General features: G+C 36.1%; 1 protein-coding gene across 2 annotated transcripts; it reads right to left on the bottom strand.

Annotated features, from left to right (window-relative positions):
* Positions 1 to 1,087: 1,087 nt before the first annotated feature.
* fbln2 (fibulin 2) lies at positions 1,088 to 46,362 on the bottom strand. 2 transcript variants are annotated; one of them, XM_026275582.1, is made up of 18 exons: positions 46,269 to 46,362; positions 42,290 to 44,219; positions 28,791 to 28,893; positions 27,663 to 27,789; positions 27,039 to 27,228; positions 21,556 to 21,762; positions 19,719 to 19,829; positions 17,980 to 18,081; positions 16,165 to 16,305; positions 13,035 to 13,169; positions 10,659 to 10,796; positions 10,342 to 10,485; positions 9,263 to 9,391; positions 8,624 to 8,749; positions 7,719 to 7,835; positions 7,271 to 7,399; positions 5,519 to 5,642; positions 1,088 to 2,480 (listed from the first exon to the last, which is right to left on the bottom strand). In XM_026275582.1, exons 2-18 carry the CDS (start codon positions 44,115 to 44,117, stop codon positions 2,123 to 2,125), a joined length of 4,209 nt encoding a protein of 1,402 aa, XP_026131367.1. In that variant the 5' UTR covers positions 44,118 to 44,219; positions 46,269 to 46,362; the 3' UTR covers positions 1,088 to 2,122. The 2 variants fall into 2 exon arrangements, with proteins under 2 accessions (XP_026131367.1, XP_026131368.1); XM_026275583.1 differs by lacking the exon at positions 16,165 to 16,305.
* Positions 46,363 to 66,731: the final 20,369 nt, after the last annotated feature.

Below are 66,731 nucleotides of genomic sequence, written 5' to 3' on the forward strand. Positions count from 1 at the left end.
GCCTCGATGGTCCACAGGGAGGACAGGGGCCATCCATAAGACACCATCAAATACAACTTGTTGCAACTATGTGATCTATGACCATATCACTGTCAGAGTGATATATCAATCTTACTGGAATTGTTTTGATATTTAGTGATTTTTTTTATTAAAGTCATTAGGTAGAAATGCTCTTGACAGCAATTACAGTACTACACATGTAGGCTACTTCCTGACTGGTGTTTTTTTTAACCAGGCTAGTGTAGGTGTGATTTACGGAGTGCTGTTGAGCTGACGAATTGTATCATTCATCCCACTTAGCCGATAGCAGCCAGAGGTTATCTGTAGGGATGTACTACATACACAACCATGCTGCCGGCTTTGAACAATGCACACCCTTTTCCGATACCTACACAATGAAAGGCAGGGTTGAGCGGCCTCCAGGGTGCGACAGAAAATGATAGCACTGAGGTCTGATGAGAATTGCGATGGAAAGCACAATGAGAGGAGTAAAGAGCAAAGAACATCGACTCTCCAGGTTGTTCCAAAAGCTGAAAGCAGCCCACCTTTCCTATATCAATACCAACACATAAGACAGAGTGGTTTTTGGTCTTTAGGCCATTTCCTGATCATGAAATGCTGTTTGCAAGCCATTTTACATGTGAATTATGACATATTTCTGAGAAACCGGATATTTAATGAGAAAATATGGGGTTGGCAGTTTTTATCCAATGATATTTAATTAAACCCACAAAGAAAAGTCATTTCAGAGGAAGAGCAAGTTACTGCTTTTTGATTAAAAGGCTTTCAATTGTTTTTTTGTTTTTTTTATATAACATGCACTGATATTCAGTTTTGATTCCATGTTGAATTTAAATGCATTTGTTCGTACAATAAAATATTTAATTACTAGTGGAATTATATCATCATTAAATTTGATGGTGGTTTATAACCAATGCAACATGCTGAAACCAAAGTGAACCTCAGCAGACAAGCAACAGTTCCTCTTCTCACCACCAGGAGGTGATCTTTTACTTTTAATAAAATAATCCAACAGAACAAACAAATGACTTGACAAACATCTCAAGTAATCACTGAGATACTAATAAAAAGATTAATGATGCTTTATTGAAGAATTGGATCCAGTAAGGCAGATAATATGTAGTGCATTATTATACTGATGCGTTTGGTTCATCCGTGAATTTAATGAGAATGAAACGCTTTTATGTTGATACATAATATGTTTCTCAGTGATGAGTAGAATTGTGTTATGATTTCAGATATGCTGTGCGTGAGAGTATATCTGGATGATTTGTATGGTTTTACCCTGAGATGAATTTTCAAGACAGTAATACATCAAAATAGGTCCAGTATTACAAAGTACAGAGATGTGAAAAGACATATAACAATGAAAATGTTCTCAGTGCTGCTTTGGAGCTCACACACTCTTCATGTATGCGTGTCAAACATCTCCAAAACGGTATATTAGCACCAAGAGCTACAAAGTGAATGCATTTGAAAGAAACCTAACAATCATACACCTTTTTAATGACAAGTGGTTAACGCAATGATTACAGACATGATCACACAATGTTGTCTTTCGCAGGCTGGAATGATCTGAGGTACTCATGTGAATTATCATGGATAATTTTTCAAATACAGTTATTCGTTGTTTAGAATGAGCTGTGAAATGATTAGACATTTGGCCTATGGAGGAATTGTGACAGCCATTAAAATGTGTATCTCTACCTCATCTATACTTTGCCAACCCCCGAAGAGAAACATAGTGTTGTTATAAAAGTAATGAAGTGCTATAAAAAGCAGTTTCAGGCAATCAAGATAAATTGGTACAGTATAAATAGAATCAGGTGTAGTGTACTTTCAATACTTTGATGAGGAAAAAACTAGGACTTTTAAAAGCCAAATGTTTCTGTCAGTCTCTGTACTCCATCCTGTTTGTTCTCACTCTACTTAAAACAAGCGGTTGGATCCCAGTGGGAGAGTCCCATCAAAGTCTCTCTGAGCAAAATCCGTTAGGCAAACAGAAGCCTAAAGATCTGCCAGATGACAAACAACTTCAAGGCAAAAGCTTGAAGAGTTTAACACCATGTGGAATCAAAGGCGTCGTTAGACAAGAGTAATATCACATGGAGGTTGCTGTGATGAACACGTAGATGCGGGCCAGGAAAGTTGTGAAAGTTCCTTGACGCAGCAGCTTCATCTCCACGTCGATGAGGAAGTCCCGTGGCTCCCGCACCTGCCGGTGCAGGTACACGGCGCCTGTGAAGCTGTTGAGCTTCCGTGTGCTGAAGTAGCCTTCCTCGTTTCCACTCGGGATGCTGATGATGATGTTGTCACCCGAGTAGGCGGGCGAGGGTCCGATGCGGAAGATCTGAGCTGGGATGACGATGTTGGTCTGGAAGCTCAGCTGGTAGTATGTGATCCGTAATGGCATGGTCTGGCATTGCTGGTAGTTGGGGCAACTTACTCTCTCACAGCGTCTAAAAGCATTAGAGACGTCAGAGTTTTGGTCAATAGAACATGTAAGGCTCATGATAAATAGCAATTTTTTAAGCAATTTTACTGGGCAAATTTTTTGAGCAATGTTGCTTGGGCACTTTCCCATTGAGAATGGGTAACCCATCTCTATATGGATATTTTAGATTGGTTGTGGACCCTGTGTCTCACCTGGTTGGATGTTGATGGTAACTTTGCTCAAAAAGTTGCCCCGTGTATCATCAGCCTAAGAGTTTGTTCTTCAAAGAGCCTGACCAAAGTCATGTTTTAATGGATTAGTTCACTTTCAGAATAAAGATACCCTGTTGATTTACTCACCCCCCATATCATCCAAGATGTCTTTCTTTCATTAGCCGAAAATAAATTAAGATTTCAGAGGGAAAAAAATGTCTCCATATAGTGGACTCAAATGGGATGAAGGTCCAAATTGCAGGTTCAATGCAGTTTTTAAAGGGCTCTGCATGATCCCAGCCAAGGAATAAGGGTCTTATTTAGTGAAACAATCTGTCATTTTCTAAAAAAAAAAATCTAATTTATATACTTTTTAACTGCAAATGCAATCATCTTGCACTAGCTCTGCGATGCGCATCTGTGATATTGAGCACATTAAGTAATCATGCTGTAAAGGTCAAGGCAGTTACTTCTTCATCTGTGTACTCTGGTTCAAAAAGGTAAGGTGATGGGGCATTAAATTCCATCTCATTTTCACCTCCAAATCGTCCAATATACTTGTTTTACTTTCTTGTAAGTTATGGGACCTTTCCAATGTGACCACATAATATGTGAGGTGAGTGAATACTTTTAAAGACAAATATCTAAAATGGATCTTAAGACATTAACGGACTCTCTAAAGAGCTAGTTCAACCCTAAATATTACATAACTGCAAAATAATTTGACTGACTTTCTGCTGTGGAACATAAAAGATGATAAATTTAAAAATGTCTCACTGTTGTTCTTTCCATAAAATCAAAGTCAGTGGAGTCCAGTGTAGCACTGACCTAAATTAGTAAACTTCATTGGCTTTTATTCAAAAAAATTAAACAAAATTAAACATTCTTCAAAATGGCTTCTCTGTTTCACAGAAAATAAGTCAGTATAGAACATTTGGGTAACTGCTACAAAGCAAAACCAACAAAATATAGAGCATAAAACAATAATAACTAGTAATAACATAAGTAAATATGTCAGAATTTTCATTTTTAAGCAAAATAACAATTTCTGCACTGAACTTAATTTGATATATGAAACTTCATCGTGTAACTGATCCCAAAACATTTGTGCGGAATGATACCTCAAAATTGTACAGAATGAAGGTTGAGGTGTGCTGTTACTTTTCTAAATGATCAGATTTGTGATTTTTACCTGGTTGGTGATAAAACAAGCATCTTAAATTGAAAGAGCCATATCGACACTTAGAGGTAGGCTCTTTTGATTTAGATCAATAAGGACAACCAACCTGAAAAACCCCTCACTTTATTGTCTTGTTCCACAGATTAACTAAATATGTTGTACAGCACGACATACAGAACATAGGTAACACTGAAGTAATACAGTGATACTGTCTCCTAAAACAACCACATCATAGTCAACGTAGGTGGTTTTGGACCTACTGACTGCTAGGTGCTGTTAAATCTCTGATATACAGTAGCTGCAAATCTCAGGAGGGCTGATGGTGAGCAGTGGGAGTTCCCACCAATCAGAGTCCATGCTGACACTGGCCAGACGTGAGTGTCTGAACTTCTGCCTAATCAAAGCAATCTGCCTCCATTCCCTTTTCTTAGCAGAAACCATGCTCTGTAAGGAGCCAACATCAATAAAGATTGCACAAGGATGCTGTAGTGAATGTATTTATGCTCTTGTGTACAGCTGGTACAGAAAGTGTGCATGTGCATGGTTACCAGTTTCACAATTTTTCAATAAAAGTTTATTCCTTGATAAAATCTGAAAGATCATTTATTTCTTGCATTAAGGGGTAGTTCATCTAAACAGAAATATTTTGTTATCAGTTACTCACCCTTATGTTGTTCCAGACTTTGGTTATTTTTAAGGAAATCTGAGAGGTTTCTGCCCTCCCATTGAAAGTCAAGGTAACCAAAACTTAGAAGCACCAGAAAGGTCATAAAGGTGTCTTTAAAAATAATCCATATAAATCGAATGATTTAATCCAAGTTTTATGAAGAGATACAATCACTGTAAATGACTGATGAACAGATTTAATTCAGGATCTAAAAAATAATCGACACATATAGAGCACATGGTAACCATATTGTAAGGTTCTGTGTTAACCATAAGTAACATGCTCTATTTATATATATATATATATATATATATATATATATATATATATATATATATATATATATATATATATATATATATATATATATGTATGTATGTACATGTATGTATATATATGCATAAAAGCCTAAATTAAATCTGTTCAAAAAGCTATAATTTTTCTTCACAAGACTGGGATTAAACCACTAGATTAATATGGATTGATATTATTTCGCATGTATGATCTTTTTGACCAATTTGTGTTTTGGCTACCCGGATTTTCAATGGAGGGACAGAATCATGCTAATCATGCTAAAACATGCAAGCAAAATGCTAATCATGTTATGACATGCTTTAAATATGCTATTAACTTTCTAATCATGTTAAAACATACCAGCAACATGCTAATTATTCTAGAAATATGCAAACAACATACTAACCAAGCTAAAACATGCTATTAACATGTTAACAAAATGCTAATCAGGTTAGCAACATGCTAATCATGCTAGCAATATGTTTTTTTTGTGAAATGTACTCATCTAGTTGTTCTTGGATTGAAAGGGTCTTAAATGATAACAGAATTTTATTTATGTTTTTATTTTATTTTTTTAAGTGCTATGAAACTTCTGATTAAGGCGGTAAGGTTGGACAAGGTCCAGCAAAGCTAGCAGGTTCACCGTTGGAGTCCACATGTGTTCTGCATGATAAATGTGATTGGGAAGGAAGTTAGCAGGCCATACTTACGTGTCCGACACTCTCCTGTAGTTGTCTGGACATGCAAATGACAAGCAACGGAAGCCCCCTTGGATGTTGTAGCAGGTCTGGGAAGCCGAGCAATTGTGTGATCCAATGGCACATTCATCAATATCTGAGAACAAAAGGGAAGACAACAGCTAAATAGATTGTTATATAACCATTCGATCGAAAACTGAGACGTCTGAGACTGCTTAAAACTTTCATTTCATTATTCGTCATTCTTTTTAGTTCTCACTTCTTACATCGCAAAAAAAGTAAATGGAAATTCAATAGTGAATCAAAATTAAACTATTAGACTTTTGTGAGGCTTTATTGCATAAATATATATCTAAATGGCAGCGCATGTTAAATTTTACCCAGTCCCAATCAATGCTAGCAGGGTTGTCAGGGGCGACTGATATCTGCTGTGACTTACTGCCAGGCTTCATTCTGGTAGGAGTCAATTTTGGCCCCTCCAGAAGTAATTAATTATGCATCTCATTTTACAAAAGCAAAGTCGTCGTTACAGCTCGCCGGCTCCAATCCGCAGACTAATTCGTTTGGTGCAGGCTAGCGCTAACCTCCGGGAGCATGTACAGGCTCTTCTTCACCTCTCATCGACTTTCCTATCTTGAGAGCCTGAGGGAGTTTCGTCAATTTCGTGTTCTTTCAGAGAGTGATGGAGGACACGGAGCAGCGCTGTGTTGAACCTAAAGGTTAGCTCCTCACAACACAATGTGCCAAATAGAGAAAATAAGGCTCTGAATTGAGTTTGTAGCATTTAACTTTAGAAAGGTGTTTTATAGAAAATCTGTATGCATTTCTTTCTTTGGCAAAACACAAAAGAGATACTCAGCAGAATGATCAATCTGCTTTTTGAGAGTAAAGACGAGGGACATAAATTGGGGAAAATGTATTATATTATATTCAGATTACTTACACATTTTTATCTGTTACTGATTCCAAATTACAAGACAATTTTTTTTTAGGAATTTTATGTGTTTGAAAGATAAATGCCTTCCAATGTAAAACATGGTCAACATGATTTTGAGTGATAATTCAAATAAAAAAATGTGTTCATCAAAGTTGATTTTATATATATATATTTTTTTTATTTTTTTTTCTATTTTTTTGCTTTTGTTTAAATAATATGTAATCATGTAATCCATAAAAAAGTAACTGTCTGATTACGAGTATTTTAAAGTTTAATTTAATCTTTTTATAAATACTTAGTTTTTGGAATATGATACATAATCCAGATTAAATGTAATCTGTTACTACCCAGCTCTTATGTTAAGTTAAATTAAGTTAAGTTATGTATTTTGAATTGTATATCCTACTGCCTGCAACACTTCCATAAAAATACCTGTTTACATACTTCATTGCAAAGAATGTAAAACAACCATAATAATAAAATAAAACCAAAAATCAAACAATAAGATAATATAACATAAAACACATATGACACATAACAACATAAAACACAAAAAACATCATAACATAAGAATAATACAATGTAACCAAAACTGTTAGGTTATCAGCATACTAAACTTATTTTGTATTCAGCAGAACAAAGAAATGCATTAATGTTTGTAGCAAAATGAGGGTGAGTAAATGATGACAGAATTTTCATTATGGGGGACGACTATCCAGAACTAAATCCTAAACATTTAGTCTCATGCTATGTGCTTTTATTTATACATAAGATGAAGATGAAGATTTATATGTAATATGAAAAGTAATATATCACTTTTGTGTTACCTTGACAGGTGCGTCCATTAGGTGACATAGAGTAACCATGTGGAGGGCAGGAACATTTGTAGCTACCCGGGACATTCACACACTGGAATGCACAGAGGTTTCCAATGCTCTGTGAGCACTCGTCGATATCTAGAGTACAAATAAGAGCATTTCATCTTTATCACTGAGAAAACTAGCCGTTTATAAATGGATTTGTCCATTAACCAGAAAGATATATGTTTAGGAAAATGTGACAACAAAACTCTAACTGCTATACTATGCTGAAAAAAAATCCATCCTTATTAAAATATTCAAGACATTATCGATCTCATATCCCCATCATCTCTTTAATCAACGTAATGTATAATGTAAATGTGTTCTTGTGTTTTAATCCTTAATGGCTTAGAATGGAATGATGGAAACTGATTTTAATCTATTTCCTGTCTTGTGGACATTGATGACACTTCACCTTCACACGTGTGCCCGTCTTCTTTCAGGTAGTAGCCCATTCTGCAATAACACTGGTAAGAGCCATACATGTTTGCACACTCCTGACTGCAGGGATTGTTGTCACATTCATTAACATCTATGAGAGAACACAGCAAACATCAAGTTTTTGGATTAAAAAACTGTTTGTTTGTATATATTTGCATAAATCATTACAGTGTTGTGCACATTGGCGGTGTGTCATATCAGTGCAAATATACAGTAAAACTGAAAAATCTCAAACTACACTGAAAATTTGGGATTTAAAATGTATAATGATGTACAGAAAATTGTAGTTAAATATTAATAATATATTTAATTAATAAAAAAAGCAAATATTTATAACTCTGCACTATTTCTAGGTCACTAATCAAATTACTTTGACACCCAGTGTATGTAAACTAATGATCAGATGTTCTTCCTCCACTGAAGCACTGGATCATTCTCAGTTCATGCTGGAGAACATGACCATCAGGTTTTCATATTCAATTTGGTTTTCATTTTTCCCTCAAACTGAGTAAATTGTATTTTTAATTAAATGATCATATTAAACTACGAAAACTGTTGTCCCTCTGAAACCAAAGTATAAGTCACCTCATGAATAGTTCTCAGGCTGTGTCAGCCACAAATTCCTTGAAACAAACTCTGAATAAATGAATGAATCCGGCCATGATGGAACTAGTAAACAAAAAACAAAACAAAAAAAAAGTGTGCTCCGGTCCCCTAGAAAACTCTTCAGCTGACAACTCACTTGTCTATTTTTGCTTTGCACTCTATTCGTGTATCACTTTAATTGGAAAGAAAGAACATTCATACTGTCAGAACACAGCACATTCTTCGCAGGCAGAACTGATCCGTGTTCAGTTGTGCTAGTGCAAATGGATGTACCTTCACAGTTCTTGCCATCAAAGGCCAGGGAGAAGCCAGTGGTACAGGAGCACTGGTAGGAGCCCGGCGTGTTATCACAGGTCTGGGCACAGAGACGGCCCGGGTACCGCCAACACTCATTTACATCTGCCAGCAGAAAAGATGCAGAGAACTGCGTTAGTTTACAAACATACTGTAGTCTGGGGAGCATCTCTTTCTCTCCCCCCCCTGCCTTGCTGTCTTCTTTCACTTTGCTATAGGAGCAGAAGAGATAAGAGATTAGGATAATCTACACGCTCTATTGAGCATGAGCTGCTGTCAGCTTCATCTATATGCATGCTGTTAGTTTGGCTAACCACAGAGAAGACAACATCCTTTGGGTAATTCAGTCACGGTATCCAAACTTTTTGTATGCCCTTCAAGTGCTTTATTTCGCAGATGTAGTTTAAGTTACTTCAAAAAATGGCTGAAACTTGAACGTGTTTGAGGTCAGAAGTTAGTCTGTCTGTGCCACAAATGCTAATGCTAATGTTGAAAAACATGCTCTTGTATTGCATAGTATTTTGTAAGGTCATTTTTGAAGTGACGTTTTGTGTGAACTTGTTATGTGTGGTTTGGCTGTGTATTGTTGCGTGTGTCGATGCATCTGTTAATACACACCCAGACAGAGCTTGCGAATGGCGTCGTACTGGTAGCCGGTTTGGCAGTCACAGCGGTAGCTGCCGGGCAGGTTGTGACAGATTTGGCCCTCTCCACAGCGGTGGGTGCCCATCTGACATTCATCTACATCTGTAGTACATATTCAACAGTTTTAATAGTTCTTTCAAACTCTGTTAGCATATATGCTAACCGAAATGGTAACAAAACATAGCTACCATGCTACTAGTGTGGTTTTCATAATTCATTATTGTTTGTACGTGGTTTAAACAGCTTTTTTGGACATGTATCATAGTAGCTTGGTATTTTTTGAGCATGGTATTACCATCATTTACCATGGTATTACCACAGTATTCCCTAGGTACAGTACGTTGCTTAAACAAGTAGAACTTTCTTTTGTCAAGCCAAATTTCAGAAGAAATGTTTGGTAAAAAATCATTCAAACCATCAAATATAGTAAAATAATAAAATACAAAGTTCTATACATAGCATGTGTGTGTAAATATATATATATATATATATATATATATGTATGTATGTATGTAGGTATATATATGTATGTATGTATATACATATTCAAAGACACAGTAAAAACAGCAATAATGAGAAATATTATTACAATTTAAAATGTACAAATCCAATCTGTCTCTTTAATACATTTAAAAATGGCATTTCTGTGATGGCAAAGCTGAATTTTCAGCATCATTACTTTAGTCTTCAGTGTCACATGATCCTTCAGAAATCATTCCAATATGCTAATTTGGTGATCAATAAACATGTCCTATTATCAGTGTTGGCAACAGTTTTCCTTGCTTATATTTTTGTGTAAACTGTGATGCATGGATTCAGAATTCTTTAATAAATAGAATGTTCAAAATAACAGGATTTATTTAAAGAAAAAAACTTTTGTAAGATTAAAAATCTTTAATGAATTCTTGCTAAATAACTGTATTGCATTCTTTAAAAACTTTGACCCAAAACTTTTGAACTTCTATAATAATGGTTGATTAAAAACTAAAAAGCTGTCTGAGTTTCAGATGTCGTGTTAAGGTATAGTTGTGTATATTTATCTGCATACTCACCAGTACATCTTGCTCCATCAGGGCTGGAATGGTAACCCCGATTGCACGTGATAATCTTGCGCTGACAGGTGTAAGAGCCCACAGTATTTATGCAGTTAAAGCCAGTCGTACATGGTTCACTCACACTGCTGCATTCATCAATATCTAAAATAAAGAGAGAGACAGCACCAAAGTCATAAAAATAGAAGGAAAATGAAACAAATATTCACTTTCTTGTAAAAATGTTCATAAAAGTGTCTTTACTGATTTTGTATTCTATGGCATTTGTCCACTAGGGGGCATTGAGTGACTCTGAAGCTAGCTCTTCCGTGTCTTACCAATGCAGTTGCCGTGTGAGTCCTGAGAGAAGCCTGTGAGGCAGCGCTGCTTTGGGTTACACGTGAAGGAGCCATCAGTATTCTGGCACTGGAAGCCCATCCCACAGTTATGGGTTCGCATAACACACTCATCAATGTCTAAAACAGAAAGAGTGCACCAGATGTCAAAACAGGTCAGTGCACCGGACAGCAAGACGCCACCCAGTCGGGTTCCTGCTCTGATAGATTTGTTTTGCTTTGGAGGATGATGCTGTTATAAGGTCCAAACAAATTAAGTTTCCTCTCTTAAAACCTTCAGGAAAATCTGCAAATCTCGACAAATTTGGCAAGCATGGCAACATAATGAATAGACTGAGCTCATCTGAGACATCTTGATGGAGGAGATGAGTTTGGACAGATCACAACAGTACTCAATTACAAGCTAAAACTTCACAGTAGGTGGCACTGTGGTTCAATAACCGGCCGGGAAAGCATGCTTACACTGGAAGGCAGATGATCTTACAGGATCAAACCCTATTTATCATTAGTCATCCACAATTGCATGCTATTAAAAGTAAAAGCTAAATGATTTTGTATTTCGCAACTTGTTAATGGTACTGACATAAAACTTTCTTCATTTTGATATAGACATGACTGAAAGCAATAATAACCTGCAGCTCAGTAAACGAGTCAAATGATGGAAAGTACAATGAAGGATTCAAACTTTTTGAACTCATAGTCATTAAAATAACCATAAGAATCATAACAGTCAGTCATTTGGGAATTACCATGCATTCATCATTTATTCATTAAAAAAAGAATCCGCTTAAAAGACTAATTTGTTCATGAATCACATTGCACTGGTCATTCAGTGTGTGTTTTTGATTCACTAAAAGGAACCAGCTCATAAAAGTGATTTGTTCAGATATCGGATTAAATTTTTCATGGAGATTTTTTTTCACAAAAAAGAATCAGTGCGTAATGAGTCATTTGTTCATGAATCGGCTGCACTGGTCACACTGTCTGTTGTTGATTCACTAAAAAGATTCAGCACATAATAGTAATATGTTCGGGAATCAGAGCATGGTCATGCTTATGTTTTGATTCACAAAAAAAGAGTCCACTCATAATGAGCCTTTTGTTCAGAAATCAAACAGTCCTGCTGTATTGTTTTTGATTCAATAAAAAGTACTGGCTTATAATGAATCATTTGTTTGTGAATCAGACTGTACTAGTCACGCTGTATGTTTTTGATTCACTGAAATGAACAAAGATGTTTTGATTCACAAAAAAAAAGAATCAGCTCATAATGAGTCATTTGTTCAAGCACTGATCATGCTGTGTGTTTTTGATTTACTTTAATAAATTAAAAAATTAAATTAAATTGATGCATTTAGCAGATGCTTTTATACAAAGCGACTTACAGTGCATTCAGGCTATCAATTTTTACCTATCATGTGTTCCCGGGGATTCGAACCCCCAACCTTGCGCTAGCAAAAATAAACTGAAAAATAAAAAAAATATTAGTGAGCTCTCAATCTCAGGCTTAGGGTGGTCTTTCCAATCCTACACCTGCACTATAGAACAGAGCATTTATTTTCAACGCTCCAATGTCTGCAATTAGTTAAAATACACTATTCCCATTCTGTCTCTTATGATGATTATAATCCCTCCACACTTATTAGCATGCACCAGGCCAAGTCCTGACAAGAATCAGAGACTCTTGCAAAGTTTTCCCTGTTCAAAGGCAATTGTAAGATGTGTCTAGGCATCTGCTTTGTGTAAAAACAGAGTGCGGGATGCTTTCATTGTTGGCGAGCGAGTCAGCTGTGGCCTCTTTCGAACTGTGAAGGCCTACAAAATGAACATTTTACTGTAAAGATTGATGCATGGTTACTGGTTCTTCTCTACAGCGGTAACGGTGGTGTGTTTAGATGATGAAGACAATGGGCCGAGATCTCTGAAGTAGTGTGGGCTAGAGGACCCTGACAAAGACGGAAGACCGTTTGTTATTGATTTTGTCCATATGCATCACCGGATAACAACGATAGCTGGGGGAGAGTTGGACTGTTGCCATGTGTCTGCTGATTTGATCCAATGTAAAAGTTTCACATACAGTAGATGTAACTCTGACCATACTGTAATTAATAAAAACAATGCACTGTGGACTTTTAGTGAAATTAAAGCTTAAGTGTGTCATTTTTGGTATAACGGACTGTTGCAGTTACTAAAAAGGTTAAAAGTTTTTAACCTTTTTTCCCTTATCTATTCCTTAAAATACTAGAAGTGTCATTCATTAAAATTAGATAAAATGTAGGTAAATTAGGAAAACAAAATGATGTTGCATGTGTGTTATGTGCGTGTGTACATGTGAGCATTTGTTGATATTGTACCCACCTTCACATACTCCATTCCTCAGCTGGTAACCGCTCGAACATAAGATCTGCCTCTCGCACACAAACCCTCCTACCGTGTTCACGCAGCGCTCGTCGGCCTGGCAGGTGTGCGTGTTCGTCACACACTCATTCACATCTGCAAAGCAAAATCACAGCGTTATTTTCCTGATCTCCAAAGTGTAACATCCTCACATAGGGCCAGGGACACAAATGAAGAGTACAGTACATCCACAAAAACCTGGAATGACGAATCTGAAGCTGATGGAGAAGCAAGCAGGTGAGATAGCAGTGTAAAAAAACTAAAACAAGAGACCGTTGTGTGTTTCCATTAGCCATGGCACACAAAAGGCATTTTGCTTCACATTCTTTAGCTCTGGCGCTGTTGCGAACTGTCAAGATCTTCAGTTGGCCAGATTTATTAAAGGCAATAACTCTGGACTAAGTTGAAAAAAAGACTAAACAAGATTGGAAAGCAACGCGGCCCAGAGAGAGGAGAAAATAATTACTAGAGGCTTAGACAATGGCTGATTTGTAGGCCAAGAAAAGGCTTCAATCTGTCATGTTGTTGCCAGAATAAATAATTCCATGGGACTGACTGGAAATGTTTGTGCTTTCTCCTAGCCACATTAAGACAAGAGAGAAAAAAGCAGCACATGCTACCTTATCTGTTCCACATAACAGCTGGTAACAGCATCCAGAGAACACTGAATTTGAATGTTTGAACGTTATTTGAACATGCACTTCCAGGATGAAAGAAAAACTAGTGTTTTAGGTACAGTGTTGTTGAATGACAGCCACCACACATTATGAACCACACAATAATAGTCACTGTGTAGTATAAAGACAGCTACAATTATATATATGTCTATTTATGTATGTGTATATATATATATATATATATATATATATATATATATATATATATATATATATATATATATATATATACATACACACACACACACACACACACACACACACACACACATATGTATATACACATACATATAAATAGAAAGACTGATATATACATACATATATACAGTATATAAATAGAAAGACTAGATTATTGGGTGGCACATATTTCTTTACAAATAAATAATTTCTTGTAAATGTATGTTCTTGTTTATTATTACAAGTAATTTATACATTTTATTTTATTTTAAGTAACAATAACATTACAATGCAGTGTTAAATCATTTATAACTTTTCATCATATAGTGTTTTTACAGTTTATGGAGTTAACAAGGTTTTTACTGTAGCATTTGTTACAGTAAAATTACAACTATTTATTACAGTTTACATGACAAGAGGACATAGTTCAGCCTAAATTAAAAATCACCTCATTTACTCACCATTATATCAGGTCTCTGTTGTTTTTCTATTCTTTTTTTTTTTTTTTTTTTTACTATTTTATGTTATACAGGGGAAAAGGTCATACAGGTTTGGAATGACATAAATGTAAGTATATGATGACAGAACACATTTAAAGGTCCACACTTTAGTTGCCAGGTGAGTGAGATCTCTGTGTTTTATGTGCATGATATTTAGCCCCAAAAGTCACACAGAAAGCATATCCGACACCCTCTTGCACTCTGTCTTGCACCCAGCACAAAAGTGTCAACAAGCTGCCTCATCAACATACACAAGCAGTGGCAGTTATTCAAAAAATTTGCTTTATCATAACAATATGGTGAATTGCCTTCAAAATGCGGTGCTCTGAAATGCATTAGAGGATATGTATGGGATGAATAATGCATTTCTGTAGACTGGAGGCAAAGGGGAGTGGGTTAGTTATATTGCAAAGGGATGTGACTGCAGTGCAAGCTATCAGGATTATAGCCTGTCAACATTATTTTTGGTATGATTGATAGTTCTGTCATCATTATTTCTGGTGTGATTGATAGGGGTTAAGATGAGAGGGTGATGATGACCGCCCAAGATGGTTGCAAGCTCGGGTTCACCTTTTGTTTAAATTCCTGCATTTATTTATAAGTCAGTGTTGTTGTTTTAGCTGTTTTTTATTTTTTTATTTTTTTATTATATAAATCTGAAACAATATACTGTATATTACAAATATTATGGATTTTTTTACAAATTGCTTTTGTTCACTTTAGATAAAAGCATGTAAATGTAAAATATAAATATTAGAAAACAAAAAAAAATAGCTGAAATAAGTCTAAGTACTAAAATTGAAGTAAAATAAAAGCTAAATAGTAATAAAAAAACTATAAGGGAAAACAAGTGTTTCTCAAATTAAATTACTAAAGCATAAACAATTTGAAATGAAAACAGAAAATGTAAAAAATAGAGCTAATTATTATAAATATTAATGTATCTGATAAAGCTAATGTTAATAAATATTATAATAGGATATAAATAATACTAAAATAAAATTATGGACATGCACACACATTTGCATATTTTTATTGTGGGAGTACTGAGAAGTAATACATCTAAATAAAATTATATATAAAATATAAAATAATTACTTATAAATGCATTCAAGTATTGAACAATAGATTATATATTAGAGTATAACACTAATAGTAATATATAAATAAATAATAATATAAAAAGAAGGGTGGGATTTATCAATAAACAATGACTAAATAGTGACAGCACTTTCGTTTTTGGAGCACTGTTCCTTTAAGAGCATATGTTTAACATGCATGCTCAATAGAATTATTATCAATACTTTTGAACCTAACAACACCATTAAAAACACTAAACATGTAAAAAGTAATTTTCAAAGCCTACACCAACACTTCTCTGCCTAGCTCTGTTTAGAAGCCGATCCAAAACACCCATAAACCACCTGAAGAATCAAACTGTTTTGTAATAGATTGAGACATCTGTGTATGCTAACCACTAATGCCTGCTATGTTTTGGTTATGTCTGGGGAAAGGCAACACAAATTCGGAGAGGCCCCGGAGCTTCTGGTGAGAATTCTGAGCAAACATAATACCCATAATGCAACCATATGAATTTGTGCTAGTTGTAAGAGCATGCTGATGAGCTTTGGTATTTCCTTCTTGAGTGTTAGTGAGTGTTTATCTGGGCAAGCGCTGGACAAACATGGCCCAACAGTGAGCTGAAATGCTCTCACAGTGCCAGTTGAAACCTCTTACCCACACAATCTCTATTCTGGTTGTGAATAAAGCCCTCATCGCACATCTCATTCAGCATCACACACTGGTAGGAGCCCTCCAGGTTCACACACACCTCGTCCCGAGAGCAATTGTGTCTGCCGTTCGTGCATTCATTCACATCTATGATACACATAACAGTTTAGTTGAAGAAAGAACACACACATAACACATACACGCCACCTCCACCATCATAAAGTCCTATTAGCACTTTATGAGGTGTGAGATCAGATCAGGTTTTGTTTCTAATAGTGAGGTTTGCTCTCAATTAATCAACCATTTTATTGTTGTTTGAAGTAGGTTTTCTTCGTGGCGAAATCGCATGCATGTCTGGCTTTCTGATTCTATAACGCTTAATATTTACCACATGGATATGGCTTAAAAAAAGAAACAGATGTTAGAGAAACTCCGGGGAGGATATCCATAGTCTGGTATTTTGAGCTTGCATTTGAAAGTGTAAATGTTGATCATAAATTGAATGAAAGTTAACACTAAAACATTTCATTTAAAAAAATCCATCCAGTTTCCTGTAGAGTGTGACTTAAGTCTTTGGCTCCAGCAAAGCCAGTCAAGCTTGATTTTGTTTCTGCCAAAATGAAATCAAGGTCTCTGCCCACCCGCATTCAGCATATGGGAACGCTTTGACGGAGAGACACGGAAAGAGAGAGAGAAATAAACTCTTGAAATACAGAGATAATTCAGCAGTGAAAACTACCCTTTCATTATATCATCCCTTAAACTGTTCTCACGTGCAAAACCTGCCCTGATTTACAGCTTATGTCTCTTGAATCAAGGTGAACATAAAGTACAATTTGACAATCATGTTGTGCCTCTAGGCAGTTTATGTTTTAATCCAATAAACAATATTAATTGCTGTCGAACATCACAGTAATTCAAAATGAGCTGAAAATGGCTAGTTACTTCTACATTTGCTGTAGAAGTTAAAAGTTGGTACACTGTGCAATTCATTCTGTTCTTTACGACTGCTGCTTTTCAGATAGTAATTAAAGTAGATTGTAGTAAAAAGTAATACATCTAAATGAATTTATCAGTATCAGAATTTTACAGTAAAATAAAAATCTAAAAAAAAAAAAATCCATAAAAAACAAACATTTCTTCGATAAACTTGAAAAGAGAATATTTTTTTTGATTAAACAAATTTTTATTTTTAATTTTTACATTACTTTTAGTGAATGTTTCTTACTTGCATTTAATTATTTTATTATATTTAAGTACATATTACATTACATTTTTACCGTACCATATATATATATATATATATATATATATATATATATATATATATATATATATATATATATATATATATATATATACACACTCTGTACTATATACTGTAAATGAAATAAATAATTATCCACAAACAAAATATTGTGTTTCGGATCTGGTTTATAGTAACAGCTACGAATGGCAATTTCACTAGCACCCTCAGTAAAAAGTGTCAGAGCAGACAGAAAGAAGTATTGTGAGAGAGCGGAGCTGTCGAACCCAGGGCTGAGGTCACTGTTTATTATTATAGTCAGGTTTGAAGGAGAGTAAAAGGTTGTGGATCAGTGAAGCTGAAGGAAGCAGGTCCTCAGGTAAGACTGTGATGTTTAGGCCATGAAAAATCTCTTGTCATAATCCTTTGGGTATAACTGCTATACATGTGAATGAGTGATTCAATCCAATAAGGGATTGGTTAGTCTGGTATGAGAGTTTTATCAGTGTTTTCTGACAGCTGCATTGAGAAGAGCTTGTGTATGTGTAGTTTTGGACCAATTTAGAGTACTCTACCTTCACAAGTGTGTCCATCGGGCATCAGAGAGAATCCCGGGAAACAGGAACATTGGGCCAATCCCCTAACCGCAGAACACTGCTGAGAACAAGGCCCATTACCTGCAGACCACAGCAAAATTCAGTTAATGCATCTTTCACATTTCTTTTTTATACATTAAATTATACATACTGTACTACGCCAATGATTACTGTTATTATTGTTCAAACTTAAAAATATATATACTTTTTTTATATATAAACAACCCCCTAAGCCTAATTATTAAAAGTTGCATAATTTGTGCTACAGACATGATTGATACCTCAAATCTGAAAAGAAAAGGGATGCAATGTGGTTTTGTAAAATTTTCGGACTTTTCAAGGATGTGTGAGAGGGTGGTTAATTGTCATGAAAAAAATTAAATAATATAATATATAAAATAAAATGTATATACGATTATAGTTTATAATAGCATTTTAACTTAGTTTTATTTCTATTTTTTCAATTGAATTGAATATATATATACACACACACACACAGACACACACACAGTATATATTCTTTAGGTTTTACAATTTCTTTTTGTGTTTTTCTTATTTTTTCTTCAATATTTCTATAAAGTTCCCAATATTTTTTTTTTGCAGTTTTGGTTATTTTAGTGTATCAATTTAAACTAAAAGTTAATGAGCAGTGATGCTTTGGCAGCTAGCTGAAATACTTCGTATTTATATTTTTTATTTCAGTTTATATTATTTTTTGCTTTAGTTTTAGTTTTATTTATAGAAGCAAGAGCCCAGATATCAGGCTGAGTGTGTACCTTCTTTATGGGACTAACAGATTTAGTAAAAAAATTAAACTGTAATCAGCTGCAGCATGACTTAATGAGTTGCCCAGATACATCCAGATCATCGCACTGATTGATACTCCAGATGCTCAAGTCCTTAAATTTCTACCATCATTCCCAAACCAGCTATACATTAAACTTTGTGGCGTATAGACTTAACTTGTAAAGTGCTATATCTGGATGGCTTGCTGTATGAGGAGGAAATAATTTATTTATTTTTTCTCCTCTGTTAAGCATGTTTCAATTAAGATAACATTTGTAGTGCAGAACATCAGATCAACCATACAGTACCTGTGAGGCTACAGTTCATGATCTGGAATTTAGTTCTCTGTCATGGTGCCAGAATTTCACAGATCATTGAAATACTGTGTCAGTCTCATGACAATTGAGAGAATAATGGTATGCGCACATCAAAACAACCCATTATACCAAGACGTGACTAACAGACTGGCTGCTGATCGAAAACCACTTCATTTCAAGTAGAGGATTCTGAGTTCTGCCAACCACAAAACATTTGCATAATTTTTTTTTTCCATCATGAATGAAGCTAAAAAAATAAACCAGTAATTTTATACACACACACACACACACACACACACACACACACACACATATATATATATATATATATATATATATATATATATATATATATATATATATATATATATATATATATATATATATATATATATATATATATTAGGGCTGTTCATTTAGCACATTTATTAGATAAATTAATGTATATTGTGTGTATGTGTGTGAGTGAGTGAGTGTGTTTTACACCCCATTCACAACTGTATCTAGCATCATCCACTAGTCATCAGCCTAATACCAGGTGTAAACAGGGCCTAAAAGTATTTTTTATATTCCCAAGAGAGTAGATAATGCACTGCTAAATTGTCTACCACACACCAGCACATGGGTTATGTAAGACCAGGGTTTGAGTGGTAGCTTCTTGTCTTGCTGGAGGTACAGTTATCAGCCTGTCTTCCTCACTAACTCTGTTGTCCTCCTCCTTGTTCTCTGTGAAAAAAGCGAGAGAAAGCAGTGAGTCATTCTTTTCAATTCTGCATCCTGTCAGATGGTATTTTTGGAAGAGAAACTGCCAACATTCTCTCCGACATTTAATCATGACCAGATGAGAAATTATGGAAAGCGCTTTGATTTGTGTCATTTGCCAACATATATCTTGTCATCAGAATTCCTACCATTCCTAAAGTCAGCTGAAGGTAGCTGGAGAGAAGTTACTTGTGCTGTATCATTAGTTCACTCCTGACATGAGATCATGAGTCGTGTTTCACACTGGAGAAGCACAACACGATCTCTATCAACACGTCCATGTCACCAGAGACACTAAAACAATATTGACACATAATGACAATCCCATCATGCCTTGGTGTTGTTAGGGTTTGGCCGTATAACCAGGGAAACAAGACAAATAATTACAAACTGCAGTGAGTCAGGCAAAAGTAAGGTGGACTGCTCTATCAGCCTATCACTACTATCTAGGGATGGTTCACAAAAATGAACTGTTGTCATTATTTACTTAAAGGATTGGAATATAAAGATATTTTAGGATACTTTAATTATGCTTTTTCAAAATTTTCTAGCAAGACAGCTCCAGTTCTCCTTAATTTTATAATATTGAAAAGACTGTTCAGGATAAAATCATGTTTTGTGTTTTAAAATCATTTTCAAAAAGATTTCAAATAACATGCATTGTTTGTTATTATTTGCAAAAACTAAAAATGCTAAAACTAATTTTAGTTAATTGAAATGAAACAGAAATCAAATGTAAATATTAGATGAAAAATGTGACCCATGACCACAAAACCATTTAGTCGAACAGGTATATTTGCAGCAATATTAATAGAAGTAATACATAGATTTTTCTTTTGTGCCAAAAATCAAAGTAAAGATCATGCTCCATGAAGATATTTTGTAAATTACCTACCGTAAATGCATAAAAACTTAATTTTTGATTAGTAATATGCATAGCTAAGGACTTAATTTGGACAACTTTATTGTCGATTTTCTTAATATTTCAAAAAAAAAATTCCAGATTACAGAATTTCAAATAGTATGTAATACCATTGTAACACTGATACCATGAGGTATGAGTAAACAATTTCCATTTTTGGATAATGTTTGATGGCAATTTTACTTCATTCCAGCATGTAAAATCATGTATTCTATAGCATATACCGAATTAATATTATTCATTCGGTTCCTTAGACTTCAAAGGTTTGAAAAATAACATTAGGATGTCTAATTCACTGACTCATCATAAAAAAAGTTCACTCGACTGCTGTATGTACAGTCACACATCTGAAAGCACTTACGGCACACAAAGAGTTATCTGAGGTCATTTTAAATCCAGATCAGATCTAAGTAACAAACACACACACACACACACACACACAGTGCAGACAGGATGTTGAGCAGGTATTAAGATTAATTCCCCTATTTAATGCAGGGCTGATAGTGTGTGTTTTGAGTGCATTAAGATGAGGCTTGCATATGCTATGTTTTTTAAAGAAGCAGATCTCTGCTGTGAGAATCTATGAAATAACATTAACCCTGAAGGTTCTCAACAACTTTTATGCATATAGGATATTTCACTGAACTAAACCTGCTTAATATAAAAATGGTTAACACATACAAAACTGTATGTGTATACAGTAAGAAACACAATTATGTTTTTTGTTGTATACTGAGTCATCAGAACCCAGAGAGGAGCTGATCTTACCTGGCTCGCAGGTGCGACCATCCTGCAGGAGCGTGTATCCAGGGAGGCAGGCGCACAGGTAGGAGTCACGGGTGTTAATGCAGGTGTGATGGCAGAGTGGTGCAAGTCTTTGGCACCTGTCATCATGCTCCAAATCCTCTAGTGAATTAACTGCAGGATCCACCTCCTCAACCGACAACGCTTGCTTCGGAAACTGACTTTCTGATACTGTGGAAGAGGAGAGATAGTAGGTTTAAAGGCTGATATTGCTGTATATCTCTTGCATGTGACTCTATTTACATTACTTGCTTACCAGTGAATCCTCTGCAGTGAATGGGTGCCGTCAGAATGAGAGTTCAAGCAGCTGATAAAAACATCACAGTAATCCACAAGCAATCAAAACAAATTCGGCCCAGCAATTAAAGTCTTACTGGTGTATCAGAAGAAGTGGTTTCTCTAGCAGTATCACTTCCAATCGTGATTAATGCCCCCCAAAGAGTCAGTGTGTGTTATGAGTTATGATGTGTATCTTTTCCAGGGCAACAGCGGAACTGTTCAATAGTTAGGTTTAGTCTGGCCCAGCTGAAACTCTTAATCACTTGTTGTGGCGAAAACAACAACAACAACAAACAGCCAGAGAGACAACAGTGAGTTTAGAAACTGACATGATGTAACTTCTTAAATGGGCTATTAGCCTGTAAAGATTATTGTCAACATTACTGTTGTTTTGCAGTTGCTGGAGACAAGGTTAACCGAGACAAACACAGAAAGAACACTGTGGAGGACAGAAATGGTTGAGCTCAGTGTAAGATGAGGAAGATACTGTGGTTGATGTGGATGCACACAGGAGTGTGCTGGGACACATCTATTCATGTGTTTTTACTGCATTTGCTTGAAATCTTTCATTCAAACTAGATGCTGTATTTTTAAATGCCGTTAATGCATAAGGCTTTTGGGTGGGATAAATAACAAGTTTACCAATGAAGTGACTTTTGAGGAAAGTCTGTGTGCTCAGTGGCCCAATAGCTGACTGGTTTAGGAGTGGGTTCAGTTTCAAATCAACCAAAACAGTTTAACATGAACCAAAAGTGGAGGGCACAGAGGCACAAAGATGTGAAGTGAACGCCCCCTTCATTTAGGGGATTATTTGCCATGGCAGCAAATGGCTGAATTGGTACATATCTGGCAGAATATGGAGCCATTGTATTTCCGTGTCTAGTCAGTAATACTCCCAGATTTGTCAGAAAATCTACAGTGTGTACAGGAGTTTATTGGTCTGTATACAGCTCTTTTCATGCAGTGTTGTGAAGTGAAAAGCTGTTTTTGGATTACATGTGGATGTTTTTATCAGCTTCTTGAACTCTCATTCTGATGGCACCCATTCACTGCAGAGGATTCACTGGTGAGCAAGTGATGTGATGCAAACTTTATCCAAATCTGTTCTGATGAAGAAACAAACTCATCTACTTCTTGGATGGCCTGAGGATGAGAACATTTTCAGCAAATTATAACTAATCCTTTAAACTTTGTCTGACAAAATGGAAGTAAAAGAATTAAATATTTATATTAGCCAAAACAAATAAATAAGAAGATCTCTACTATTGTATTTCAAAACAAGGATTTAATAAAAAAAAAAAAAAAAAAAAAAGCTTGATTTAAAAAAAATATAAATTAAAATGCAATGCTAATTTTACATGGTTTCATGTGTATTTAATGATAGTTTAGGTTTGATTTAATGAACTAACAGGACAGCATATGTACGGACCTCAATAATTTCTTAGCTTAACATTAAACAAGTAAAAATTAAATTAATTAAAAATCTTTTTTTCTTTTTTATAGGAGTGCTACCATTTGATGTGAACCTGAACTAACCTTCTCATATCATAAAAAGCATAAATTGACTGTTATTTTGAGAGACTTATGGGCTTTGACTCACAGAAAGCGTTTGATTTGAAGGGCCCTTTGAAGCATTTATTTTTTGAGCACTTCTTTCTGGAAAGACACTACATTAACAGCTGCTATGATTGTTTTCCCTTCAGAAAGCCCTGAATAGTTGTCATTTATGACATCTGAATGCCGTGACTTCAGGGGTCCTCTCTGTGATATTATTTAGTATGGTTTGGGGGGGGCTTTTGGGAAGGTGATTTTCAGAAAAGTTTCTTTAAATAAAAGTAATATTATAAACCAAACTTCTTCATTTTTTAAAATTTACATTACTTATATTTTTCAAATCTTATAATTCTTAAATCTATATTTTTCCTCCAGTACAATCCAAGGATCATAACACCCATATTTTTACTTAATATCCCATAAAACACAAAAATGTAAAACTCTGTTCATCATATAACATATGTATTAAAATCATTGGGTCTTATTCATGAAAAAAAAACATTACGAAGAATTACTGGCTGTGTAAACTGTTTGTAATACTATTCTTAGTAATAATCTTAGAATAGTTTTATGTTCAATAGATTTAAACAAAAAACGACAAAAGCATCACATAATGCATTATTTTTTTCAATGATATATATTTATTGTGATAAAACTTTCTACTATGCTGATTAGCCGATACTGTTTCTCAACTGAACTTATTTCAATAATGCATTCATGTCATTTAATAATCCATAATATGATTCCACTAGTGTCTCCGATGAAGGATTAACCAGATGTCAACCAGAATGACTTGGCAATGAAGGACTACTTGTACATAAACATAATACATATAAAAGCAATACGCCAGTCAACATCTGTCATTTCACCGCCGCCAGCTGTTTCTGCCACACCCTCTGTGTCCTCCATCTGCCAATCACCTCAATCAATCCAAAATCCACATTCACTGAATTCTACACAACACCGGACGGAGTTAATGAACAGGCTTTCCAACACTGCGCAGCAATTTGGCAAGGCGTTCGACTGACTTGGCAATTAACGTCTGACTAAACATAATAAACAGACTCGGCTTCACCTTCCACAGCATGCTGGTGTAAAGTAAATATTTCTCACAGTCATTAACTGAAAGTAAATGCAGTGAAGGGAGAAAGAGATTAAACATTTCCGCTATAATTAATCACGTTACGGGTGGGAGGTGGCAGGGGGCCTGATGGAAATACTTACCTCTCAACCGTTTTTGTATCGCCTAAACCTTTGATGCAGCCAAGAGGGCTTACGTAGTTAGCAATAGTCTCCTTAAAAAGAAAAAGAAAGGGCATCTCTGCGGGTACCTCTATGGAGGCAATTTAATTGGACCTATTTTAGAGTTCATGTGTGTGCACCACGAAAAGGAAATATACACACTCGCGCCACAACTAATCGCACCTTGCCTCAGGATATCAGGTAGGCACTTTAGGGGAAGCAAGACACTGGTCCAAAGGAATGTGCCACTTGAGACAAAGCAAGAGGTGAAGTCTGGGTTTTGTGTTTCATTCAAAGGACCTGGGTCTATTGACTTGGGCTTTGCTGATAACTCTGGGAGTGCTAGTTAAGCAATGAGCGTCTGCCATTACACTGATATGGCACAATGGCTTTTAGGGTGATAGAATAAAAGCAAGGACAGTATTGCAAAACTTTATTCGGCTGTAAGCCACAAACTGGTTTAAAAAGTGAAAGGACATACAGCCAAGTACAGTGACCCATACTCAGAATTCATGCTCTGCATTTAACCCATCCGAAGTGCACACACACACAGACCGTGAACACACACCCGGGGCAGTGGGCAGTCATTTATGCTGCGGCACCTGGGGAGCAGTTGGAGGTTCAGTGCCTTGCTCAAGAGCACCTCAGTCATGATATTGCCAGCCCGAGACTCGAACCCACAAACCTAGAGTTAGGAGTCAAACTCTCTAACCACTAGGCCACAACTTCCCCGCACTTGATTAAACTGAGGGAAATTTCCACAAAAATTTTCCCGCACTGCTTATGCTTCTCTGATTGTGTTTCAAAACAGTATTGAAACTTAATTTTATAAAACATTTTAATGTATTTTATTTTAAGTTCTTGTCTTTTTACTTATCATGGTTTTGGGTTATATTTTTTTATAAATATATTTTAACATATTTAATATTTTTTATATTAGATGGCATTTAACAAGTTAAAAAAAAATAATGTTTTAAATATAAATAATAAAACATATTTTCATTTAGAAGAGTATTAAATTAAACAGGCAGGTATTTTTAAAGATTTATTTTTAACAAAGGGGATTTTGCCTTGAAAAAGGAAGAAAGTAAACTGGAAGAGAGAGGTTCACATGCCGAGACTCGAACTAGTGCAAACGTGTACTACCCACAAGACAATTACAGGCTGGAAATTTTTGATTAAAATAAAATCCAAAAGTATTACATTACAACTTACATTACACATTTTAATGTTTTTTTTTTCATCAAACATGGCTCATAAATATTTTTATATATTTAATATTTTTATATTAGATGCCATTTAACAATTTAAGAAAAAAAAATATTTTAAAAATGAAACAAATGTCTTTTAATTTAGAGAACTAAGTTACTGTAAATGAACTAGACAGGCAATGTTAGAATGAAAGAACAAACAAAAACAAACAAATAAAGCTTTACTCATTTCTGTGCTTGTGTGGGTCTGGATCTTGATTTTCTCCAGTGAACATTATTCAAGTATTCCCAATACAAAAGAATCAAGTCAACATCGATTTTCCAAATACATTTCATGCAATGAGATCAGGTTAAGAACACAAAAGAATTGTGCTGCATTACCTCATTTCGATAAATTTAATTAAAAAAGCAGCAAAAATCAATTTTTGGAATGTACACAGTCTACTCCTAAAGCTAATATCAGCTCTTGTCCCAGTGTAAACATATAGCACAATTAGAAATAGAAAATCCAGAAAGAGAACAATGTTTCCATGCAAATCCTGCCAAAATGAGTGAAAGTAGTCAGCTGAACAATTTAAGACAGAAGGAAAGTTTGCTGGCACGGGCAGAGAGGCAACAGCCTGCTTTGCCATCTGCTTCTGATTCAGCCCAGCTTGCCAGCATCTTTGTACGTTATTCTGAACGGTAACGTGACACCTGACCAATCAGCTCTGGGCATCTTTCTTTCCTCTGATCCATCAATGTCAACCTCTCGGCCAGCAGTGTGACGAACTTGAATGTGAAACTGAATGCCAAGACACAGCCAGACTTCAGATGCTTCCAAATATGATCCGGGCTTCAAAAACAAACAAGCACAATCACGACTGAGGCTCTGATGTTAATATGAAGACATACACTCAAAAGTCACTGGGATGAAGAGATAACTGGGACGTTGTGTTACAAATGCAGCTCAAAACCGTGACATTCCAGGTTCTGGTGTGGTTTCACATCATATGGTGTGTCTCCATCACAATGCTTTCTTGGCATGACAGCCCGTCTAGATCGGTCCGTCAAAATAAAATAGGAACTCTCACTCACCCCACCACTGGAAATCAGCCATAAACTACAGGTTACACATTGCAAACCATGCATTCTGCTGTAAGAAAAAGACAAGTATTTCACCTCTCTTAGGAAGAACGGTCGGTTGGGGCCTCTGTTTTTTCTTGATCGTAGGCGGAGCAAGACCCTCCTCTCCCTCCTCGCAGCAGGTGAGGAAGACATGTCCGCAAGGGTAGCTAAGGTGCTGATGCACTTCACAACCTTTACCTTCCCTTTGCAAACGCAGACCCAGCGCACAGCAGTTACAGCAATCCTACATGAAACAGCAAAAATTGCATTGCAAGTCCTAACCAGTCATGCATAGCAACACGTGTTTATCACACTTAAAGTTAACATTTATGTCATGCGATATCAGGCCAATCAGAAAAATCTTTTGTCACACTTTAGTGTTAACAATAAGGGTTAACGATTTCACGATGGGGTTAAAAAATAGAAATATAAAGCCAAGATGTCTTGCTTCTTTTTGAGTTCACAGCTTGTTAAGACAAAAATGTTTAGGTTTTTGCCTGGACATGTAATATTCGACCATTCTGTAAATCATTTTGAATTGCCAAAATAATGTCTGTTTCCAAACATGCAGAATCCCACAGAGATTATACATCATTGGTATTTTTCTGTCATTATTTTGTGGTCTCTGTGGACTGTTAAAAACAGTCATTATTTTGCAGCCACTATTTAAGATCTTACCGTTTGGGAATCTTCCCCGCAGAGTGGGCTGTTTCCCTCACAGGCATGTCCAGCCCTGGCTGCGTTCATGCCGGCCTGACACCTGCTGTCTCTCAGAGCACCTGAACAGCACTGCCTCTGGACAACACTTGAACAAAGCAGACAAAAGACATTTGAACAGAATTTAATACCTGATTCTAAAACTAAGGCTGTCAAACCAAGTCTCATCAGATGCACTCATTGTTATTTAGAGCAGAGGACCTCAGGGGCAGCAAAAAAAGTACTAAGCAAAGGTATAAAGTTTTTATGAAAAATAGTATAAATATATATATATATATATATATATGTATATATATATATATATATATATATATATATATATATATATATATATATATATATATATATATATATATATACATATATATATATTTTTTTTTTTAAGAAATTAAAGCACCAAATCATCATTTTAGAATGATTTTTGAAGAATCACTTGACACTGAAGAGTGATGACAAAATTATAATTTATATTATATTATATTATATTATATTATATTATATTATATTATATTATATTATATTATACTATACTATACTATACTATACTATACTATACTATACTATACTATACTATACTATACTATACTCAACTAATATACCCCTGGTTTAAAAAGACCACATATTTGGAAAATTGTAACTAGTTTCAATTGATCAATCAGCAGTAGCCTTTTACATTTTATTTTTATGCAGAGAAGAAGATTTCGTTTTTCAGTTTATTTCTTCTGTTGAGCACAAAAGAAGAATGTGTTTTGAAGAATGTTGGCAACCAAACAGATGGTGGTAGCCATAGTAAAGAAAAAACACTTTGGAAGTCAGAGAGGTTACCAGAATTCTTCAAAATATTTTATTTGGTGCTTAACAAAGCATATAACCTCATACAGGTTTGGAACAAGTGGAGGGTAAGTAAATGATGACATTGTTTTTTTATTTTTTTGGGGGGGTGAATTATGCCTTTGATTCTTGTGGTCAGTGGTTTTTGGGTCACCAACATATACTTTACTTGTCAGAGGACATATAACTACAAATAAACTGGACTCTGTGGTGTACTGAAGAGCATAACCAAGGCATAGAAATGGTCAGACACCTTACCCACACACAGAGTTGAGGTCTTCTGTTTTGACAGGCATACGGTTACAGTTCTGGTTCTCCTCTGCCCATTTCTGCCCGGCCACACAACAGCTCTCCACCAATCCTGGAGGTGAAAGCGCCAAGAGGACAAACATCTCACACATCACTTTTTTTAGCTTACATAAACCAGCCAAAAGAATACAGAGTTTACAGTGAATGCTTTTCTGACAAGAAAAGGGTAGACAGGCAGACAAGAAATACAGCAATGATAGAGCCCCAGAGGCGAGCCAGACGTGAAGTCCAACTTGGATTCACAGAAAACGCATAAAAGACGAAACTGTAGCCTTTGTATAAGGAAAGAAAAACAGAGAGACTGACTCAAAGCTGATGGGACACTGTCATGGTATGTGCATCATCATAGGCGTCATTCAGCCTTCAAATATTTGACTTTAAAAAGCACCAATTTCAATAAGCCAGCTACTGAAAGTGAGTTCGAGGAGCATATGCGCCTGATCTTTTCAATAAATTGTGATACAAAGAAACAAGAATTTAGTAATGACTCATTTCAACACTTGACATTTTGAATCATTCATCCCTCCGTGTGATTAAATTTCGGGTATAAAATCAGCTCGCTAGAGTGATGGATGAAAACCATATAAATGTAGTCAAAAAATACTTTTCTTGTCAGACATGCTGTGAATCGGCTAAATGAATTGCATATGATTAAATCCCATTACTTCTACGAGTGCAGAGACAATGTAGAGGGGACTTGATAACCTTAAGTACAAGTCTTGATCGGTTATTTCCTATCAGACCATACGAGGGGAATAAAAAAAGCTTAGTGTGAGTCTTAAGGCCTCTTTATAGAAAACGCTAATATTCAGGGCAAACGTTCGGTGTGACTAATACTTTGAATAGAAACAATGGAATAGAAATATATTTACCCTGGTAAAAACTGTGAAAATATTGCATATGTTTCTTTTGTCAAAAAAGGCTCTCAAATAGTTTGGCTTAAAGACCCAGATTTTGCACTGAACAAGCTTTGACCTCATAAAGTTTATCTTAGAAAAACAAACAAAACTATTCTTCATTATTACATTAAATATGTATAAGTACAATAATAATATGCCAGTATTTTTTATTATTATTAATAATAACAATAATAATCATCATTATCATGAAGAAGCAATACAGAATATTTTTATATAATAATTAAAACTTTTATTATATATTATCTTCATTTTCAACCCAATTAGAACGGACATGTGCTACATTTTGGGGTCTCGCTCCTCCTGCTTTAAGGTACGTGTTTATATAGAAACTGACCTTTTACCAAGTTTGAGAAATAGTCACTGAAGGTAAAATTGTGACAACTAGCCCCTATCTCCTCTAAAACCAGACACATTCATGATTTATGAATTTACTAGGTGAAGATCTATCGCATGAGCAGTGACATGAGGCCGAGAGCGCACTGGGATTCCTGGAACGCTTGACAGGGGTCACAATCTGCTGTTCCAGGTGACTTTTTGAACTCTGTGATAAACTTCCATCTGTACTAAATATCTTGGAAACAATAGGACCCCTAAGCTATTTATAGCTAATCAGTGGACAGACACAGAAGTAAACACAGTGGAAGGTCTGACTGGCTTCATATACAGTACAACTAAAACATACTACTTCAGTCAAATGTGCACCATGTGTCTGTAGAAGTCAAAGAAAAAACTGCAACACTTGTCATTCACAGTTCTTCACACCCCTTGTCTGTTTTTTTTATTTTATATTTTGGCTAATTCGATTATGCTCGCAGGAGCCAACAACCACATAATACTGTCATCTCTTCTTTCCCACTTTAAAATAATTTCCAAAGCCCAACGAGATAAAATTACATGCAGAAAAAAGGTATATACTGTAGGTATACTGTATATAAGGTTTATATCATGAGCTGAACCCGATACTATGACAAATCCCTCAAGTTCCACAAGCAAAACCATAAAAAGGATGGAGAAACACCATATGTTCTTAGTTTTCTTTGCATTGCGAGTGCATTAAGCCATGTGGCATTTTCACTTTCAGCGTGAATCTTCCTCATATCTTGTGTATATACTACAATATTTATTAGGACATTGTTTAATGATTAAAAATCCTTTCATGCTTGTCTTTAAATATATTAAATACAGCAGAGGAAACTGCAATGTGTCTCCAGAGACAAAGACTGACTAGATATAAGCCCAGAGCATTGAAGAAAACAAAAACTGACCTCAAGACAAAACAAATCAAGTCTCACAGCAATCAGCTAAAAAGAAAAAAAAAGAAAAAACAAAACAAACACTGCTTTCCTGTTTAACTTTCACAGCTATAAAACTTGAGTGATGCCTTTTTCTGAGCCTTGAATTGTATTGGGGTTTGTTTATTTGTACAAGGGCAAACTTGTTATGTTCCTTATTTGCAATGGACGCCTTGGCAACATAAAAGCGTGTGGGCTTAAACGGATAGTAAACACAAAAATAAAAACTTGGTCACCATTTACTCACCCACATGCTAAACAGTCTCGGCTCCCATTGACATCCATTTTATTTTTTGTCTATACAATGGAAGTCAATGAGATCTGAAACTGTTTATTTACCAGCATTTTTCGAACTATCTTCTTTTTTTGTTCAGAAGAAGAAAGAAAGTCATTAAGGTTTGGAATGACATGAGGGTGAGTAAATGATGACAGACTTTTTATTCATGGGTTGACTATCCCTTTAAATGATGATTCATAACAGTGGAATATGCAGCTCCAAATGAATGGTGAAATCTGTAAAAGCACTTTTCAGTAAAGGCTCAGAAAATGTAACACGTGTCTCTCATTAAGCCCAGACTTATTTTGCATAAAGGCATTGCGCAGTAAGTTAAACAAAGTTAATGTTTAGACTTTTACTTCATTAAAACATCCATCTCAAGGATTTTATCAAGTATGTTTTCAAAAGTCTAAGAAGCTGCTGATTCTCGGTATTGATCTTGAAGTTCTTGAAGCTTGTCTGTTACGCATCCCATAGATAACATATAGTGATAAATGTTCACTTGAAGGGGTGTGTGCTAAAATGCTAGCTGTTGCCATTGCTCTGTTAAATCATCATTAGGTCATCTGTAAAGCAGATGGTTACAATACAAAGCGCTCTTCAAAACACGTCCTCTCTGAGCTCGACAGATTTTGTTTTTTCTTTCGCAGATGGCCACAGAACATCTGCAGGATCAAAACAAGGGAGATTTGTGAAACCCTTGGATCGAATCAGTGAACAGTAGGTTGGCAGTTGGAGTTTCATCATTTCAGTATTTTCCTTAAAAAACCATTGATCAATCAACATTTTTGAAATACAGCAGTTCGGTTTGTAAATTCAGCTTGTATAATGTATTATTTATAAAATATTTATATTTGTATTTATATACATATAAATAAATAACCAGCATTTATTTTGAATACGATTAATAAATTAAAATATTTATTTTTGTATTTATACAAGTCAAACAAAATCTGGTTAACATTATTTGAAAAGCCTTTAATGTTTCGTTCACATTTGTTCAACAGCAGCTCTTCAAAAAACGTCAACCACGAACCTTATGTTTCTCATAAATTCAAAACCGCCATTCTAAAAAAAAAAAAAATTAAATCCATTAGCGATTCCCAAAGGTACTCATGGCAAATTAGCTTAGGTCGACCTACAAATTGACATCAAGGCTGAACAGCTCTTTTGGGTTCCACAAATGCCATAATCAGCCACAAACTGCAGATTCAGTCACCCTAATGATCTCATTTTTAATCTTCTCAAAAGCGTTCATGGCCCACTGGCGTTCAATGACATATCTGTGATGACGAACTTGAGGTCATAAGCTGAACTTCAGTTAACCGAACGCCTCTTTGACTAGTCATAGAGTCTCATTTTGACCTCTTAGTGGCAATTGTTGGCTCTTTCTGGGCAACCATGTTGAAGAGCTCTTGATTTTGGTTATTTACTCCCAAAGCAGACAATGAGAGATCCATTGTTCATTCCCACAGAAAAACAGATGTTAAACAACCAAAATATTTATTCTGTTTTGTTTTAAACTTTTATCAAATGGCACCAGTCGAATCTTTCCTTTCCTGTTTGAATCAGGAATTTCAATGAGAACCCCTATGTTAGTTCAAATAGACAAAATACGAAGAAACATCAACATTGTCCGTGCATCATTATGATATATTCCATAAACAAACAAAGACTGTACATCATCAGCAAGCCGGTGTTTTAAGAAAACTGACATTTTCGCTGTTGTTTGAACACTGAGGAACTAAACACTTCTAACTAGACCCAGACACTTTTGGTGGAGCTCTGTGGAATGGATTTAAATATGGTAAAATAAGTATATTTTCCAATATATTGAATAAACAAACCAACAGGGTATAGGAGATGCATATAAAATCTCCAGGACTTCCTAACATTAAACATGACGGCTATTCAAAATGATTAAAAACCTCACTGCATTCTCTGAGACTAATGACAAATGTCACTTCATAGGGGACACAATTTAAAATCCGAGCACTCTGCTTGGGTGTGACATCTCGGTGACAAATACACTTCCAAACACTGACACAGGGCAACTAACTAAAGTACATCACTTTGACATTAAACACTGTAGGGGCGTTGAACATTGGCTTTATTTCTAGCTGCATTTCAGCACAGGGCCCCAAATGTACATTTTCCCATGTACTTCTACATGTGCAGCATACGCACATCTGTTTTTTTTTTTTTAATAAACAATATCTATGAACTCAGCACTTTGAACAAGTGCCTGAAGCTTTTCAATTTTAAGCGAGCATGCCGAGCCGCTCTCCGCTCATGAATGAAAATTGATTTCTTCTAAATTAGGAGACTTATTCTCACATTACCCCTGTTGAGTGGTCTCCATTTTTTTGTTTTTCTAAATCAACTAATGGAAAAGCACTGCACAAATAGGTTTGAGAAAAAAATAACAGTGGAATGGAAATTAGACATGGACATAATGCAAAAGCAATACCATGATATCTTCTGGACATCCCTTTCCATTCTGTCATTATAACAATTGGCACACTTGTAATGGCAAACAGCGCTTCATACTTTATCTTAGACCTCTGAGCCGCATATGAATTTCCTTGTTATTTTTTGTTAATCTTGCCTATGAAAAGCAATATCCTGTTTGGAAATTCCCCTTTAAGCAAAAAAGCATTAATTAATTGATAAAAAAAAAACATTGAAAAATCATAGGAAAAAAATGGAAAATAAAAAACACTTGTATATATTAATTAAAATATTTTGTTTTGTATTTGAAAGCATTTGAGTAGGCCTCATTATTTGAAAGTCATTATTTAGCTCTTTGCTAATGTTAACTCTTATAAAATGTGTAAACGTATGTATATAACAATAACTAGCTTTATAAAATTCAGCATCTCCTCCTTCCATCATTCCTCTGTAAATGACACAATACTCAAGACATCCTTTGATAATTATACTAAAAGCCTTCAGATGCATAATGCATTTCCCGGGACAATGAACTCCCGGGCTTTGTTGGTTAAATTCTACACAAAGTCTCTTTGTTTAACAAGTCTAATCTCTTGCAGTGACCTGTATCCCCATCCGGTTCTCAGCTCTCTATCGAGTTGTTCGCGTCGGGTAATCTATCACTCTCAGGAACACGTCAACACGTTTTTGTGTACAAAGGAACATCCAGGAAAGAGGCTGAGGCGTAGCTGGCATGTGTCAGAGAACGGTGCGTTTCTGCTAATATGAAAGAGCACCAAGAGGAATTAGTCTGGAGTCCTGCATTCCAGCACTTGCATTCCAGGTCAAGTAATTTCCTATTCTGCTAAGCGATATCACTGCTAATGTCACACAAATGGTTCCTGCACAATATGCAGTAATAAACGGAATGATTTAAAGTCTGAACTGAATTTGAGATATGAAAATATACAAAAAAATAAAATAAAATTGTAAGTGATTAAAGTCTTAATGGTCCAAGTCAATAGGCATATTATCAATAATATTTAATATATAATATAAGAAGTATATGTATAATTTTATAATAAAATATGATCATTTTTATATATATAAAATAACAAATATAATAGATAATACTTAATATATAATTAATATATGCCCCACATTAAAAAAAAGTAATCATATACTAAAAGCAAGGACACAAATTCAGTTTTTTTTCACTATAATAAAGGCAGATAAAGTCATCAACACCGACAGTATGACTCAGCAGATGGAATTACATTACTGTCATAATCTGAATCTTTAACCAATAATCTTTTCATTTCCTGGGAACGATTACTGTCTGCCACAGTGCTGCACCTGCCACAAATGCAACATCCAATAAAATGACTGTATCTGGACAAATCGACAACCTAAATAATATCAGAAATATGAAACCTCACCCAAAAATATGTGCTAAAATAGTTTGTAGAAACGTCCACAACTGCACTTCTAGCTAAGTAAGAGGAGCTGTAAAGACCAAAGTCAGCCAGACTCTTAGTTCTTTATAATGAAAGGCTTGTGTGAGCTGCTTCTCACACGATTATACTCCATCATTATTTTGAGATGTTAAGACTATAATGTCAGCTATTTTTTGTCTATCCTCTTGTATAATAAACAAACCCTTTGTTAGGTTATTGATTGTGAAAGATAAATCCTTGCTAAGAGCGGCATTGTTCCACATTGTTGCAAGAGATCGCTATCTTAATTGCTTTTCAAAATACAATCAACTCCCTATGTGGATTTCTTATGGCATTAAAGCAGCTCATGAGTGATTTTCCGAAATAGACCTTTTACTTAGTAATATCAAACTTAAAACAGTTAATACCCATGATGGCCGGATTTTTCCAGGCAATATGCAGAACGGGCATAATAAGGTGAAATGGAAAGCATAATACACAACAAAGAAACAAAACAAAAGGAGGAAAGCCTGCTAGTCCAACTGCATTCCCAGATAAGCTAAAAAAAACTTAAATAAAGCAAAGGCAGAACTGACCAACAAGTCAAACTCTTGTGTGAATGTGCGTGAAATTGGCATCCAAAAAAATTAGCGTTATTCACTCCACCCCAAAAAAATCTCATATGGGGTTTCTATTTTAAATGACCTGCTTCAGAGGCTTTCTTGAATACTTTTCTTTCAGAGCGAGTCATGGCAGCTTTTCTACTCTGTCTGTAAGCTCAGAATAGAGAACTGTGCACATATTTCAGGGGGAACAAAAAGAACCAAAGGCGCAGAGAGAATAAAGGAGAATTTCTCAAGGACAGTTAAACATTAAGACACACTGGCAAAAGCCCACAGACCTACAGTACTCATATTTTTTTATTGCAAGGGCTACATTGAGCAGAAACACATGATTGGTCAGTTTTCTTGTGCTGGTACATGAGTGTGCACTTGAAGCAAAAATGCAGGATGGAAACCTTCAGTAAAGAAAGAATGGGTTGTGAACGTATGGACGATATGGGTCCATGGGATTTGAGAAATCACTTCTGCTAAGAGCAGCACCCAGTCGCCTGGCTTCTAGAAGCAATAACTGGACTTTTTCAACCGTTCTGTGAAATGATGTATTCTCACAGTGACTTCAAATCATCCTGTCACGCTAGGCAAAAGGACAGGGTTTAATAGGGCATCTCATATTTCTCAAAAGGCTCTGAACTTTTGGTTTTTCTTCATTTCATACCATACCGATATACATAGAAAATTCATGCCAATTACCAAGACTATGCAGCCTGTAATTTTCTGGTATGATAAAATCTCTGTGCTGTAATGTCATAGGCTGATTGCTGCTTGCCAGAAGGTTTTTCATTGGCCCTCTTCTTTCTGTTAGTATTGAGGCTATACAGTTGTGTAATTGACAAAATTAACCTTTAGCAGATATACTAGCTACTCAAAAAACAGCAAGAATTCATGAAATTGATCAAGTGACATTAAAGACATTTATAACGTTACAAAATATTTGTATTTTAACTTTGTTCAAAAATAACTATTAAGCAGCACAGTGGTTTTCAAAGATAACAATAAGAACTGTTTATAAGCACCAAATCAGCATATCAGAGTGATTTCTGAAGGATCATTTTACATTAATTGAAGACTGGAGAAATTATTACTTAAAATTCAGCTTTGTCGTCACAGTAATATCAATTACATTACAACTTAGGAAAGCTATTTTAAATAGAATTTTTGATCAAATTAATGTTGCCTTACACATGAACAACTTATTTCAAAAACATTGAAAAATCTTACCAACCCTACATTTTTTAATGGTACTGTCTGATATAAAAAAGTGATGTCCCACCTACTGATACTGCCTGACCTCTACTAGCAATACAAGTAGCAACAGATCATAAATGTGACTTTAACAACTATTGGCTTTAAATAAAATATATATACTGTATATACTGTATATATATATATATATATATATATATATATATATATATATATATATATATATATATAGGGACTGAATGTCATATGTCTATTTTTGACTTTTTAAACAGTATATTCTCTAGTATAAGACCAGTAAATTACATTGTAACGTGTGAATGCACAAAACAGATCCATACAATATAGGTTAGGTGAGTGGGGCGGGGCGGGGCGGGGCCGAGAGCTGTGGGAACGGAGCGAGGCCGGTGGAGTTATTGGAAATGAGTGACACCTGCTCGACCCATCGGTCTCGAGTCCCATGGATGAGATGGAAGGATATAAAACAGGAGTGACGACAGTGAATGACGAGAGTGAGTGTTTTGATTTTGTTTGTGTGCGGCAGTCTTCCGTGAGGGGCTGCCGCACTGTTTTGTGTTTATTTGATTATTAAAGTTTGATTTGATTGTCCGCCAGTTCCCGCGTCCTTCTTCCCGATGATTATGAAGTTTGTAACTTTACAATAGGATGCAAAAATTCTAAATCATAAAGTATGTGCCAATCTAACTCTTTCTTATGGCCCAGATACACATGAAGAACTCTTGAACTCCGCTCTTTCAGCTGTAACAAGCATGACAATCTGGTCCCAGTCCTGTCTAACATGAAAAAAAAAAAAAACAAAGAAGCAAGCTCACATTCAGTTCAATCTTTCATATACAGGCCAAAAACACTGGAGAGAAAAACCTACTCCACAATAGACTGACACTCCTGTAATATTTATCACAAGCGAAAAATGGATCACACTACACCTGTGATTGACATCCACTGACTCGCTCAGTGATTTCTTTTGTGTGATTCTGGGCTGTGCGTGTTGGAGTCTCTGTTGCACATTTAATCTCCAAGCTCTCATCCATCAGACAACAACACTACCTATATACGGCCTTGTGTGTGTCCTTGATGTCAGATGATTGATCATTCGTGTCTGTGGACATACTGTTTACCTCAACTCATCTACATTATTCAGCAGAAGTTGATCTACAAGCACGATAAAAAATGTGAATTTCTATGTTTTTTTCCCAATGGAAGCTAGGCTGTAAACATAAGTCATTCACAAAGTGTCACAGTTATGATGTCACCACATTAGCATATGACTATCCCCATATAAACATATCATTTAAATATTAATGGCTCCTCAGTATTCAGCAGCCAACAGTAAAATCCCAGTAAAAAAATACAGTAATATTGTGTGATATTATTATGGTTTAATATAAATCGTTCATCATCATCTTTTTTACTAATATGCTAATTTGGTGCGCAAGGAAAAAAAATCTTGCTGCTTAAAATTTTTATGGTAGCCATATATGGAAACCATGACTTGGAACATACTTGAGGGGAAAATAATAAAATGTTGCGAACAGACGGAAAAAATTGACCAAAGCATAAAACATATGATAAACAAAATGCATTCACAAAAATAAAATGTATCTTGCTTATTTTACTTTGAGTGTCTTCTTATATTCAGAAACCTGTGGCTGCAAAACACAAAACTTCTATTATCTATAAAATATGAAGACATGTCATATTCTGAATCTGGATCTGCATGTATTATGGATAGAAAGAACTCAGTAGAGATATCTTATTCATGGACGAGTGTAAGAGCCAATCATCAGCAATTTACATTGGGCAGAATACAGGCTTTGAGGCTGACGGGCAAGATTCAAATTAATGTGCTTTTCAACACCATAAAATCCACTATGCATGAGGATCGCTGCCATTTATCTTAGCACAAACTCATATTTTCAAGGATGCAGAAAGCATACATTAGCCACAATGATCTGTTTGTTCGTTTCCATATGTTTTGGACTCTGGCTAAAACACAGGGGCCATTCATCTCAGAAATCACCAAATCTATTGGCGTCTCACACATACTCTGTTTCTCCACAAAATCTTTCTGGCATCAGCTCTTGGGAAAACCAGCCAACATTATTAAAAGGAAGTATCCATCTTTCTAGTTTAAACATGGCTGATTTGTTGAGAGGGAATATTAGGAATTTTAAAGCTCAAGTAATACATTACCAGTGGTGATGAGTACCATTGTGTTGCCATTTGAGGATTTGATGCAACACACTACTTTACTAGTTTGTCTATGTGCATTATATTTGTAGTATATCATCAATATATATTTTCAGATATTAACAGAGTTAGAGGTGACACTCAGAAGAAGGGGTTTTGAAACTGGAGATGTGACTTTTATCCTGCACCACCCAAATTTTGACATTCTCAGAGGACTATAAATTTGTAAATGAAAGATGAATGTATATTAACAGTAAAAAAATAAAATAAAAGATTGTGTTTAATTTAGTTATTATTCCTGCTTAAATCTAATTGAAATTGAAGTTAAACCTTGGTTAAAGTAATGGAAACAAGTAGAACACTCTACCATAGTGATATTTTAAATGCAGTAAAAGCATGATGTTTTTGGTGGTACAGGATGAAAGCCACTAAAGTGATGTTTCCTTATGAGAGTGTGTAACAAATTGGAGTACAAACTTAAATGTAGACTTGACTTCCTTCAGTAAGTGTCAGCCTTGAGGGGAAAAATGAATCTCTAGAGCCCTGTCTTTATCGTTATCTACGTATGGCTCTGAGTCTCTTTAATACTTAAATGTGAACAGAGCCTAGATGCATTTGAATGAGGAGAAGACAGGATCACAAATCACTGCATTACTGCTGGCAGTAAACATTCAGATGTAAAAGAGGATATCAACAAAGTGCTGAAGTTCTCACTATAACAAGAAAAAACATGCACATACGTACACACATATTAGCACTAGCATCTTTTCATCCCAACAAAATAGGAGACCAGTGTTTGGTCTTGTAGTTTGATTTTGATTCATTTTCTTGATTTCCTCCACAAATTTAATTTTTGATCATTCTGACTGCTGATAGTCTGTTTAAAATGGTCCATTCTTGCGATTAGCATATTATGCTTATATAATAGCTGAAGATGCTCCAACTTTCAAAAAAATTTGGTTCACATATTCCAGCTGGAATTACATCAAATACACTCTTTTAATAACTGACATGGTTCAAGGAGAAACTGATCAATAAAACTTCACGGCAGACAGTCCATGAGCTCTTACAGTAAGTGCATATTTAACTTCCCTGTCCTGTGGTTTAACTTTAAAAACGTCTATATCGTCATGCTTTGGATTTTCCCATGGCTTAATGGTGCTTAAGCAAATTTATGTATTTTTTTTAGTCACAAAAAAAAAAACAGCAACAACATAAAAACACGGCTCATAATACAAAGTTTCCCATTGGACGATGCTTATCTCAACTGCATAGATTCATGATCAGTCGGTGAGATGCATCATGCAACACAAACAGTCTAGGTTGCTACTAGGCTCTGAACCTCTGACTTTAAATTCAGTGCACATGTTGATAATGCCGGTATGCACAAAACGATAAACCGCTTTCCTGCCAAACATATTATCAGTACAGTGTGCCTCCACTTTCCCTGATTATCATACTCATGCAATGCAGAAAGGCAAACTGTTGAGAGCTCCAAGTGTGTCTATCCAGTGAGAGCTGCTTATTTTGAGCAATGGCCAACTGGCATCCTGCAAGATAACTAATTCCTCTCCTTATCTATCTAATTGTGCAATGTTGCCTTTTGGTTAAAGTAGCCTTGTCACAGTGATCTGGACTGACCCTTCCAGTCTAAGATTTAACTCTTTACTATTATCAAGGAATCCATTTGACTGAGAGGTTAAGCTTCACAAGCATTCATTTAGAGCTTCTTGTCTTGGTCACAACAAAAATAGCAGCTCACTAATCTTAAAGAGACAAGCTGTGACCGTGCCTAAACAATGAAAGCTAGACAAGACAAATCGGTCTGATCTTGGCAGCCAAACAGTAACTAAACAATAAGAAACGATAACGGATTGAGTTATTTGATGCTATTCAAAAGGTTAAATCTATCAATGTTATATGCAAACAACAGTTCAAGAAAAACAGGAGAATAAAAGAAACTTCTAGAATAAAACTGAAAACCCTACACTGGTGAATGTCATTAAAACATGTCCAGGTCATATTTCACTCAAAAATCAAATCAAATAAATGATTGTGCCAAAAGAAAATAAAGCCTATTATCAAGAATGTTTGCACTGTGACATAACTTTCATGACAATTAAAAATACTCACAGTCCAAATTCCCATTACTCTATTGCTTCCAGATGAGTTTATAGTCTATATGAGTTTTGTTTTACAGTTGAGTTTATTTCAATAGCGATTCTCTTCAGGTTCTCATTATTATAATACAATGATTTATTTTTACTGTCTTGCTGCCTTACCATCTGAACCTATAAAAAATCTAAAGCCAGTGATTTTGTCAAGCAATATTTAGAAGGCACTGGGAACATATTGAGTTACCTTGGTGCCTCATTCAAAGGCCCAATTAAATATTTCTGTTCCAGTACAAGTCAAGACGAATTATGCAGACAAACCTATAAACACCTTTTGGTTCAAAGTCACAAGCCATTTTCCAGTCAATGGGGTGTTTACAGCTAGCAATGTTTTCTATTAATTGAAGCTTTGAGCGTATAAACGGCACAAGGGTGTGAGGTGGTGAGTGAATGAATATGATGACTGAGCCAGGAGGATGTTCCCAGCGGGTGCGGTGTTTGACTTCACGATCCAGACGGCCCCCCTGAGTTGAATATTTATGCTCCAGCTCACAATTCTAGGGACTAGCAAGAGTCCTTAACATATACATGTTCAAATCAAACATGACAGCAAACAGTTTTTCTAAGCGCTGGGTGATACAGGAAATACTTTAATTGGTACCCTGCCATGTGATCTGTGAAAACAAGCCACCGTAGACATCTCGAGAGGGGCCTGTTTGTTTTGTCTTGTTGTACCGCAGGGTGCAAGGCCCGGCAATGTATTACAGTCATCTTTACACAGCTGTGATTGTCTATGGCACATTGCCAAGCACTCAAAGAGTTTATGGTACCAGGTGAATGTCAACTATAAATCACATTAGAATTAATTATGCACTAAAACTCTTCAGCATAATAGTTCAGGAGTAGAAACACTGAATAAATGACATGCATCGCTTGTTAACTCACCCTCCTCCAACCTAGAATGAGTTCTGAGGGTGTTGTCTGCTTCTTCCTCCTCCTCTCTGAAGTTAAACAGACTGTGGGTCTGTTTGTTTGAAGGTGGGCTGGTTGGACTGAACTCAACTTGAGAGAACAACTGCCACTGATGTTTGCCCTCAAACTCTGTGTTTTGTTCTCCTAGGGTCTGCACATGTTCTGTTTCAGGTTTTTGGCGCTCAAGGGGTTTCATGTGTTCAACAAGATATTGTTTGTGGTCTACAGAAGGTTCCCTGTGGTCCACTGAGAGCCTTTTGTGTTCCTCTTCAAGTTCTGCTTCTGGTTTTCCATGTTCTGTCAAAGTTTTGGTAGGGATGGTCACACTTTGCTTAAAAGGACTTGGACTGCTTAGGATTTGTTCATTCTGAATGCCATCAATGCTAGTAGTTTCATTCAAAACAGCTGCTTTTTCCTCACTAGACCCTCTTGATATGGTTTCTTCTTGTTTGGAGCCATCTGTTTCGGCAGTATTGGGGTTAATGTGAAGTGAATGAATTTGACTCTCCGATACACCATCTAAAAAGGTCTGCGATGAAGTTGTGGTTTCCTGAAGCAGAGATGTAGTTTGCTCAACAGCCATCGGAGAGTCAGTAACCATTTCACTATATGTGGTGTGTTCCTGTGAGGTATATGTATCCCCATCAGTAGTTTCCGAAGGAAATTCAAGCTGTTCATCATCTGTTAGGGGCTCTTGATTGGAGTCGTCTTTATAAAGACTAAAGCTCTGGATCTCTGGGGTATCTTTATGAGTGACGAATCCCACTCTGTTTGTAGTTTCCACAGGAAGGATGAATCTTTCCTGGTCTGTTTTATATTTCAGAGGGCTGAATAGCTCGTTTTTTGGTTTGTCGTTATGAATGCCGACTCTCATCCTGTCAGTAATGTCCTTATGGAAAGGAAACTGCGGCTTGTCTGTTGTGGACTTACGAATACCAAACATCTCTCTCAGCTCTTGCTTGGCTCCCCTGTGCACACCCTGGCGGGGGGTAAAATTATCTGAACGAGATACAGAGATGATGGATGACTCTGTGGGAGCAGCAAAATCATGCAGAGATGGAGCTAAGGAATCAGTGGGTGAATAATCATAGTCTTCTTCATTCTCCTCCTCCTCATCTACGTTTCTCATACGTAGCTTAAAAGTACGATTACTATCGCTGTGTAAGGAAAAGTGTTTGTTAAAGGAACCCCTGGAGCCTTGAGGGTTAAAAATGTGTTTTATCGGGTCTCTGTACCGTCTCTCTGGTGTGCTGTCCTCAGCAGTTGTAGTTAGCATGGGTTTTGAAACGCGATTTGGGTCGCAGTTTGGAACTGGATAACACATTAGGTCTCCGCCTTCATTTGGGCAGTGGCATACTTGGCAATGGTCAATTTGGAATGAGTGTCCGGCTTCGAACTTCTGCCCCTCGTGAAGGCATCCAACTCGCTCGCACTGTATGCACCCATCCGATGGTTCTGTCAATGCTATACAATTGGCTGGAAGCTCAGGGCATGGTATAAAATGGCAGCTGATCCGTCCACCTCCTTGAGGACAGGAGCATTCAGTACTTCCAAAGTCCACAAAGTACGACTCACCTTCTGGAACCTTGCCGGTTCTGAAGCCAGCACTGATGCAGTCGTAATACTGGTAACCCTCACACATGCAGCCCGTCTGCGTGCAGGTAGCACAACATGCTCCGGTGTCCAAAACCTCTTCAATGCAATTGCGCAATTCAGGGCAATTCACGCCAGTACAATCCCTTTGACAAAGGCAGCCGCTTACACTTAGCAAAAACACCAAGTTCAAGAGGCCACGGGCCATTTTGGCTTGGTACCTGCTGATAAATGTCTCTAGTACAGTCCAACTTCTCCAGATCCCAAACAGTCAGCTCTTCTCTTGTGAACTGCAAGCAGTCAGTGAAACCTTGAAAGAGAGATGCAAGTTAGAGAGCACTCTGAAAATTTCCTGTGGAGTTCTTCCAGCCAGCCCAAAGTCAGTATGTAAAAGCCAACATCTGGCTTCACAGTTGAGCTCACCCTTCTAAGACCATCCCACATTTTAAAATCACAGGGTTGTCCAAGCCTGATCTCATGAGCAAGTTTCCCCTTAATCATTAAGCACCAGCATTCAAGCTCATTACCATTATGCGACCGCCACACGAAAAGTGAATTCAGGGGCATTAAATTTGTAATATTTCATTTGATGGGTCTTAAAAGCCTTAGCACACCATACAATTTCTCTATTATTTTTGATTGCTTTTTCTGATTTGTTTGACATTTATGGGACAACTGTGATTTGCCTCAGTTAGTGAAGGTCTGTAATGAAGGAAGTCATACTGAACTCTCATTTGCAAATAGCAAAGCCAACTGAAAGGACTCAAATTGAGGCATTCAGTGCAGACACAAAGCCATTTTTGTATTTGATGAGGTGTTTTGTGGGTTAAACATAGAGGGGATTTAAAATAATTTGGCAAAGCTGTGTTTTTATGTAGTAGCGATGACTACAGCAGACTACAGCAGTACAAGACTTGTTCCTAGCATTGTAAGCCATTTGTATTGAATTGCTTTCCATTCAGCAGCTGAGAAACATGTTCTGTTTACTTTGGAAAACCATTGGAGTCCCGAGGCCCTGAACATTTAGATTTCATGGCAGATGAAAGGAACTGCTTTAATTGTTTCCAAAAAACACCATTAACCTTAATATCTTAAAGTCTGGGCAAAGTATGTGTCTCTACCACACATGCCAACATGCCATTTGCAAGGTCTAGTCTACCTTTGATTTATAAAAATAAGTCTGGCCAATTCTATAACCTGTATGAAGAGTTAAAGGTAGACTTGTTTTAAAACCTGTTTGATGTTCTTTGTTTTGTGGGATGCACAAAGTGAATATAAAGGATGTTAATGATGACTAGATGTCATTCTAAAAATATGATAATTCACCATAAAGCTACAGTAAATGTGATCTGCATGATACAGTACAGATACACTACAAAATCTGGTATCTCCCCTAGCTCTTCATCTCTTTCATTGAAGAAGAAATGTCTGATTCATAAATGAGTAATATGAGTCTTGATCGTTTTCCGAATGATTTGTTAATTAAGCAGTTCAATCTGTTCTCAAGTTCAACTCACTGACGGTGCAATGCTGTGGATAACAGCTTACTGTTGGAAAGATTATTAAAAGACAACATGAATTTAGACTCCGTTTTTAATACAAGCACCATATGACCTCAAACAATAGTGCATTAGACACACTTTAGTTATATTTTTATGGTGAATCTTTTATTCTTCAAAATGTGAATATTTATCTTTCTACAGAAACACAGTAGTGGCATGATGGTAAGTAAATAATGAAATAATTTGTGTTAAGGGTATACTATCCCTTATAGAAATGAGACCAAAACTATTATAACTTTTTTCATATATTAAATTATTGAATATGTGTATTTTATCATTTTAAACATATAAACTAAACATATTACGTTAACTACAACAAATATGGCATGTGACTCACAAACTTTGCACATGCCTCTTTTTAAAAAAATACTATGACTAACAGTTTCAGATAAAACTCTTCAAAATAAAATAAATGAAATGTATGACCATTCTAAATCTATTATCATTGTTTTACAGTAGTAGCAATAACACAATAAATGACATTTTGGCAAAATCCGCGGTTACCATGGTAAATTATAAGTGCTGTCCGATGGATACGGAAGGACACCTCAAGCGCGCGCGCAAGGAACAAAAGTAGCACCACTTCTATTTTACTTCGACTTTTTTGCATAAAGGCAAAACCAGTTAAATAAACATTTAAAACAATGTGCGGTCAATGTTGTCGGTCGTCTAACTTTACAAATCTGCCACTGCAACAATAAACTTGATTTGCAGAGCATACATGTCTTATAATACACGTGAGCAGCGCTCTTTTCCTGATGCTACTAAATAAAAAGCGTTAAAAACTGAGGTTTTACCTCGCTGAAGTCAGGTTCTTGCGTGCGTCCATAGGTTAGAAGTTGCAGCCAACTAACTTGCCTTATCAAGCCTACAGACTGCAACTTAGAGGGCGCTGAGAATTGTAAAGGGGAGGGACAAAGTTGGAGACCTCCAAACATACAATAACTTTTTTTTTTTTCTGGAGCAGCCCATTGATTGAACCTTAACCATAATATAATTAATGATTAATCGATTGATACTGTGGTTGATGATATTATATAAAAAAATACCAAGTTATTTACTGAAAATATAAGAATGCATTCATTTTAACGTTAATCAGGAAATGTTAATACACATTTACAATGACTGTTCCTCCTAGCAAAAAGACATTTTACATTGCTTCAATTATTTTATTGAAATAACTGCACAATAAATTGTAGTCATGAACACACACAGGGAAAAATGCTTTATATGGACTCCCAATGATGTTGTAAGCACAAATGCATTGCATTCTTAATAATCAATTAAAATACCCATTGTCATTTCATTCTTTTTTATATTATTTAGAAGACTTTTTTTATTGCATTTATAAGTAAACAGTAGCAGCCACCATTATTCTTTGATGCAGGCTGTAGCTCTTGATAATCTTAGATGAAAGACATTCTACTCATGTCTGTAAAGCTCAGTTGAGTTTCTCAAACACGTTTGTGAAATTCTTCACACCACAAACAAACCAAACTCAGGAGAGTTCCTCACTACATATAGGAGTTGGTTTTGTTTGCCTTGTTAAATTGTTGCTTTTGCACTCCAGTTTTCACTTCAAAGCCAAGCCTGCTTTGGGCTTTTGGAAATCAACACCATGACGAGTTTGTCTTCTGTCCAAGATGATGTTTTAAGGGACCTTACAAAAGTCATTCTTGTTCAAACAAAGGCCTTTACGCATATTGGCACTCAGGTTTCTCTGTCTTTACTGATAACTTGATTCATTTCCATTTAAAACACACGTTGTGCATGTAGGCATGCATTATTCCCTCACTATGTGCATCCTGCTTCTCTGTTCAGTGTGTTTGATCAGCATTCAGCAGTGAGCAGCACAGCTTTTAATGAGCATTCACGCTGTCAACTAATTGCAGCAACAAAGCGATCTGAATTCATTCATAATCAACGAGAATTGGGATTTCCAATGATAAGAGTGACAGCTATGCACCAGTTAAGGAGATATTATGCAAATGAGCAGGGATGCAGTGTGAAAACAACCAATGGAAGTGAAGACTGTTACTGTTGCCACCTGAAACAGTTATGAAGAATCCAACACAAACCTGGCAACCTCTAATGATTTATTCTATACCAGCATACGCCCATTAGTCGTCACCTCACTGCGACACTCAACTGGGTTCAGAACTATTATGGTGTTGCACTCATATGAGACCTGTCCAAAACAATCAGACTGCATGACATCATCAAAGGAATAATATGAAATTATTCACATTGATTAAAAATTCCTCAGGAGAACGTTGTGATCTTTGTGTGTTTCTCTAGAGTCTTGACAAAGTCCTCTTAGAAAACCAACAAAATTATAATTTAATTCTCAGTTTGCCATGAAATTTAGGCAGGAAGAAGAAACTGTTCCCAGCACATATGACTCCTTATTTTCAATTTCAAGTGTTTACAGGCCAGTACACAATGCAGTACAGGGAAACATTTGACGTTATGGAAACTGTATACAAATTTAATGTCCTGACTATTTCAATGAGATATGGAAAAAGTCTGATAATTGTAATAATTTAAACCTATGATTCCTAACATGGGTACACTTCAAATCATCTAGTGTTCATTGTTTTGTTTTTTCAGTATTGTTAAACCTATAAAACAGAAATTCTAACATAATATATTAGGCATGTTATAAATTTAAGTAACTAATCAAGATAACTATTACTTTTATTTCTAGCTTCTTTTTAAAGAATATACAAATCAATTGGTTTAATTGTTTTTATGTAAGTTGTTGCAATTTACAGTATGTATTAAAAAAAATACATAAATAAATAAAAGAAAAAGAGTTTTGAAGGTGTACTGGAGTTTCACTGATGGTGCTGGGGGTAGCTACATAAGGCATAGGAAGTCTGGGAAACACTTTTTTAAAATTATTTCCACCATTGACGCCAAGCAAAGCATTTTTCTCAACATTTTACTCAAACAGCCATGCCTGTTATCTGCAGGGTATCATAAATTTGTCACTTGGTAGGAATTTCAGTGGTGGAATTTTGTCTTTGAATAGATCTAAATGATGTTGCTCAGGCATTGACCTGATCAGGATTCTGACCCAGGGCTCCGATGAGGCCCCTCTAATGACCAGGCTTTAGGAGACCAGTGCAGGCTGTCTGCTGCAAAGATAAATGAGTTTTACTCTGATCCTTGTAATTGATACTTCTCTTTCCAGGTCTACACTCCTCCAGCGGGCGGATGAGACAGTGAAATCAGCACACTTTCAAATTCATTTAGATGCTCTGTTTTGATTTGCTCAACTGGAGCAAAAAAGGTCCACTGTTAAATGCGCATTAACGAAGGATTAATTCTTGAAGCAAATGTGCTGAAATGCAAAGCTGTAATGAACACCTGCAAAGCCTATGTGTGCCAGTTTATTCAGTGCAGTGACATTTACCAACAAATTGTGCAAGTTTGTTTTGTTGGCAAATAAAACTGAACTCACAATTGGTTTGTAAAACGGTCAAAGAAGGCCTATAGAAACAGTTCCGGTGATACTGACTTGGGCAACAATCAAAAGGGTGTTTGTGGGAACGTACAGTACCATGTTATTCTGAGAGTCATGCTTACAGGCTTATACTAGAGAGGTTTGTGGATTCCCTGTTTGATCTCAAGAAGAAATTTATCAGACATGGTTTCAAAAAGTCAACAAAAAGCAAAAGCAATAGCGTGAATCTAGTGGGGGGGCTGAAAAGGATTTATATAAATACAATACCACACTTGCACCCCTGGAAAATGGAGAACTTGTGTAATCTGAGGCACGTGGCACTTTCATCTGAAGTTGGTCTAGAAGTGGTCTCAGCCTCAGAAGTCGCACCCATGGACCGTTGACTAAATGTCTGATCCACATGGGACACAAAAGTGGAAACACCTCAGGAGTGTGGAAGTCGTCATCAGATTGGTTGCATTCTACAGGATTTCAACAAGACGTGTGTCATGTTATTTAAAGTTTCATCTGGAAAACTGTGTTTACAACTGTGACGACGAGCGCTTATCAGGATCACCTAAACACTGGGTTTTCAAAAGTATGTGAAATATTTAAAGCCTGCGGCATTTAATCTTTAAAACACGTCAGAGAGTTTTACACACCGGTCTGTTATTGTGGCGACATTTCCAGGCCTCGAAACGGGATTGGTTGTTTGATATGTGGGTCAAACAGCCTCATGGGCAAGCCTTGGCCAATGAAAGCTGCCATGAATTCAATGAACGCGAGACTAATCGTGCTGTCGCCTTCACTTTTAGGTTGATTTTAAAAATGAAATACCTTTCAGCACCGCAAAAAGTTAAAAATATTACGGGTCATTCCCATGTGTATTATGTGCATAAAAGCCAATTGTTCAGCATGGAGGAGAGCATCTGGGACTGCTATTAGGCTGCTGTAAACTTCTACTGCTGAGGCTGGATTAATCCACTTATGCAATATTCTACAGATCATAAAACTCTGGAAGAGAAGAGAATGAATAAAACAGTGTTTTCAAATCAATTTTGCAGCCACTGTGATAGAAATCAATCTCTGTACATTTATAATAAAAGTTAAAATAAGGTCAAGGTCTCTGCTATGACGGGTCTGATATAAGAAAACAATAAAACAATTTTATATATATATATATATATATATATATATATATATATATATATATATATATATATATATATATATATATATATATATATATATATATATATATATATATATATATATATATATTCTTTTAAGCTGTCTTCACATAGTGAATGCGGAAAAAAGAATGTAATGTATCAAAGAACAAATGAGCCAGTTCTTTAGTAATCAAAAACATACACGTTAAAGAATTTAGTCCGACTCTCAAACTAATGAATCGGAGTGTACAGTATTTATAGTGAATCAAAAAAGGTACAATGTGACAATAGTGTAGTTTAATTCACGAATAAATGTATGAGCCGTGGACCACAAGTCAAAAAGACAAATCGGTTACTGACACACAGACTACAATTAAAGTTGTTTATTTTCAGAGATGTCTGCATCTTAATGAGGCAAATTTAGCTATTATCATTATTACTATTAAAAATATTTATTTAGCATTTTTCAACAGTAATTCACACAAATGCTTTCACTGCAAATTGCATTATTAGCATAAAATTTATAAAAGATTTAATTGAAAATACACTTCAGTGTATTTGCAAGTTGCCCCTTTTGCTTTTATGAAAACATATTTAAGCTGCATAAACCTAAACAAAATGATTAAACTGTATATCTCTGTGAAATCACAGATTTATTTATTTTTTCCATGTAGATCCTCTCTGCAATATAATATGCACATTATAAAGGATATAACCGGTGGATAAAGGTGACCTTGATGAATTCTTTGTGTATAGTCCCTGTGCTCAATGCAGAGAGATTGAATATTGTTCATGTACGATGAATGTTCTGTTTTCTGTTGCCTCCCTTAAAAATCTGATCTCTTATTGGCCCCTTTATCTCTTTCTAATGAAAACATGCAGGAAAAACACTGTGTCACCCAAAGGTCCCATAATACAGAGGGACCACCCAGTGCAGCGATGAGCATGTTGGTGTGACCTATAGCAATAAGTGGGTTATCTTTGTAATGTAGTGGTGTTAAAAGACTTGTAAATTTGTGGGAAAAACCAAGAAAGCATAGAGAGAAATGGAAAGGGAGAGAGAAAGAAAGTGGGTGCAGCTGGAGGTTCTGGAATCTTCATCAGCGTCACATATGTATAGAGCACTGTTTTTTGGAGTGCTTCTCTTAGCAATGTGACAGGTAACCGTGATCCTGACAAAAGCAACTGAATGTACTGCAACAGCAGAGGGGAAGGGTAAAAATAACATAAAAACATATTCTGTGTTTGAAGCGCACACATTTACAGAAACCTCTCAGATAACCATAACATTTTTTCCACTGTTAATGCACATGCTTTGCTGATAATAACTGTGGAAGATATTCCGTAGGCTCTGGTGACATCCTGTGAAACCACACATTAGCAAGTGTGGAAAGTGTGGAAAGTTCCCATTTCAGGAAATATTTAGACACAAATTCAATAGCACTGCAATCCAGGTGTATGTCATTTACATTCAACTTATGGAAACTATTGACTGTTAACAGATACAACACTGAAATTGACATTAACTTAGATTAATAAATGCTGTGGAAGTGTTGCTGTTAGGTCATGTTAACTAACGTATTCGACTAATGTTTAAACAAATGAAACCACAACGTAAAGTTGTACAGAAAAGCTTTTGATTCGGATTGTTAAGTGACTCGAACACAGTACCACAGAATTAAAACGCTGCATACATAAGCAGCACATGACTAATGAGCAGTAAATTATTAACCTACTTTTGAGGATGTTTGAAGCCAGTTTCTTGTTCCAGCTAGGCATCTGTCAACACAGTGGTGAAGGAGACCTGGGTGGGCAGCACAGCTTGACAAAACATGATGAAAGAGGGAGAAAGAGACCTAAAGAAAGATGGAAAAATGTAGAACGCTCGTCTGTCTTGATTAGAGTTCATGGGGTCGAGTGGACTCCAGCCAGACCACTGATCTTCTCGCTCCTATTTGGCAATTATAATGATTTGAACAAATGAGTTAATAAGGACTGGATGTCTTTCAGAAACACAAAAAGCACAGGACAAAAAACAGTAAAAAGCAGACTTTTCTATACACAAAGCCACACAATGAGATTAGGATCATTCAAACTTTTAGGGTCGTTTTTTTTAAATGAATACTATTATTTAGATGCATTAAATTGTTCAAAAGGTACAGTAAAGTCTTTATATTCGGCTTTGCATCAAAGAAATGAATTCCATTTTAAAATATATTAAAATGCAGAATAATATTTCACAATATTGCTGTTCTACTTTTGATCAAATAAATATAGCCTTTGTGAGCATAAAATATTTTTTTGTGATCTTAGAGTTATGTAGAAATACTATTTTACTTCCATAACGTGATGTACCGTATGAAAACAGCATATTCAATAAGGGGAAAAAATGTAGGGTTGGACTTTAGCTGTTAGCAACTGTGCTTTGTGGTTTGAGGAGGTCTAAAATACCTGAAGAAAGATATCTTTCAGCATTCTCATTTATCTCAGTTGCTCAGCTAGCAAAAGCCTTTGGAAGCAGAGAAAGACATTTCAAATCTTCCATTAAATATTAATGAATTGGAATTGTATTTTTTTTTAATCCCAGATGGTGTAGTTAAAGCATATACTCACAATTGCTAAGGGGCCAAACCTTGAGCACTTAATATCAACCCAAAAAATGTAGACAGACAAAAGCTGTGTCTCTTTTCAAAGCCTGTGTCCTGTAGGTCACATTTGTTGGCCACATATGCCACTGAGGCTGCCTCAGTTCAGAAAAGTGACCATTACATTTCAAACTAAGAAAAAAATTACAGTAATTTGGGAAATAACAGTCAACTGTATAATTACTTTTCTGAAATGAAGCATCCTTGATGACATACACCGTATGACTGATAAATGTGACCTCTGGAGGGCGCAGACTTCGAAATGAGACACAACCAAAGTCGTTACAAACTTTGAAATAACTCAAAATGACCAAAAATGCATAACACGACCCATGTATTAAGATTCTAATTTGACCCTAATTTTGATTTCATGTTGCTTTCATGTAAGAGTCTAGAAACTCATCTGTGTATAATTATGTAGGGTGAGATTAGTTAGCTAGAATGTCCAAGTCACCACTGGAACTACTCTGTTTTGTTAATGGCATTACAAGCTGAGGGTCAGAATCTCAGGAGAGATGTTTCAAAAAGCTTCTGATGTTTCTTCTGTATCACCAGAGACTACACTTGAGTGCACAAAATGTGTTTCAGGGTCTTGACGTCTTCATAAGAACATTCCCGCTAACACTGACCTCGAGTGACAGGAATGTGCTCGAAATATAAAACGTAAACACTGTTGCCTCCAGCCGGTTTGAGGCGAAATTCTGCAACAAGCAAGAGTTTCTTATTTTATCTGACAAAGAAACGACTTTACCTTTGTTTTTAACATTAGCGCATGGCTGTGATTTTTTTCCCAGCTCACGTATTAAAGACAAACAAGGTTGAATAATTACGTGACAGAAAGTAGCTACATTGATCTAAGGTATCGATACGATCAGATTCTGAAACAATTTAGCAAATCTTGATGTTTGTTGCATTTAAGATGACAGCTCATTAATTTCTACCTGATGAAATCACCTTATCGCTGCAGCTTCTATAATGTGAGTATCTATGAAACGCGTCCTTTCGTTATGTCGCAATGACAGTCAGAGGTGATTTAAGACTCATAATTAAAATAAGTGCAGTTTGTAACACTAGCAAGCCACAGAAGGATCATCAAGCTGAAGGCCTGAGGCAAATGTCATGTCTTGCGTTCATGTTTTGACTAATGCCTGTGGAGAGATTCCAGTTTTGCTTGTGAGGGATGGTTCGTTGAGTAGGAATGCTGTGGCCTCTACTTAATCAACTCCTGATTTCATGAAATATTCATGTTCTACCTGTGGGCTCTCAGCATGCGAATTGTTTTGTTTTGGATATGTGTGTGTCTGAATGCAGATGCGGAGATGCAGATAGCATGTATAAATCATGCAAAACTTGAATTCAGCATCTCTTGTGCTTCAGAACAGGTAGGCAGTGATGTCAGGGGACATTTTGTAATGTCTTCTGTCCATAAATCAATGCGGTTTCATAAAAGTTATAATGGTGTGTGAAATTGTTTTAGGGGCGTATTCATAGGGGGTCGAAAGGTACACATTTTGCTGTAATATGGAATGTTATTAGGTGTGTTAGATTTGTAGTCTAGAAACTGTAGAGCCGGATTATTAGCTACTGCTAAATCTGATGTTATATTGTTTATTAGTGCTGTGATTCATGACGACTAAAACCCTTGTGTGTTAAGAGTAGGAGAAACATTAATTGAACAACCTCACCTTTAAAGGGCACCTATTATGCCCTTTTTACAAGATGCAATATAAGTCTGAGGTGTCCCCAGAGTGTGGCTTTGAAGTTTTAGCTTAAAATACCCCAGGGATCACTTATTATATCATTTTGAAAATGCCTGTTTTGAGTGGAAGCAGAAACATGCTGTTTTCGTGCATGTCTTTTTAAATGCAAATGAGCTGCTGCTCCCGCCCCCTGTATAGGCTGTGCATATACAGTTCTTACCTCAGATACTCAGCTAAAAATGTATTTTGATTATCATCTCTATCGTGCTGAAATCATGCATTTTAAACCATATTAGCTTAAACGTCTGATATACAGTTTTCTGAGCGCACCAATCTGAAACACATTTATTTACATTTATGTATTTAGCATGACGCTTTTATCCAAAGCGACTTACAAATATGCACAGAGAAAGTGGCTGTCACAAGGCATGGGAGTACTAAACTAAAGTTCTCTTCCATGTCTGATTGCGCTTAAATGGTCAAAAACACAAACGTTTATGTTAAAAACACACACAAGTTACAGTAACAGTTGGTTGTGTCTAGGTAAACAGCTGGGAAAGAAATTACATGTTCGATCGGTGTATTACGTGACATGCTGATATATGAACCAAACAAATAAAATAAAAACAGAAAATCCAGTGTGATGTGATCAACGTGCATTTTAACAGATATAAAAATTCTATTCTGTTTGAAAAAAAAAAGTATAAGCACAATGATGCTTCCAGATAGGGTTTTTATAGTTATTATAAAGCCTTATAAATCACCTATATGATTACCTTTTGTCACTCTTCTCTCTTTGACAACAGCTCCTTTCATCTCTTCCAGCGATGCATCATTTGCTGGGATGCTTCATCTATAGGCCACTCACTCTGCACTGAGGTAATTCTCTTTCCAGCTGCTCTATATCACGCATGGATACTTTCAGTCTAAACTGTGAGTGAAAGGATCCATGTGCAAAAAGTTCCTTCAATTTCCCAAAATCTGCTGTGAGAGGTATAGCTTAGAAGGTATGGCTCAGAAAGACCTTTAAACGTCATGCTTATTTATTCCCATAAAAAAGTTCAAGATTTCTCTTCTATAGTTATGCTGTTTAAGCCGTATTGTTCCAACTATTCATATATATCATTCTGATCGAAAGAAGACCCAGTTAAATAACAAAGAACATAATAGGAGCACTTTCCAAATAGTTTCAAATGTCAGTAAAAGTCGAACCCAGAGGTCAGTGTCTCCTCCCTCACAACATATTAATTATTATCATAACAGGCATAAACAAAAGATCTCTCATACGTAATAATACAGTCAACGGTACACTTCAGTGTAACATTTTAATAATGCCATAACTACATTCAAAAGCCCCCTGTTTTCTTCAAGTTACCTTTAAATGGTCAACACACTGAAACTAGTAGTTAAAAAAGGTATTTGTTATCGAAATCACATTTAAAGCCATAAAAGGCATCAGGAAAAGCTTAGGATCAGTATTCATCTAAAACACAGAAGGGAAGTTATGTTTGCTAAGAAAGGAACAAGCAGATCTCTGGCCATATGGGAGGCAGAGGGAGCAAACATAGCTGGAGGCTGTTGCTCTGTCTGCCTCTTTCATTCTCCCCCTCCTAATGTTGACACTCCACTGGAACTTTTTTGAATCATTTTAGATGGCAAACCATTAAGGCTTCTAGTTTATTTCAATATATGGTGCTTCAGAGAAAAGAATGGGAATGAAATCAAGGAGTTGGATGAGCTTCAGAAAGCCCAGAGTTGTAGACATGAATCATTTTCATTGTGTGCCAAGACGGTGTACTGTAGGTAATCAAAGGTTTACCAAATCTGACTCCAGAACTTTATTAGGGTTTATTTGCGGCAATGATGTCAACCGGTGTGCAGATTACAGTGCTGGAATTGTTTTTTAAGAGCTTTTTTTTTTTCAACTTTCATGTGACAACGTCATCCATATACACTACTTTTCGAAAGTCTATTTTAATATGTTTTAAAAATTAATTTATTCCTGCGATGGCAAAGCTGAATTTCCAGCAGCCATTACACCGGTCTTGTCTGTGTCAAATGATCTCCAAGAAACACTATTATTATCACACTATTATTATCAATATCAAAATCAATATCAATATTGTGCTGCTTAATATTTTTATGAATATACCTTAATATTCATTACGGTTGCGTAACCCATGGCCAGAAATTTATACACGAGGCACTTTTTACACCCACATCTGAAACATCTTGGGCTTTTTTGTCACTTTTAGTGGCATTTTTTGCCCAAAGCCCTGGTACTCTCTGACCTTAATTCTGTTACCAGGCCTGCCACTAAGAGGCTAATGGTCGACTCCATTAATGGAATATTGAGAATTTGTCTTTGGGCCAAAATCTCCACATAAAAATGTTCCATTTGACGTGAGCAGACAAACTAGAGTTTAAATATAGAACATATCACATGTAGGATGTGCGTCATTTTTAATTTATGAGGCTTTTTCCTTCATTAAAATGATAGTCCACCCAAATTTCTTTCTTTTATTCAGTTTCATTCAAAACCTGTGTTCTCTCTTTTACAAAACAAAATGAATAGTTAAAGTTGATACAATAAATACTTTATAAATGCTAATTCTGAATGTGAAATTCAAGCAACCGCATGGGACAGTTTTTGCTGTAAATTGAACGGGATGTTTTGTACAGTGAGAGGACAGATTTGCCCTCTAACATGACTCACTTGCTCCGAGTCCAGGGCAGAAGGCCAGTCAGTCATCATTAGACTATCAAATCTGTGGAAAACCCTTTATTATTCTTCATCTCATTTCAACATCGTCCACAAGATGGATTTTAGATTTAGCTCAAGCACTTCGCTAAACACAGACACATTGAATTCACTTTAAACATCCCATGACCTGGAATAGTCTTTTATTCAAAGGCAATGAAGGGCAATTTGATATGATCTCATTAAAACGCCCAGAAATATCCAGCATCTGTGTAAGGTAATCTAACTGTTGTGGAGACATTTCCAGTGTTTAACGATTAACTATTATGAATGTCTTGATGAGAAATATGTCCGACTCCCATCTGGACACTGAAGGTGTCTGTTTTTCTCTCTTGCCTTCATTAGATGGGAGGACTATCTTTTCGTCGTGCATGCTTTTGCCAGATATTGTGCGAGTCGGAGCTGTGTGTGTCTGGAGGGATTATCTTCCTCTGTCTTTTCAGTTAATAAAAACAGCTTTACATGCTCTCACAACTGTGTGCACACAAAACAAGTTATAATTTAAGGGTGGCAGGTAAACATATTTTTCATTTTGATTACACTACAACAATACAATGTTTTGCATTCCTACCAGTTGGTTTTATGAGAAAGAAATGTACATTTGAAGCTTGATATTTTTTTCATGGTATAATTTCCGGTGTATATACCTTAATAGGTTGAATGAGGTCATCAATGATATTTTTTATGTTGTATTTATATTTGCACATTTTTACAAAAGGAACCACGAATACGTTGTGTGTGCATATTTAATCTAATTAATTAGATAATACACATTTAAATGAAAAACATTTAAATTAATAGTTCATTCAAAAATGTGGACTATTCTGATGTTTTTACCAACCTCAATACCTCACAGAGTTTAAGCTTTGGCTTTTTTGTGTTCTAGATGTTTTTAGTGGCAGCATCAGCTTTTTGAACTCTCATTCTGACGGCACCCATTCACTGCATCCATTGGTGAGCAAGTGATGTAAGGCTAAATTTCTCCAAATCTGTTTTGAAGAATAAACAAACTCATTTGCATCTTATATGGCCAGAGGGTGAATACATTTTCACTAAATTTGCAATTTTGGCTTACCTATTCCTTTAAGATGGCATTTCAGTCAAGAAAAGTCTATTAGATTATGAATTTGACTAAATTTCCACACAAACTTGATAGTCGCTATTCATATGAACATTATACACTCTAGCAATGTACACACGCCCTGTTCAGTCCATTTATAATTCCTGACATACCTTCAATTCATTGAGCGGCAAGATTCGATTTCTGTCTTGTCTTGCCAGGAATTCCTCCACCGACTGGATGAGCTGCAGAAAGACAAGACGACTCAGACAATCCCATGGTGAACCCGATTCCTCCCAGTACAGATGTTGCCATGATCAACATCTGGATGTATTTGCCTCACTTTTATATCCTGCCATTTTTGGGGCAAAGGATATAAATGAGTGTTACACTTATATAGAATATTTGTTCCTCCTTCCATAATGAACTGCACATTATCAGTAACCAAATAAATGTGTGCTGCAGTTAATCAGGAAGTCATATAATGTATCTTCTCTAGTCCACAAGCACAGCATTGTAAATTATGGTGTGCTACTGTCACATTAACACCAGGACTGAAATATACGTCACTGCAGCAATTAGGTCTTGTGAATACTGAAAAACCATCGAAAAACTGTGATCCTGAAATCTGGGGCTTATTGTGAGAAGTTATCAGAACTTTTTTGATAACACAAGGGATTGCAAAGTATTCACCTTCAGGTTTTCTGTTGCACAATATCTCAAAACTACAGACCCCTAAAGGGACATGATGATAGAAGAAATTTGATGGGAGGGAAAAATTATATTTCAATGCTTTTTGTGTTTGCTGAAAAAGGTATTGCGGTTCCCCCAAGAAACTTTGCATTGGTTCGCAAAACTTTTGTGATGGAAATAAATGTAGTCGGAGGGAAAACTACACATATATCAATGCTTTTGTGAGCAATTGCAAAGTATTTTAGAGCAAAGGAATACTTTTGCGTGAGAACCATTCAAAGTTGCAGGTCAGTAAAGAGTTTATTTTTGGAAAGAAATATACTTTTATTCAAGTACAGACATTTATAATATAACAAAAGATTTCTGTTTAAAAGAAACTGAGCTTTTTGAACTAAGTGTTCATCACAGAATTATTACAAAGAAATATTAAGCAGCACAATAAATGATTCTTGAGCACCAAATCAGCATATTAGAATGATTTCTGAAGGACCATGTGACTGGAGTAATGGCTGCTGAAAATTCAGCTTTATCAAAGAAATAAATTACATTAAAATATATATAGTAACAAAGAAAAGTTATCATGCAGCCATTGTGAGCATAAGAGATTTCTTCCAAAAACGTATCACTTATATTCTCCAGCCCCATTTAAGGCATACCTCAATATGCCTGCCTCACAAAGCTTGAGATTTGGCCTTTTTGTGTTCTAGATGTGTTTTAGTGGCAGCGGACCAGGTGGAAATCATAATGACCTGGGTAACTGATCTCTGCTTCTTTCATCCAGACCCCCAGCCCCAATCTCCCGCACCTAACAGCTCTGGTCACACGCATAGTCTCACATTCTCTCACCTTTTCATTATCCTTTCATTAAAATTGGTTGCTGTGCACAACAGTTGCAGTACAAAGGTCTGAAAACATCGATGAAAGGTAGACAGGGTCAATATAATTAAAATAAAAAAAACGGGCCAGAGAACAATATGTAAAACAAGCTGACTGTTTTCAAAGAGATTTCATGCTGTATACCTTCAAGGCATGAGTTCTCCGCTCTCTGTGGGAAAACAGGGGCTTTGTGTTTGTGCGTCTTGGCTGGTCAGCCTCATGATTGATTATTATTTGGGTTTTATCCAGAGGTAAGGGCCGTTCACAGGCTCTGATGGATCTTTAATGGTGAAAGCTGTGTCTGAAGGTCTATGAGCCTGCAGTGCCACAGTCTCTGTTGCTTTTTCCATCGCAGTCATACCTTCATTTTGGTAGGATCATATTTTCAAAAAGGGAACGCTGGAAGCCGTCTCCACCCAACAGGGCAGACTGCAACAAAAACAATGTACAGTATGTCAGACTTTGGTGCGCTCTAACGGTCTGAATGTCTTCGCTACAAATGGCACCTTTCATTAATTTATAGTTATGGTGGAGCATGTTTGTCTGGCAAAAATGAAAGGCAGCTCTCTTGAACTGAGCCAACAATCACAATAGGAGATCACGGAACGTTTGGATATTTCTCTGTGGAATTCTGCCAAGAGATCATGCTCTAATATCCCACAGCCGACGCCTTTTCTGCAGCTGCAAAACAGAACATTATCATTAATACACAGTCATAAGTTGTGAGGCAATGTTACCGTAGCACTCCCCTGGGATCCGGTGAACGGACCCCATAGAGGAAAGAAGAAACATTGAGAGGTTAGAAACAGTGGGTTATTGTGAATTTACAGACTGTTTCCTAGTATGAGTTGAGATAATAGAATACTGCAGAGCGATTTGACAGCTGAACAACCCTTTCTGATGCAAGCAAAAATTGGCTGCAACGATACATGAGCAATTGCAACAACTGCTGTCATAACTTGGATCACAGTCCAGGACACAGAGAGCCTTAGTTGTTGTTTTCCTCGAGCGAGTTCATCATTCAAACAACATAATAACACTCTAAAAACCTAGAGAGCTGTTTCATAGCCTACGTACTGTACTGTAGACAGCATTCCTGAATGTATCCGCATGGGAACAGTGAATAAATGAACGATCCTGGTTCCTTAAGATTCTATTAATGCTTAAATACGTAAATATATATATATATATATATATATATATATATATATATATATATATATATATATATATATATATATAAAATATTTGTATACACATACTGTTTGTGTTTGGATCAGACCACACAGTTTGTGTTGTATGTTTGATTCACTAAAAAGAATCGACTCCTAAGAGGAAAACGGACTATCCAGGTTGCGCTGTATGTTTTTGATCCACTAAAAAGAGCTGACTCATTAGAATCCTTCACTGTGAAATCAGACTACACTTTTGCTGTCACTGATCATAACATAACAATTTAATATAATAATCTACCATTAGATCAGTGCTTGTATCTTTTGATTCACTAAAAAGAGTGTGTTGTGTTATCAGACTACACTTGTTGCACTTGTTTAAGGGATAGTTTACCCCAAAATTTAAATTCTGTCCTAATCACCCTCATGTCGTTCCAAAGCGGTAAGACCTCCGTTCATCTTTCGAAAACAATTTAAGATATTTTTGATGAAATCCGACAGCTTTCTGACCCTGCATTGGCAGCAACACAACTGACACATTTATGGCCCAGAAAGTTAGCAAGGACTTTATTAAAATAGTAAGCTTGACATCAAACCCTACAGTTTTGTGAATATGTGGAAACTGACACAGAAAATAGGAATTTTTTGAACTAAGTCATTATTTTTGTTTTCTTTGCACACAAAAAGTATTCATGTAGCTTCATAAAATTACGGTTGAACCACTCATGTGACATGGACTATTATAACAAAGTCCATACTACCTTTCTGGGCCTCGAATGTGTCAGTTGTATTGCTATCCATGTTGTGTCTGTCTATGTAGGGTCAAAAAAGCTCTCGTATTTCATCAAAAATAACTTAATTTGTGTCCTGAAGATGAACGAATGTCTTACGAGTTTGAAACAACGTGAGGGCACTTAATGTCAGAATTTTTCGCAAAAAAAACAATACAAAAAAAACAACACATGACTCGTTCGGGTCATTTGAATCTTTCCATGATGTAAACAGGCTACACTTGTTGCACTTGTTTCAGTTTGATTCACAAAAGAACCAGCTCATGTGAATCATTCAAGAATTAGACTATAATGATAACGGTAAAGTGTTACCATGATAACGCTGTCGATTTAGTAGTAGATTAACGTTGTTGCAAAATTCCATCACACCACAAGTGATTTCTGGTCGCAAAAAAGTCTCTCGAATCTGTCCTCCACCAAGTGCATTTCTGGCCTGAGGAGATAAACTGATCAGACAAACTGCTCACAGGAGCATGTGCTGTGTGTGACTGCAGTCCACATTCATACACACTCGCCTCCTGCAGCCACCTGCTGGTCCGCTGTTCATATTGCAGTCCTGATGAATAATGCATGTCCATCTGGAGACAACTATCTACAATAACAAAACAGGCAAAACAAGTCAACTGATACTGTACACTGTCATTCACAATTAAAAATTAAAAATACAGCTGCATCATTCCATTCGGAGCAAAGATGGCAGATTTCAAACCTGAGCCGGAAAAGCAACTGCTGTTGAGATTAATTCTAACAGTGTAGACCTCCATGGACAAGTGGACTATTTTTTTTTAAATAACTAGTTTATGAATATATCTAAACACTCACGCAAAAGGTAAATCATTTGTGCGACTTCTCTTGATAAATCGTTTTTACTTTGAAGTATCAGGTGTTCTAGGCATTTTCCAGTAGCTGCTTCTGCCTCATGAATGCTAGACACGTTACAATCCTGAGCACACCGGGGACTTAAAGCTTAAAAAAAATAATAATAATAATGTATGTGTGTCACATGATGATTTTGATCCTGCTTTTCTCCTTCCTGGGTTCTCTTCTCCACACTTTTGAGAGCTAAGTGGATGCATAGAGGGTTCAAGAGAGAGAAAGAGACTGAAGAGAATGAAGGCAGAAGCAGAGTAAGATCTCACCATCACTGTCTCGCTAATAGAATTGGTCACTGCTGGAAAGCGCTATGATGATGTTGAGAAACATGGACTAGGGTTTCCTTTCAAGAGGATCTCTCTGATTTGTTCTTTTGTAACCCTCCTTTGAATTATATATACTGTCTATACCAGGAACTATGGTAAAAGAGACATAATATTATTTTCTGTTAAAAATCTAACCTGCTGAGTAGACTAGTTGAGTTTTTTTTTTTTTTTGGTCTCCCAGCCTATACAAACTGGTGTTCTGCTGGTTTATGTGTCCAGAACCCTTTGAAAACATCAAAATATGCCTGACCATTAATAACTAGTCCATAGAAAAGTTGGCTTCTCGAATGTTTTGGACTTTAATGTGCATCAAACAACATTTAAAGAGGCCATAATATAGTATAGTATTGTATCAAAAACAGACATGATCTAGTCTTTACCTATTAATTCTGAGTCTTTTAAATAAACTGTCTTTTTTACATTTACAGTAGGTGTCTAAAAAGGTAGTACCTTTAAGACACCAACATGTATATGTACCTCTTTTTTGATCGGCTAGCCTCTGCTAATTTCTCAGTCACATTTCTCGTGCTTTATAATGGCCACTTGATTAAAAAAGAGTGCATAGATTTTGGATGCTTGCATCAGAAACGCTAAGATAATGTTGTGTATCCAGCATACTTGAAATCTCCAGCATTCAATGCACTCTACTCGCCTTTCAAAGAGACATTGTGAGGAGAGGGGGAGAATGGCATTTGATTACAGTCTAAAATGAGCAGCTGTTGAGAGTTCTTCCAGCCGAGAGAGCGACAGGAACACTTTGATAGAACTCGTACATCTTTCTTAGATTTACTGCAGCACAATGTGTAGAATCTGAGAGTTGGGACTTGGCTGGAAAAAGTGAAGAAGGAAAAGAGGTCACAAATATATAGGAGTTCACTACGGTGTGTTTAAGTCCTCCTGAGAAGTTTGTATTTACAATTATGAATTATTTACAATTTGACAGATCAGATGGTCAAAGGAAGCAACCTTTATATCAACAACATATTTGACGTCAGAATTACAACACCTTCATAGCAAATCACCACATGGAAGATTATGCACATTAGTCATTTAAAAGCATTCAGGATCCTGGTTTACTAGATCTTACTCTGCTTCAATTGCATGTCGAAATAGTCAAAATGATGCACTATTAAAGAACCAGCATTGTTATGTCAACAGCATTGGTAAAAAAAAAAAAAAAAAACTATGATGCGTCCTGCGGGAGTAATGACAAGAAAAACTTGCGGACATGTGGGAGAAAACAAGGTACCGTCACATTGTTGGCCAACGGGAAAGTCCCCCTGACAGGATTTTAATGATAGCTCTAGCAGACTGAATCTCTGCACTCCAGGTCTCATTCAGGTGCCACTTATCAAGGGTGATGGACTGGTTTTTGAAAGCTGATGTGTGAGAGCTGGCGTCAAGCCCAGTTAGAAGGCCCAGCTGTTCCAATCACTTTGACATCAATCTGCAACGTCCAACCCAGGATCACACCCTATAAACACAGATGTCAGTTCACAGCAGAGAAGGCTAAACATAGACTAAACAAACTTCTGTCACTGCAATATTTGATCACCATATATTTAACAATTACAAATGAAGACAAATTGATCAAAATGATCAAGAGGTTCTAGATTATGGCATCAATTACTAATTAACTTAAAAATGTAAATAAATAATTTAAAAAAATTGCTAATATTTGCTGAATATTGAATTTTGCTCAACAAAAATAACTTTTAATACATCTAATTTCATCTGTTCAATTTCATTTTGTCATCCGGAAAAGTTTTATATACAGTATACTACTGTTCAAAGGTTTGAGGTCAGTATGCTTTTTTAATATAAATTAATACTTTTATTCAGCAAGGATTAATTAAATCGATCAAGTGACAGTAAAGACATTTCTAATGTTAAAAAAAGATTTCCATTTCAAATAAATGTTATTTTGAACTTCCATTCATCAGAGAATCCTGAAAAATGCATCATGGTTTCCACAAAAATATTAAGCAGCAAAACTGTTAATCAGTATGTTAGAATGATTTCTGAAGGATCATGTGACACTGAAGACTGGAGTAACGGCTGCTGAAAACTCAGCACTGCCTTCACATAAATATATTAATATATTCAAATACATGGCTAATTGATTTCTTTATTTTGAAGTGGCAGTCTTTGTCCTCCACACTAAATTTAGCATGGGCAAAAAGCTCAAGAAATGTCTTTTAAAATGACTGACAGCACTTTAATGAGTAGGCGCATTTCAGAATGCAATTCAAAAACTCAAAAATATTTCCCTATGAATATGTTTACCTCAAACAAGGGATTGAATGCACACAATAACTTATGCTCCCCTCAGACAAATCTGCCGAATAGCCTTGAATAGTAACAGGGCACCCGCTGCCATAGCTGAACTGGAAAAGTGCGATCTAATAACAGTCTAATCTCATTTCCATCTATATTGAATTGCTTTTACGATATGCACAGCTCAATGGGTGTTAGCCATTATACCAGTGGATGAGCTGATCCAGCCTACAGAGAGTAACATGGGAAGAAGAGTGGACTTCCTTAACAGTGTCATCTCGGTCTATGTGGGAAATGGATGGTGGTCAGGTGTTAAATTTGCCGAGAGCGAAGATCTCCCACCTCAGTTCGTCTGAAGATTGGGCTGTGCACTTTTGGCCGAGTTAACATCTTTCTACAATTTTTGCCTTGCATCTCCTCTTGAAATTGTGAACCAGATAATAAATTCTGAACTACAGAAGGGTGGATTTCTAATATTAAAAGAATAGTTGTTTATTGACTCCTTATGTCATTCCATCCCGCTGTCATTTTCTTTACTCTGTGAAAAGATCTGAGTTTTCCATATGAAGAAAGTGGATTGTGATTTACAATGCCAAGCTCTAAAACGGACAAAAAGCACTATAAAAGTACCATAAAAATACTCTATTTCATGTCTTTTGAATATGACAGATATGAGGAGCAGCCCAACATTTAAGTCGCTTAGGTTCAATGATAATTTTTCCCTCTGTGGTAGCTTTCAAATTTCATTTGCAGTCATGTTTTTCAAACTTTGACTAGTCACCCAATAGAGAATCAGTCAATGACATTGAACCTGGTGAAAGGTGTTTAAAGACTACATCAGTTTAACACACAGGCTATTGCATGGTCTTCAAAAGACTTGTACACGTGTATCTAGACTGATTCAGTTTCTTGTCCTTATTGGGGCATGGCAGTAAAAACTCCATCTGCTTTCATTGTATAAAAAAGAACAACTTGGACGTTCCACCAAATATCTAAATTAAGGTAAGATTTTCATTGTTGGGTGAACAGATCCAAATGGAATTTGATTATGTCCTCAGCACATTCTTGAGATCAAAAATCTCTTAAACAGCCCCCTGAGACTTCAAAAGAGGTTGTAGGTTGATTCCCAAGCTGAATTCAATTTTACAACTGTATATAATTAAGATCAAGCCATGAGTGACTGAACGGTGAAACTGTAAACTTTGTTTATAAATGAAATGTATTAAAATAAATCAATAAATGCACAGTCCCGCCAGGCACTCAGTATGAAATATTCAGTATCCAACAACATTGCATTTTCATTCAATGCCACTTAAAAGTAATCTCAAGGATTCATAGCTTCCCCATAGAGTCAAGACCACTTCTAGCATCTCTTCTTCAAAGAACAGCTGAGAAAGTCCTTAATCAGGCTGAAGAGTAAGGAACAAGCGACCCATACTCATTACCTCAGACTATGTAAACAGGGC

This window comes from Carassius auratus, chromosome 11, assembly GCF_003368295.1.
Source record: "Carassius auratus strain Wakin chromosome 11, ASM336829v1, whole genome shotgun sequence".
Classification (NCBI taxonomy): Eukaryota; Metazoa; Chordata; class Actinopteri; order Cypriniformes; family Cyprinidae; genus Carassius; species Carassius auratus.

Excerpts from the sequence above, each read along its gene's own strand:
- fbln2 (XM_026275582.1), bottom strand. The coding sequence starts at position 44,117 with ATGGCCCGTGGCCTCTTGAACTTGGTGTTTTTGCTAAGTGTAAGCGGC. Across the intron at positions 19,830-21,555 it reads TGGTCGCACCTGCGAGCCAG|AGAACAAGGAGGAGGACAAC; the intron begins GTAAGATCAGCT and ends CTTTTTTCACAG. Across the intron at positions 7,400-7,718 it reads AGACGGGCACACGTGTGAAG|ATATCGACGAGTGCTCACAG; the intron begins GTGAAGTGTCAT and ends TTTGTACTCTAG.